Genomic DNA, 72,089 nt, shown 5'->3' on the forward strand with positions numbered 1-72,089 from the left:
ACTAAATGCATCAAAGGAAGCATGAATTTCTAATAAAAATTTCACTAAAGACTCTTGCATTATAATCAATAAGGTGGGGAAATGGCTAAAGGAGATCAAATTTGAAGCTACCACTAATGACTCTTGAACGATAATAAGTAAGGCAGGGGAATGGATAAAGGAGGCCAAATTCAAAATTGAGTATGCGAGAGAAGTATGGAGCATCAAAAAGTCAATTGTACATTACAAGGTTGACAAAGGTGGAACGATGATCCCTTTCTCGGACTAGCTAGCCTACGATAACGTCGAATGTTGATCAAATTATAGGGCACAATAAATAACATCATAAGGTTTTAAATGTACAAAGAATTGCAACTAAATATGCCTGTTGAAATGGTTCATGACAAATCTTTGCATTGATGCAAACGTGGTAATATTCAATTTCATCAAGATGTCTTCTATGGTGTGAGTCTCATTTTGAATACAAGATTTTACATATTTTACTACATTGAGATTCCTTGCATGAAAGACGAATATTGCCCCTTTTTTAGCGATGGCAAGTGCTAATTAACACAGATAAAGTCTAACCCATTATGCAATAGTTATATCCATTGTTGACATATATATAATTCAATTGTGCATGCATCCATACAATTTTGAACGTGTTGTTCCTATTGAGATTGGGCACTTATAGTTGCTGCTAACTACAACCCATGAATGAAGAGTAGTGTTCCCACACACTATCCATGTAATAAGGAAGATTCAAGAAGGCTAGTCAAATGGATGGATGAATGACTTCAATCTAGCATCAATCATTTCATGGATGACCATGTTCTCTTCTTTGTCATCTGTGTTGAAGTCATGCTAATATTTATAATTTGCTTGCATCTCAACATTGCTCAATGACAACAACCCAAATCCAAAACATGAATGCACAAAGTGCTAAACTACCAACATTCACTTCTTCTATGATCAAGCCACATGAAGGAGATGCAATAACCATAATTATTTTTACCATTCATTTTAACACTTCTTACGACCAATTCAAGAACCTTATCAATTTTATCATCCAAACACAATAACTAAAGTTATTTTCCATGGTCCTTTTTATCACTTCTTACCACCAATTAAGAACCTTATCAATTTTATCATCCAACCTTCCTGTATTAAAATACAATGAAATGGATTTAATTTATTATTATTTAAATTATATTTTTATTATACATATATGATTTATGTTTATTGGTTGTGTTGGGGAATGTCTCATTGGCTCCACATTTGCTTAATATTTTGACCTTCTAATGAGTTATTTCACACTTCTTTTGTATCATCTAGGTTTAATTAATATATGTCTTTTTGATTTGCTATTGGCTTAGACCTTGTTTCTTTATTAGATTTAATCACACTCAACTAGGTTGACTTTAAGAGTTGTGGTCAGTGTCAATGTTAGAAGAAAGAATGATTTGCCGATTTGTGAGATGTTATCAAGATGACTGTACAAGACAACAATCTAATAATTTTGAAGTGAAGACCAAGCTAAACACTGAATTAATACTCACTTATTTGTTAAAAAAAAACACCACACAATAATAATTTAAATGTTACAACAAAAACACCACACAACAATAATTTGAATGTTACATTTACGAAAATATACTTTATCCCTTTAAATTTGAACTTATAACTTTTAAGTTTAAACCTATAACTTTTTTGAGAAAAATGCATACAATTAACCCTTTATTATTTGTGTTGTTACCTATTATATTTCAGATTTATATTATTTGTGTTGTTACCTATTATATTTCAGATTTATATTATTTCTGTTGTTACCTATTATATTTCAGATTTATATACAGGTTGAGTGACCATGTGTTTCTTCATTAGAGTTCAAAACCAAAGGGGTAAAGTATGTATGCCTTTGTAGACTTAGCAATCAAATTGCTGCGTAGAAGTGAGTCCCTTGTCGCCCAAACCAGGAGATGTTATACACCAATTTCCTGTCTAAATTCTCTATGACCTTAAAAATAGATATTATTATTATTATAAAAAATATTTATGAGAATTAACAAAGTTCCAGTATCATTTCGATCGCATCAAATATCAACCAAAACTAAACAACGCGATGATGTTAAAGAACGACAGGAACTAGCCGCACAGCAGCTTTCCCTGCTCAAACTTGGAAGTTATACACGGCAATAAGACGAGGAAGATTAAGCAAAATTTGAAAAGTTTTGGCGGGAGTGGCTTCAAAGCTTACTTAACAACCATGGGGCATAAGGATTTGAAGATTGAAATTCCAAAGGCAGGGAGGCAGATATAAACAGAGGGACATCATTTTACTGAATCTGCCTTCGGATGCACGCAGGAAGAAGAGTCGGACAAGCTTCCACAACATAGCTTATTAAATAAGCCGAGGAGGAATGCAAGCTCCTCCTCCAAATTTGGCTCCAATCTCTCTAAATTCCATCTCAAATGACAAATGCACACTGGGTTGCCCAATTCTAGATAGTGCTCTGAGGGGAGGAATCCCATGTGGGTCAATAACAGAATTGGTAGGGGAATGTGGGTCTGGAAAGACCCAGTTATGTCTGCAACTTCTTCTGTCTGCCCAATTGCCTGTTTCACAAGGAGGACTGGGATCCAGCTCTATTTATATCCATTCCGAGGGATATTTTGCGTCTCGTCGTCTTCAGCAACTAGCTCATGCATTTCTGAGGAATGGAGGCTTCAATCCAACGATCCGCAAGGGCTTTACCAGGCCTGAACCCGAGTTGGGTCAGAGTGGGTTTCAGGCCGAGTTGGGTCAATCTTCAATCAATGAGGTTGTTAGGACCGAGAACAAGTTGGGCAATATCGGGTCTCAGCCTATTTGGGTTCAATCCCTGATTAGTGAGCCCAATGGAGCTCGGTTGCAGTTGGGTCATTCTTCAATGAATCAGACTTCTGGGGCTGGGGCTGAGACAGGGCTGGGTCAAGTTCAGGCCAATCAGCTGGTCGGGGTTCAACCAGAATTGGGTCACCATGGGGTTCAGGCCAATCAGAAAATAAGGACTCAACCCCAAATAGAAAATCTCGGGGTTCAAGCCAATCGGAAACTAAATATTCAATCCGACTTGTGCAGCATTGGGGTTCAAGACAATCAAAAAATAAGGATTCAATCTCAGTTGGATAATGTTGCGGCTCAAACCAATAAGAAAACAAGGATTCAATCGGAGATGGAACATATTGGGGCTCAATCCTATCAGAAAACAATGACCCAATCCGAATTGGACCATACGGGGGTTCGAACAGGTTTTGGTCAGCTTCCAGCTCAGGAGTCCATTGGAGCTCCGCCTGAGATCGGTCAGTTTCTAATTAGTCAGTCTAATGGAGCTCTGCCCCAGTTGGGGGAATTTCCAATCAATCAGTTCGATGAAGCTCAGCCCAAGCTACGTCAATATCCAATCAACCAGTCCATTGGCACTCACACAGAGCTGCGGCCCGAATCTCGTTGCGATTGGAACAATGGTTTTATTGCTGCTCAGGCCAACTTTGCTCGCAATGAGGCTCGGGCTGGGTCAGATCAACATTCATTCTATCACTCCGAGTTGGGCCAACATCCTAATAATGGTGGGCTTAGACAAGCTAACGTATGTGCAACTGCAACCAGTTCAGTAAGTTCAACAGATAAATGTTTTAGCCAACAAAATTTTGGAAAAAGAAAAGGTACGGAGTGCTCAAATGCCAATGACAATGAGAAGAGAATCTGCTGTCACAGTGACTTGGATGACAATCAAGAAAATGATTTCTGGGGAGCAATCAACAGCACCGAATGGGAGGTGCTGGATTCCATTACCAACCCTCGTGTTAATAAGACTACTTCTGATGCAGTGATTAGCAACAGTAATGATATCTCTGTCATGGCAGAATCAGATCCCTGTGATAATGTATTTGTTCAAAGTGTTCACACAATAGAAGAATTATTAAATTTCTTAGACCACACAGAGGTCTTGTTGTCAAGACCTCCCAGTATGCCTGTTAGACTGGTTGTTATAGATTCTGTTGCTGCTCTCTTTCGTTCAGACTTTGACAACACTGCCAAGGATTTGATGAAGAGAGCTAGCCTTTTCTTTAAGCTTTCAAGCAAATTAAAATGTTTTGCGCACAAATTCAATCTTGCAGTGGTTGTAACTAATCATGTCGTGGATTGTATCGAACCTGAGGGATCTACAGGACCGGTGAATGATCTTCAGGTTGGGAATTTTATGTCTCTGGTATCTTCAGGCCGCAGGGTTGTTCCCGCTTTGGGTTTATCTTGGTCGCATTGTATCAATACTAGGCTCTTTCTATCCCGCACGGAAGAGAAGACAGTCTTCTTCGATCATGCTTGTAATAGTTCTGATAAGACTTTGAACCAGAGTAATTCTGTTACTCCATTGGATGAATCTAGCAACTTTTGGATCACAACAGTAAAGCGGAAATTGCTAGTAGTTTATGCTCCTCATCTTCCTAGAATTTCATGTGATTTTGTTATTGAAAGAGATGGAATGCGAGGTATTTCCTATTAGCCAATATTAATTTCTGTTGTTTGGAGAAATTTCATTGCAGTTTCATATTGCATCTTTATATTTTTTTAATGTTTTGAGAGCTTATTTAGCACCATGTATTTCCTAGGTCAACAAAGACTCAGCTTGAGTGTGGCCTTAGATTGTCTTGGTAGGTAGTTGTTTCTGTTTCATCTTCATGTGGTGGAGTCATTTAAAAAAAAATCATTTGTTTTGTATATAACAAATTTCCGAGGGCATTATATGTGTATATTATTATATTCATTGAAAGTTGACTGCAGATTTTGTTTGGAATACATCCTTTCGTGAAGCTCCATAGCCATGACTGGAAGCAAAACCCATCATCAAGGTTACTTGAAAATGTGAAGGAATTCCATACGGAACTACTAAAATAGTTTGGTTGTGTGCAAGTTTGAGAAAATAATTTCCCGAGAATATACCAAGTGACTAAGTATCGTAGCCAAAGCTCATGTTCGTTGTGTGAGCTCTATACCTTGTAGACATCTTTCTACTTAAGCAAAGTCTTTCGGTGGAAATCACATAAGATAAATTTTTGGTGATGCGTTTCGAACCAACAAGTGTGGTTCATCATCAGGACCAGATGATGAATCACACTTGTTGGTTCGAAATGCGTCGCCAAAAATTTCTCTTATGTGATTTCTACCGAAAGACTGCTTAATTCATTATAGATCACAGAAGCTTGAATACAGAAATCTTTCTACTCGTGAGTTGCTAGTTGTCTTCCATATCAGATTCTTTTTCCCGGGGGGTATAGTCTTCCCTACAAAGCTTTTTACTTTTCTATTAGCCAGAGGATTTTGTAGTGATCCATTTTGACTATTGACGAGATTGCCTGGCACTTCATTTTGACCATTGATGAGTTTTGATGGGCTTCCTTCTTTTCTTTAATTTTATTTTTTATAGGCAAGTTCATCTCTAGTCCTTCCAGGTAAGCACAGAATTCCAGGCACAAGTTTTATCCGTGTAGTGCAAGTTAATTCATGGCTGTTGTTTTCTCCCTTGTTTAGGCATTTTGCTGAGAAAAATGGTATTCCCGTTGTTATTGCAATTTTGGGATTATATAACATTTACAACAATGAGATAATATTTATTAGTTGAAGTGCTTGTTTATTTATTCTTAGATTTTATAAAGGTTGTTGCTCCTGTTGTCTGGACTCTCTACTTTCTTGGATAAACAAGCTGCATGCAGGATAGTTGAAAAAACAAGGGATGGTATATACATACATAAAAATATTCTGACTATATCTTTATATGTTCTGTTCAAAAGATTTTCTTGAGATATTTTTTCCTCGCGAATTGTTGGATTATTCTTTGAAAGTATGTATACTTTGTAGCAAGAAGATTTTTTTATGGCAAACAAGGCCTTGAGTTGCAAATTCTGATATCGTTTGAGCTCATTCTGTTTTCCATTTTGTTACTTTTTTTCATGAAGAAACTCTATGCTAAAATCAGTCTAGCAGTAATATTTTTGGGAGTAACCATGCTGAAAATGTTAAATGCAAGAGAGTCTAGGATTTGATCCTCTTATTTATTTTTTTATGTAGATTTTAACTTTCTATAGAAATTACTTGCAGACGAATTCTAAAAACAAAAAATAAACAATGACGAGAATATAAAAAAAATACACAAAGATTTTCCCTGGATTCCAAAACTGGGACTACCAGATTGATTTTTCATTATGTTCTTTTCAATGTTACAATATATATATATATACATGTTGAAGTATTCATAAACCCCAATCATTAAACCTGGATTAGAACATAATCGTAGTTCCTTTGACCGGATCTACAAAATACCATGGGCATAAAACCATGGGTGACTAGTCGTGGAAAGAATATAACACACATCCAACATTCTCTCACTTGTCGTTTTTTTTCCACACAGGGGGTCACAAGAGAGCTTAGTCATTGGTCAAGCCCTGCAACGCTCATTTTTTCTCTACACCAAGAAAACTTCTCAGTGCTCACAGACTTTGTCAATGCATCTGCAAGATTCTTCAAAGTTACCAGCAACACCTTGTTGTCCTCAACCATTTCCCTACAAAGTGATACTGAACATCAATGTGATTTGTCTTTGTATGATACGCAAGGTTCTTTGCCAAGAAAATTGCACTTTGGCTGTTACAGTTGATCCTTATAGCTTGTTGTACTAACTCCATATTTGAACACAATCTCTGCAACCAAACTGCTTCCTTGCTTGCATGAGTGACTGCATTGTATTCTGCTTTTGTAGTTGAAAGTGCCACTACAGACCGTCTCTTGCTCATCCAACTGACTGCACTTCCACATAGGTTAAACACATACCCACTTGTAGATCTTCTTTGATCCAAATCTCTAGCCCAGTTTGCATCAACAAAGCCACAAAAGTCCAAAACTCTGTTCAATCTTGATCTTCCTTGGTAGCACAAACCATAATCACTAGTGCCACACAAATATTTGAATTCTGCTTCACTACTGTCCAATGCTCCTTCCTTGGTTTTGACATAGCCCTGCTCAACACTGCCACTACATATGCAATGTTTGGTCTAGTACAAACCATTGCATACATCAGGCTACCGATTGCACTTGCGTATGGAACACGGGACATGTCCTCTTCCTCTTCTTGTGTTTTGGGATGTCGTTCAGTAGATAACTTTACACCTACAGGAATGGGAACCTTCACCGGTTTATTATCCTGCATATTAAACCTCTGCAGTATTGTCTCGACATACTTCCTCTTGTTTAACCAGAGCTTCCTTTTTGCCCGATCTTGTTTAACTTCCATGCCCAAAATATAGTTTGTAGCACCAAGATCTTTCATGTTGAATTTGGAGGACAATTTGGGTCTTCAAATCTTGAATAATTTCTTTGTCATTTCCAATCAGCAACATATAACCTACATACAAGACCATATAAATAACACGGTCACCAATTAATTTAAAATACACGTATTGATCCGCTTTGCTTCTGGTGAAGCCAAGTCCCTGTATATATGTATTGAATTTCTGATACCACATCCTTGGTGATTAATTTAACCCATACAAAGACTTTTTTAACCTGTATACTAGTTCTTTCTTTCCCTTCACCACAAAGCCTTCAGCTTGTTTCATGTAGGTCTCTTCTTCTAGATCCTCGTGAAAAAATGTTGTCTTCACATCCATTTGTTCTACCTCAAAATCAAAAGCAGCAACAACAGACAAAAGTAATTTAATAGAAGCTACCTTGGCAACAGGAGAAAAAATATCACCAAAATCAATTCCCGACACCTGAGAATAACCTTTTGCTACCAATCGAGCTTTGTATTTCTCCACTTTGCCTTTTGCATTCATTTTCTTCTTAAACACCCATTTGCCTCCAATGGGTTTCCTTCCAGCCGACAACTCCACCAGATCCCAAGCCTCATTTTTGTCCAAAGATCCCATTCCATCAACCATGGCCTCTTTCTAGAGTTTCTCATCCTCTGAACCTACTGCCTCCCTGACAATTTTGGGATTATCGTCAATAATAGATAAAGCAAAATTTGAATAGAAAGCAGATGGACTATACCTTTCTGGCTGCCTTCTTTCTCGAACTGATCTTCTCATAGTTGGAGTTTGTGGCTCTTAATCTTCTGATTCCTGTTCTGTTGTAGAGTTTGATTCTTCCTCCTTTAGCTCAAACTCTATCTTCTCAGGTTCTTTTGGTAGGATTTTATGTTTAATAACATCTTTCACCTCTCTAAACACCACATCTCGACTGTACACAACCTTCTTTGTTTCTGGGTTCCAAAGCTTATAACTTTTTAAACCATCCTTATACCCAATAAAGATGCACCTTTCAGATTTATTATCCAACTTGGTTCTTTTCTCTTTTAGAACATGTACATATGCATCACAGCCAAATACCCTCAGATGTGAAAGAGAGGGTTTCTTATCAGTACATACTTCATGTGGAGTCTTATCCTCCAATGCTGATGAAGGTGATCTATTAACCAGGTAACATGCAGTGTCCACTGCCTCTGTTCAAAATTCCTGTCCTAGCCCGACAACACTGAGTATGCTTCTTGCTTTTTCCATCAACGTCTTGTTCATTCTTTCTACAATTCCATTTTGTCGAGGTGTGTATGGAGTAGTCTTCTGCCGTGCTATACCACACTTCTTACATAGCTTTTCAAATTCTTTCTTATAGAACTCTCCACCATTATCTGTCCTCAACACCTTTATCTTCTTCTCGGTCTAGTTTTCCACTAGAGTCTTAAATTCTTTAAACTTGTCAAAGACTTTAGATTTCTTCGTGAGAAAATATATCCATGTATTTATTGAGAAGTCATCTACAAATGATACATAGCACACAGATTTACCCAGTGATGGAACCAACACATGTCCAAACACATCACTGTGCAGTTGCATAAGCTCTAATATCCTTTTCGCCCTCTTAGCACCAGAGGGGAAACTCACTTGATTTTACCTCCCATAAACATAATGTTCACAAAAATCTAAATCCAGAGAGCAATTAGACATACCTTCTATCATACCAATACCATGAAGTATTCGAAGGTCCTTCTCTCCAATATGTCCAAGCCTTTGATGTCATAGCGTGGTCTTTTTCTAGAGACCATTAGATTTTCTGCTCCACTTTCAGGAATCACAGAATTGTTGCACCCATCAATAATAGTACTACTCAGCCAATCTGAAGCCCCTGCATCAATACCAATGCTCTTCGAACCATCTTGCAGGTATCTTTCTTGAACACTACTTTTACACTTGCATCATCCATCTTGCTTACAAAGATTTGATTTCTAGCCAATGCAGGAATATGCAGAACACTCAGAAGTGTTCTAATCATTCTACCGTGCAACTTCAGCTTGACTTTTCCGTGTCCGATGATTCTAGCCTTCCTGTCATCCCCTAAGAAGACATCATCACCATCATATTTCTCATACTCGCAGTTTCACTCCCTATGGGGAGTGCAAGTGAAATGATGCACCTGAGTCAATCAACCATGCCTCATGATCTACATGTGTACTCGAAGAAGAAGCCAAGTACACATCCCCACCTTCATCTGAGGTGGTTTTCGCCTCTGCAGAAGGGGCATCGTCAAATCCTTTTCTTTTCTCAGGAGCTTTAGATCTACAGTCCTTTATGAAGTGCCCTTCCTTTCCGCATTTTTAGCATACCTTTATAGGTTTTCCTGGAGATTTAGATCTCCCACTCGAGGATTTATTTTTGTTTTTGTTCTAAGACCGTCCTTATTCTAGCTCTCCATATTTTTCCGTTTCATCTCTTTCGACAGCAAGGATTGTTGATTTATGGTAGCATTAGATGTGCTCTAACTCTCAAATTTTGCAGGGAGGCTTGGGCACATGTATTCCAAAGAACCCATAAAGTGTTTTGGGAAATTCCACCAGGAGACAATTTTATTCAAATAATTAATTATTTTTAATGGGACCCTAAGTCTAAACTTAAGAAATTAAAATAATTAATGGGTATTAATCTAAATGTGGGTGTAACTTCTAGAAGAAGACGAGGATCAAACAAAAATGATCTTAGCCATTGATTAGCTTCTAATTTGGGTCGTTGAATGTCAACGAGAAGATTATTGAAGGAGGCTTGAGGGTCATTTGGAGTATACACCGAGAGAGATCAAGAAGATCGAATCTCTCAGAGAGGGCAACACAACAGTTGCTAGGGGAGTGATCGAAGTGATTTTTTGCAGTGAGGGGAAAAGATAGTATCCAGAAGAAGGAAGTTTTCTTGGGCCGGAGAGTACAACGCAGAGAGGGCAGAACGACGTCCAGAGAGAGGCAGATGTTGGCCCACACAGAGCTGACGCAGTGGCAACTTAGGCCTTAGAGAGAGATCAAATTCCTACTGAAAGCGAGTTTCAAAAGCCGAGAGTCAGGGTGTGAGACCGGGAGGCAGAAATTTGGAATTTCTAGCTAGCAGAGGATCCGAAGATGGAGCAACGTGATTCCCAGCAGGGGTGACACAGGGATTGTGTGAGGCTTACACAGTTTTGTGCAGAGGCACATAGAGGGGACGTAGAGGCTCCAGTCCAGCGTGATCAGACTCAGATTCTTCCAGTAACAAGGTGAGAGCATCTCACTATTTGTTTTGTCCAGTTTCTCTCTGTATCGGGTTGCTAGTTGAGCATCCAAGGAAATGTACTCAGATTAACTATTGCATAGTAATAAAAGCCTCGGATCTGCTACACCGGTTTTCCCGCATTGGGTTTTTCCGGGGACATTTGTCCAAAAATAACGGTGTTATTGTGTTGTATTTTCTTCCTTGCTCAGTTTCTTGTTTCCGCATGTAATTTAATTAAGTGAAGGTTGCAGTGTATGTATTTCGATATTTGTCGTAGGAAACTGCAAGTAATTTGTTTAAAGGCACTTAACAAATAGGAGAAATGTCATCAATTGGTGCAGTAGGGATTCCGGTTTAGGAATTTTCACAAGGATGAGACTATTTCATCAAACTTCAAGGTAGTTGTATTGCTACCTATTGCAACAACTAGGCTATCTCGCGAATCTAGTAGAGAACATAGCAAACTGATGCACTTATCTTCATTTGGAATTTTAATATCAACAGATAACAACTGACTTACCACAATATTAAAGGCGTTCAAATGTTTTGTCATTGAGTCTCCATCCTTCATCCTCAGGTTATACAACTTTTTCCATGGGAACAGTTTGTTCACTAGAGACTTAGATTGGTACAAAGTCCCTAACTTGTTCCACAAAGCCTTCGCCGTAGCTTTCCCTGATACATTAAACAATACTGAATCTGAGATACACAACCATATTGTGCTCTTTGCTTTCTGATCCAACTTTGCCCAGTCTTCATCTAACATTGCCATTGGTTTAGTGCCTTGATCTACCGTGATCCATTGATATTTATCCACCAGCAAATCCTCCATTTTGAGTTTCCACAACTCAAAACTTTGACCATTAAATTTCTCGATCTCTATCTTTCCATTGCTTGCCATCTTCTTTCACCGCAAGAAATGATCTTGCAGATTTCCCACTGAATAGGGTCTACCACAGGCCCGAGCAAAACCCCTTAGCAACAAAGGCATCCCCTTGAAGCCGAAACAACTCTGATACCAAATGTAGGTTTTAACCCTGTACAGAAATTACCTGCAGACGAATTCTAAAAACAAAAAATAAACAATGACGAGAATATAAAACAAATACACAGAGATTTTCCCCTAGATCCCAAAACCGGGACTACCAGATTGATTTTTCATTATGTTCCTTTCAATGTTACAATACATATATATATATACATGCTGAAACATTCATAAACCCCAATCCATTAACCTTGGATTAGAACATAACTATAGTTTCCTTGACCGAATCTACAAAATACCATGGGCAGAAAACCATGGACGACTAGTCGTGGAAAGAATATAACACACACCCAACACTTTATTGGGTATTGGATTGGTGGAAACTTCAATATGGTTAAATGGGAAGGTGATAAGAATGGGAGGAAGAGCACGTACCCTTGGGCCCATGGAAAGGAAATGTCAGTCTCCTTGCAAATTCGCCCTTAAGTAGAAGTCCTTGGATGCAGGGGGCTAACACACTTAGTCAAATGATGAATGTGGACAAGCTAGAATTCAAGCCAAGGTGGATCACTTCTATGCAAATGTTAAGTGGCCACCTTATTTGGTAAGTCATTGCTTCATCACGGTTGGTTGTTTCATTACAAGTTTTGACCGTCTTTTTGTTTGCACAACTGTGTTTGTAATTGTTGGTGGAGGGTCTTGTACACTGCCCCCCTACAAACAACATCCAAACCATTGGAAGAGTTTGGAACCTTGTCCCGTGACTGCATCATATGTTAAGGTGGATAATATTGTGGGAGACAACAATCAATTTTTTTTTTAGGGATGTGGGCTGTAATGGCTTGTATTCAATGTATGAAGGATTATCATAGAATTAAATCACCCACGAAGCCAATTGGCCTATGGGACAAAACAACCTAAATCTCATTGCAACATTTCTTTATAAAGGTAAGAAAGATGGAACGTAAGGAAGAGGGAGAACAAGAAGAGTCTACATCCTATAGGTGGGTTTTGATAAAGTTGTTGTGTTACTTGAACACATCTCATGGAGCAATCGTGCCTTGAAGCCTTGCTTGTGGACATCTTCACCTTGGAGCTTGACCTGTATCACTCAAAGAGAGAGAGTACTCCACTTGTTGGCCTACTTGTGTAGAGTTAGGTTACCTATAGAGGTTTAGGCCCATTTGATATTGTTGGCTTCCCTATTTATCATATAACTAGAGAAGGAGAGAGTCCTTTCATTCATTCATTCATTCATACATCATCTTGCATTAGATATGTGATTAGTGGAGCTAACTTCTCTCTCTCTCTCAATAGGTTTTGATCCACTTAATTGTGCATGCCAGGAGATCATTTAATATAATAACTCTTGGTATAACGACACTTTCAACCACCTCAACGTGATTTTGAGAAATCTAGGGCAGCTAGATTAGGGTGATTTCTCTTACTTTGATAATTGCTTGTGATGTTCTTTTACTTCTACTTGTAGAATTTATAATTAATGTCTTCTTCTCTTGATCATTATTGTGTTCTTATCATCAAACAACTACCAAAAACATGAAGATCAAATAGTACAAGTGGACACAAAATGTAGGCTGCAAGCCAGGGCCAAAACCTTTCCTAGAGAGGAAAACCCACAAGAAATTCTTCTCTTCTTATAGAATCTTCAAATGACGAATTCCAAAACCTTTAGACCCAAACAAAGACCCCTCCAAGACCAAGTCAACCTTCCTTTTGATGAATTTATCTCTCACAAAGTCAACCCAAGTCAAACTGCTTCAAAAACTGTTGCAACTTCACTTGGTCTCAAGTTTGGACCTGCAACTTTTCCTTCGCTTGTTCTACCTTCTTTTCTTGATCTTTTCTTCTCTTTTGCTTGTTTGATCGAACTTATTGATTGATTCCACATATGAAGTCGAGTGCCTTGTATATATACACTTCTTTGGAGTACGAATTGTCATCATGAGGCCGACTTGATCCTTAGTAGGCCGACTTGGTCTTGGATGGACTCTTGACACAATTTTTACAAGACGCCCAATAGGGTATATTACATACAACAATGACTCTTTTTGACTTTTTGACAAAACCCTAGAAGCAGACAATGGGTGCTTGACCTAAAACAGATTGACCTAGAGCATTAAATCCATGCTAATAAAATAATAATAATAGATTTTCTATTTTTTACATCAAATACATGAACTCAAGAATATATAAGATATTATGAAGACCGAACCTAGTTACATATTTCAACAGGTGACCCCATGGCTTTGATAATTGCCCTCACAAGAATTTAACCTTTCCCACTAGGGAAAAACTCCTTGCTCCTCATTAATGGATCCAACCCCTTTGGAAGCACGCATACACACACAGACACATAGCCCCAGAGGTTAGCTCAATTAATTGGTGCCATTATTACAAGGATGTTGTCAATAATCCAATACACTATGGAAGTTTTGGATTTGACTCCCACCAAGTCGAGCACATTAAATTTACGTTGCCCACTTTACACTACATACCTTCCTCAATATTAGGGGAAGTGCCAAAGTGTTTCCCAAAGAATTATTTCCAAGGGAAAAAGCGATTATATATATATAGTATTTCTTTATTTTTTGAGTCTTTGTCAAGTCAACAATCAAGTCTTGCCTAGTCATGGGTCAACTCTTGGCTCTTTCGTTAAAAGGAGTGAAGCAATAATTCAACTCTAGTAACTTTGTGCTTTAGCTAAGATCTTATAGAAGACATTGAGAAAAGTTATGGGTATCTATTGTCGTACAAAGTCCTTGGACCCTTTCGGGATCAACTTGACCCTATGTTTGTTTGTTCTCCCATGTCTCTCATGTCTAATGCCTCTTGGCACATATTCAAGTAGTCATCACCAACTACTTGCCATAGCGTTAAGTAGAATTCACAAGGTGGATGATCCAACCTAAGGAAATTACCTTTATCCACATGTTGAGTGGCCTTGAAAACTCATCCTTGTCAAGAGGATAAGGTAAGAACACCCACTCATATAAGGGGATTTTGTTTTCCGCTATTTTCCAGATGAGTTCCTTGGCTTCATTTCTAGCCATTTCTAGCCTCTAGCAATCTAACTTTACACAAGTATGCTCACAAGTGGAGTGTCCTCTCTCTAAGTACGCATGTTAAGCTCTAAGGTGAAGATGTCCTCAAGCGTGACTTCAAGACATGAATGCTCTGTGAGATGTGTCCAATGCTCCTCCACAAGTCTTCAAAGCTCCATCTCTTCTTTGAAGCCACGTGCTCCTTTGGGTCCACCATACCTACATGACCACTGCCTTGGTCCAAGTGTCTTCAAGTTAGGTACAAGCCTCCATGCACGCAACCAAGTGTGCCAAGCCTTTTAGGGCTTAACGCCTTCCTCCAAGATGTTGAACATTCCTCCTCCAAAGCAAGCCATCCTCCAAGCAAGCAACCAACTCTCCATGTGTGCTTCATGAACAAAGTCATCAAGTTCCATACGTCTTCAACGCTCTAGGGAAGAATGCTATAAGAACATCCATACCAAGTTTAGCAATCACAAGTCAACTCTATTGTGTATGTCCATCATGGAACGACCAAGGGTCATCCATATACCATTCACCCCATGTTACATGAAACACCCTCAAGCATGGTGTAAACACTTTTGGATTAACCTTGAAAGCTAACAAATCCCACCCCACTGTCCTTCAATTTTAAAATCCTCAAGAGTTAGTTCAATTGATCAAACCATTTGCCAAAGGCATGTTGCCAATGGGGAGTCCATAGGTCAGGGTGTCAAATGTTGTCGAGTTCCTCAAGGTTGCCAGTCACTCTTGCAATTGGGGTGTTTGACACCATTGTCCATTTACATATTTTGAGCAACTATGGACAATCACAAGCTCAAAAATTGAGATAGGAGTAGGTAAGACACCATCCAAATGTTGGAAGGGCCTTGAAAAGTTTGAACAAGAAAACCAACACTTGATGGTGTACAAAAAACAACTGGAAGAAAGAAAGGACCCTTTTGTGAGAGGAAGAATAATTCAAACAAAAAATAAAAGAATTGGAAGAAATGAAGTCGTTATGGGCTATAGTCAAGGAAATCGAGTTAGAGATGAAGGATCACCTTAAAACTTCCTGGTCATGTCGCACAATCACAGAAGTCTGAAATCTGAAAACAAATAGTCTTAGAAGAGCAAGAAAGTTGTAGACTCACTGATGTTATTGTAAAAAGCAGAAAAGAATGGAGTGGTGGTGAGGATCCTTGGGAGACTGCGAGAAGCATCCTTAGGGAAATTGAAATGGCCAACATCATTCAGATTTAGCGACATGAATTGGAAAGAGACATGACTAACCCGATGAATTTCTCTTAAAGACCATCGTGTGTAGTTATCAAGATAGAAATCACATCTTGAGCGGGAGAGACAAACTAAAAGGCTCAAATGGTTCATTGATGCAGACTTATCTCCCATACAACATGAGGAAAGACAGAGATTGGGAGAAGGTCGAAGAGGCAAGGCAACAAGTAAAATGGGTGATACTTTGGAATGAGAAAGCCAAAGTAAATGAGTTGATAAGCTCCACAAGGAAATAGAAAAGCATGATCTTTGTGATCTAGGGAAACATTAATATGTTGATGTGGAACTGCAAGGGGTACCCATGGAGGAGAGGTCACAGATGAGGGCCTGTAATGAAAGAACAAGATGTCATCACACTATAAGAGGTGTAGAAACATGAAGGATGTAGAGTCCAGGATCTTTCAGTGTATACTAAGTCAATATAGAATAAAGTATAGAAGAATAGCAAAGGACACAGGAATAACATGTTTGGCAAAGGAGACATGACAGAAAAAATACACGAGGAAAGCAGATGTCCACAATGAATACATGTCTGGAAAAAAAAAACACCAGTGGTAGTGGCTTTGTGGCAGTTTGATATCTTTTCCCATGGAAGTTTGAATTCTACAAAAAATTGGCCTGAATAGTGAGGAATCATACCAGCACATGACAAATGCTATTGCAGAATTTAAGGCTGAGGGAAATGTCAAGCTGATGGGAGACTTTAATGGAAGGACAGGGGACCTACGGTTGGCCCACTACACAGAAGATGAGAACTCTTTATGGCTGGCAGAGGTTGGGGAGGTATAGAGAAGAAAATTAGCAGATGGAATACAAAAATTATCCACTGTCAGGATAATTGTTAAACCTGTATGCTTATAGCCTAATAAGATGCAATGGATTAGACTGTTGGAAAAATTCAGGAGGAGCTGCATGCTTTATAGCCACATTCTTTACTCGTAATGGATAAACCATGCTAGACTAGGTAATGTGCATGTTTGGCAGTTTGGAGCAGCTTCAACACTTTAAATCGACATTTGTCATTGGAGCACAAACCAATCTTTGTAGAACTGAGTGGGCAGGAAGGCCAAGAGCACAAGGATAGGAAAGGAAAATCAGAAAAATCAGCAGGGCAGAATGTAGTAAAAATTGGTAGCTGAAATACAGAAATATTCAAAAAAGAGATGGAGAGGACCCACGCAACATCTTTTCAATAAAGCCAAAATGACAATTAATGAGAAACGTGAAAAACTGATGACATCAATAAAAAATAACCTAGGAAAATGCAAAAACCAAAACAGGAGGAAACCAGAAAGTGTGACAAACAGATTTCCATTGAATCCTTGGTCTTGTTACCATTAAAACCCTCATCTCTTGTGATAATATCCTGAAGCGCAAACAATACCATGTAGGAACTAAGACGGGTACCTGCTGTCACAACAATAGCACCTTCTTGCACTTTAGGCTGTCTCTCCTCCAGCACAAGCGGGTATCCCTAGATTAGGATTGCCAAAAATATGCAAGGGTAGCTAAAGGTGAAATGAAGAGTTAATCTTTGTCAAAACAGAAAATGTAATTCAGGTTTTTAATGAAGTGATGGATTGACCAAGACTTGTGTCAATCCATTGGGTCAGTGGAGTCAAGGACAAACTAGGAAGAGCAGCAACTATAAGCTTCTTTTGAATGGGATTAAGAGTGAGGGCAGCTAGAATTAACAACGCACAAACAGCCCTTTCTTGTTGTCCACTAGTATTGAAAATAATTTGTGAAAACCCAACTTATGGAGATATTCCAAATATGCATGAGGGTGTGTTTACCGATAGACATTATGAACGGCTGCCAACTCTTAATTAGGAGAAAATATGCACGTTGACATTTCCAACAATAAACACAAAGATTTCAAAGGGGGAATGAACCACAATTAAACGCTTCTAAAGAAAGGAACAAGGTTACACATATTCAGTTGTTCATGACTCATTTGATGCAGGCAAGTTCCAGCATCAGCCTTTGCAATTTAAATCCAAGGACATATGTCACAAGAAGAGAATCCGTAACTTTCATTGCTTTCATGATATTAAACTAGCTCAAAGGGGGAATTCCCCAAATCCAACTATGGAAGATAATGGAGAGAGTAAATTCGTATATAGTTTTGAGATTAATCTTCCTTGCAATAAAATATTCTTTAGTGGAATCTGGATCTACTTTAAGGGATAATCAAAAAGCATTCCTAGATCCATGCTTTTCTCCAAGAGATATAATAGAATAAAACATCAATGGGGCTCGTTTCCCCTCATATGGCATGTGGAGATTCTGTTCACATATTTGGCCATTCAGTACAAGCACGACCGTTCAAGTGGCATGATATTCTAGTTCACAATCGATGTGAGCACTTCAAATTGGTCATTCAAAGCACATGGTTGATGATGGTTCATTTCACACAATGGACTTGCCTAGTAGGTTCCACGATGCATATCAGCTTGTCAGTAGAGATTTTGTGTGCAGTTCAGTTGATTTTGGCATGCAGATGGTGAACAACGATTATGCACACATGATAGGAGTGGCCCGGTACTTTAGTTGTCTATTGTGATCTGATGATGATGCTTGATGTATTGAATATTGTCATATATTGTATTCTTGTTTACATACGATTATATCGCTTCATGTATTGGTCATGCCCATCGTGAACATTGGTGTAATCAAAAGTGAATCATAACACTCTAAATTCTTGTCTTTTGCTTAGTTGTACCATGCTGGGTTGTTATTTTCCTTTAGATAAGTGTAGTCATGTTATGAGTCAAGTTGCACTACTAAAGACCTAGGTAGGTGTAGAATGTCATCTTCCCTAACCATCTTTTATACCTTGTCATCTTCTCATCATTTCCATGCACATTCATCATTTTTCCTCTCATGGTTGACTTGTCATCTTCTCATCATTTCCATGCACATTCATTATTTTTCCTCTCATGGTTGACTTGTCATCTTCTCATCATTTCCATGCACATTCATCATTTTTCCTCTCATGGTTGATTGTCATATTTCATGTAGCAAGGTCCAAAGCAAAGAAATCCATGTATGGAATGCCTAAATAAAGACAAAAGAGCTAAAATGCTTGAGGTTGATGCAACTAAAAGAAAAAGTTGAATTGTAAAGATTGAGTCGTGCCACGTTGCAAAAGCTCAATTTCCCCAACTCCAATGCTTAGAGAACGTGAAATCTAGAGAAAGGGACCAAGCACATAAATAAAAAGACAAAAGGGGTAGTAAGAAAAAGAGGCTCATGGAATGGTAACTATATGCTAAGTATTCCCTCTCTAAAGGCACACACGTGGAATGCAATCATAACCCCTAGCTCTTGAAGTTGAAAGCTAGAAAGGGAAACCTATATACATCTACTTATATGGCTACGAGGGATGAAAATACCCTTTCCCCTAACATTTCAACCATCACATCACATACCCCGTCGTAGGAAATGCTTCTTGTCTTAGGGGTTGTCACATGTAATAGAGGTTAATGATATCCCCACCATGGTTAAATTTAGGAAATGATCAAATGCTAAATGAGTCATTGAGAAGTTAAAGTAAAGTATTTACTTGATGCTTCACCACCTAATGACATGTATACTGAGGCATGACTCATCATTATGAGTTGGTGCTCTTACATTAGGAGTTGTATTCTTGTCTAGTGCATTGCATCTTTGCATTGTGAGTTGTGTACTTACCTTGGACATTGTGACTTTGTGCCTATGGCCTTGTAACATGCCTAGGGTGTTGTGACAGTGCATTGGCATTATGAAGCAGCCTTCTACATCATATTGACTATAGTTCCTCACTTGGGGGGGGTTGACTTGCTTCTTGGATCAGGGAATATGCATTGGAACCACACATGTCTCTCTACTTCTCTCATTTGCATTTTTGAGGGAACATTGGAGCATTTTGAGGGAGCGGTTCTCTTTCTTAGAAAATATCTCACATGTGTGAGGTAATTGAGGCATCTTTGGAGCCTTTTGAGGGAATGAACCTTTTTCTTCTCTTGGATCCACATGTGGATTTCATTAGAGCTATTTGAGGCATGCTCTTACATCTTGACTAGGTTGACCCCCTAGAGGAGGGGATTTGTAATGTCCCTTCCTAAATTATTTTGGTACAGGATTTATTTCTACATTTTGGGGGCCAATTTTGGTGAAGATGGGGCCCATTTGATTTTTGATAGAAGACTTAGGAGTCAGAGGCAAGTTAATTTAATTTAATTTTGTTTTGTTAATGATATGTGGGGACCACCCACATAAGAAATACACACTCCCTGAGCCGATGATTTGAAATGCATGATAGGGAAGAAGAGGCGGGAAGAAAGGCTCCATGAAAGTTATAAAAGGAAGGCAACACACTTCATTTGGCATTCTTGGCTTATTGAATTTGATTCTATTGCTCGAGCTATTTAGCAAGAGTTTTCCAAGCGGAGAACTCACCCTTTCTTCTGGGGACTTCAAGTACCACCCTAGAGAGGTTCATCCATTATCATCCGGAGGAGATTTGTAGAGAGATTTCCAACATTTGTATTCAGTTCGCCCCAACAGTGCGTATTTCTAGAGGATGTAGTAGTGGATCTAGTGTGGCCATTGCAACATTCTTCCGGAGGGATATTGCCGGGAGAAATTAGGAGAAGAAGGCTCAATAGATTTGTTGGCTATTGGGTGAGTTTGAGGGTTGGAAGTGGCAACAATATTCAGGAGTGATTTTGTAGACTCTGTGGCCAGCGCAGAAGAGAGAAATTGGGCATACGTGGGAGATAGAGTTTCAACCATTGGGGCTATTGCTTGCCGAGAGAAATAAGGGAAGTATTGGTGGAGTTGATTGCTACATTTCAGGAGTGTCTAGGGAGGATTTTGCTGGTGGTTTGACAGACAGTGTGCTTCAACAATATTACAAAGCGTAGGGCTTTTGGGGGTCGATTTTAGGAGGTCAAAATTAGGCTAAACCATTTCTGGGTTTCACTGGGTTTTTGACAAGGACCTCAGAAATAATTTTGCAGAATTTTCTGAGCATCGGAGGTGGGGTTTTCAGCCATATCTTTGCAGTAGACAATGCAGATTTGTTGGGGAGCGCAGAGCAGTAGTTGGACAGTTTCTGGGTTATCATTGCTTCACTTGGGCATTGCTCTGCTTGCCAAAAAGGCAAGCCCAGGTGCATTCCTTCCATATATTTGTACTCTTGCACCAGTTATAATAAAATGGCTCAGCTGCTTCCATATTTCTGATTGTTCTGGGTGTTTACTAAATTGTTTTAAAATTTATGTGGTGTAAATTTGCTATTTGCTTGCATATCACTGTTTTTCCTATTTTGGAACATTACAGTGGTATCAGAGCATGATCTTGGCCCAGCTGTGGGTAACCAATAAGATCATGGAAGATTCAGGTATGTAGGCACAGTAACGGTGAAACCATAGACAAACCCATGGCTCAAGAGAAATTCAGTGTGCAGAAATTCTGGGGTGGAATCCATTGGGACAATGAGAGGTTGGCCTAGTTGAGGAGGGTGACAGACCAAACCCATCCTCATCCTTACAGTAGAGACACTAGAGGTACACAGACCGTGGGGGTGCAACCATCTACACCATGTGGGGTAAATCGATAGACTTAGGACACCAGATCTCCTCGAAAGGAGTAGACAAGACATGAACAGTTAGAGGGTGAGACTAGGAGGCACTTCTGCTCGTGGAGACTTGACTTTAGATATGAGGGGCTTGAGGAGGAGATTGAGCATGAGGCAGAGGACACGCGGGAGTGTAAGGAGCACATTGGTATACCCAGTGTGGCATAGGAGTCACATTGTTGGAGGCCTCTTTGATAGCATCGGTTGACACCTTGGGGGAGAGAGTAGAGCATACACCCATAGGGCCATCCATTAACGAGGTGCTAGGAGACACAGACATGTCCACCATTGAGGAGGTGACATCTGTTGTTGAGGTATCCATTGATGAGGTATCCGGGGTTGTGACCGAGTTTTCAAGTGATAGTAGCGCACGATAGGATGATGAGGTGCCGAGATGTTAAAATTGGCAACTAGGGCAAAACTTCATGTGGGTCATCTTATTCATGGCTAATAATATTTTTATTAGATTCCTCTCGTCGAGAGGTGTAGGATTGATATAAAGATCATCCGATTCCGATAAGTATTCATGGAGATATGAATTTATTTTGATTATGGAATTATTATCAAGCCGACCTACAACTCATGTAGGCTTAGAAACCCAACAGTCGCATCTATTCACCCACCAACGTTATGTATAAATATAAGAGGACTTTTCCTCATTTGGACTCACTCATCTCATCACATCTCTCTCTCTCTATTGCGCAGATATGAGTCTCTTCTCTACTGCGCTGAAATGGGTCTCTCTCTCTCACACATGTGAAGCCGGAAGCTGTTGAATTTGAAGCTGCAACTGCAGAAGTAAAGATTGACTTGCGTGGCCTAGAAGATCTCCTCATCTGAACTGCGCTGTAGATTCATCTGAACCTCCTCTGGAAGCTGCAACTTTTGGTGGTGGAATGAAGTCAATCCAACGAACGGTTTGCAAGTTATCGACTGCCCTAGTTTGAAGCCGGAAACTGTTGAATCTGAAACTGCAACTGCAGAAGTAAAGATTGGCTTGCGTGGCCTAGAAGATCTCCTCTTTGGAACTGCGCTATAGGTTCATTTGAACCTCCTTTGAAAGCCGCAACTTTTGGTGGTGGAATGAAGTCAATCCGATGAACGGTTTGCAAGATATCGACTGCCCTAGTTTGAAGCCGGAAACTGCTGAAACTGAAGCTGTAACTGCAGAAGTAAAGATTGACTTGCGTGGCCTAGAAGATCTCCTCATCTGAACTGTGCTGTAGGTTCATCTGAACCTCCTCTGGAAGCCGAAATTTTTGGTGGTGGAATGAAGTCAATCCGACTGTCGGTTTGTGAGATATGGTCTGCCCTAGTTTGACAATGAAGCCGCTAATGTTGATGCTACTGATCTAGGGTTTGCTACTGCTGATATGAATCAGATTTATTGTACTATTTCTCTCTGCTGAATTATTGAAGATAAAAGAAGATTTGATCAAAGGGTTTCCCCACACATTGTGGGGTTTGTCCCTGGCTAGCCGCCACATCTTGTGTCTCTTGTCTTGGCTTGTTTTCTGTCGATCGTTTAATGTTCTATCTGCACTTTACTTTATGTACATGTGATTGCTAATCGGTGGAATATAATAAGAAAAAGAAGTAAACTGTTATAAGCATAGAACATACCATAACTTAACATGGTATCAGAGCTGAGGTGAAGACAAAAGCCCGAGCAAGAGCAAGAGCAATCATTGAAGAGAAGATTGGCAAGGCTATCCTAAAAGAACTATGGGGTCCTCAACACTCTTTCCTGTCGAAGACAAGCTTTGTGAGAAAGCTGACTATCACGGATGAAAGATGTTTATCGATCTAACCCTTGAAGATCAAGGAGTGCTGGACCATGTAAGAGGCAATATTGTTGAGCCTTCATCAAATGCATCTGCTGCCTGGAACAAATGGAAAAATGGAGAAGTCAAAACAAAGAAGATCATCTGGGACTCTATCGACAAGCGCTTGGTGGCCTACATCTCTGATCTAGACACCTCCAAGGAAATCTACGACAGACTGGTGAGTTTATTTAAAGTTAATGATGCAAATCAAGTTTTGTTTCTTAGAAATAAGCTGAGGGAAATCAAGAAGGGTAAAGATGAAAGTATGCAAGCATACTTCTTAAGAATCACCGAGATCAAGAACGATCTCCTATCTATTGGGGAAACTATTACTGATAGAGAAATGGCACTCACAACTCTTGAAGGATTACCATCTGAATGGTATGTGTTCAGGACTACTCTTCTGAACTATAATGTAATTCCTGGTTTCGAGGAATTAATGGCTAGATGCATTCAAGAAGAAACAAGGGAAGAAGTGTAAGAAATGCCCATGCCTAAAGGTCCTCCTGCTGCCTTTTCTTTTCATGCAAAGAAAAGAAATAATTCCGGGACTAAATCAAAAGGAAAGGCTGGACCTAAGGCTAGAAGAAAATGACGATGTTACATTTGCGATAAAGCAAGTCACTATGCAAGGGAGTGCCCTGATAGAAAGGACTCACTCTAGGATGATGATCAAAATCCCTCTGATGGCAATCAAAGGAATGACAAATTCAACAGCAAAGGTAAGAGGAGAGCTGGGAATCAAGGAAGAGGACAAGCATTCAAGAAGGCCAGAAATTCCAGGATGTATTAAATGCACCTGACCTCAAAAAGAACCTAGTGTCCATATCGGGAACGGAAGACAAAGGCTTCAAGGTAACCTTTAGCGATGGCAAAGTATGTATATGGAAAAATAATGTTAAAAATGCCTTTACTCTTGGGTTTAGTGTTGATTCATTATATCAGGTCGATGGAAGTCTGCTAGGTGTCATGTCTTATGACACATCTCTTCAGTCCGAACTTTGGCATTAGAGGTTTTCCCCCCTTCATTATAAAGCTATACTCGATGTAAGACAAATGGTGATAGGGATGCCTGAATTCTGAATAGAGAATGAAGGTGTATGTCCAAGATGTGCTGAAGGAAAGCTCAAAAGGTGACCATTCCCCTCAAGCCAAAGCAAGACCTCTGATATATTACAATTGGTTCACTCAGGCATACCTGAGGTTGGCATTAAGAGGGAGACTACTACACCACATACTCATGAGCAGAATGGTGTGGTGGGAAGGAAGAACCGCACGATGATGGAAGCTGTCTGGGCCATGCTACATGATTAAAGACTTCTGATGTTTCTATGGGTTGAAACTACAATCACCGTCGTATATGTACAAAATTGATGCCCTCATCAAGCATTGGGTTCCAAGACTCCTAAAGAAAAGTTAACCGCAAGGTGAACAATATTTCGACTTTGAGGAGCTCTCAAGAAGCCAACACTAGGGAACCGAAAGAAAAGGATGATGAATCAATGCCTGATGTAGAAGAACCCATGGATCTGATAGATTCTCATCCACATGAGCCTTCCTCTTCTAGGAAGAGGCCTTCATGGCTTAGGGGGATACTTGATGATGCTAAAGGACATGCTGCACCCTGAGGAACCTTCTGTCAAAGTAAGAAACTTAATAGGTATCAAGGATACCTGACCATCATGAGCACGATCATACAAAATGAGCCTTCGTCATTCTCAGATGTCGTCAAGCATCAAGTATGGAAGGATGCTATGACTGTAGAATATGAGTCTATTATGGAGAATGATGTCTGGGAAGTAGTTCCCAGACCCTGGACAAGACAATTGTTACTTCAAAATGGCTTTACAAGATAAAGCATGCGGCAGATGGAAGCACGGAAAAGTATAAGGCTCGTTTTGTTGCTCGAGGTTTCTCCCAAAAGGAAGGTATAGACTATGATGAGATATTTGCACCTGTTGCCAGATATACGACCATCCGCTCGATCATAGCCCTTGCCGCTTCACAAGGATGGAACCTACATCAGATGGATGTCAAGACTGCGTTCTTGCATGGCTCGATCAAAGAAGAGGTCTACGTGGAGCAACCCGAAGGATTTGAGATTTATGATCGAAAATCTCATGTATACAGGTTGAAGAAAGCTCTCTATGGGCTGAAGCAAGCACCTCGAGCATGGTATGAGAGGATCGATAGCTACTTGATGAAGCTGGGATTCACTAGGAGTGAAGCTGATCCTAACCTTTACTTTAAGGTTGAAGATGACAAGCCTCTCATACTGGTGTTGTATGTGGATGACCTCTTTCTAACAGGTGCAAACCCTCTCATTCACAAATGTAAGAGGGAGATGGCTTCTGAATTTGAAATGAAGGACCAAGGACTTGAAGTGTGGCAGAAGCCAAGGGAAATTTTCCTATCTCAAGGGAAATATGTGGTAAAGATATTGGAAAGATTTGGTATGATGGACTGCAAGCCTGTGACTACCTCGAGGATCTTAACTTTTAGAAGTTATATGGTAGTGATGTCGGACCAGATTTGGGAAATGCCTCTGAGTTTCATAAACTCATTCGCATTGATGTTCTTGGTGAACCTCCGTCCGAACATATTTTTTGCAGTTAGCATTGTGAGCTCATATTTGGTTGAGCCTCACTGGATTGATGCCAGGAATCTTCTGAGATGTCTTCAGGACACAATCTCTCATGGATTAAGATACACTGTCGGAGATGTGAGACTACTTGGATATACTGATGTTGATTGGGTAGGCAGTGTGGTGGACCGTAAGAGCACTTCCGGGTGCTGTTTCACCTTTGGATCTGCTTCGATATCCTGGATGAGCAGGAAGCAGAAGTCGATGGCTTTGAGCACCGCCGAAGCAGGATATATTGTTGCTAGCATAACCTCGTGTGAGGTAGTCTGGTTGCGAAAGCTCTTCAGTGAGCTGTTTGGATTTACATTGGATACCACTGTGATTCTCTATAACAACCAGAGGTGGGATTCGATTATTGCGGAATCCCGTATTCGTCGATTGCTCCAGCAGATAGACATCATCTTGGATATGGTAAGTTGATAAGCAAGGAGGCTCCATCGCATTAAGATGATGTACAGGTTGATACACCTTGTCAAAGCCCCGAGGAAAGATCTAATCTGTGATTTTCCCAAACGACTTGGAGTCGGTAAGAAACCCTTGTACAAGGGTCCTGCATGTTGCATACATTGAGCTCTGGGAGCTCTGAGGGCTTGCGGTTATTACTGGAGCAACATATGACCACAGGCTGACTCACCCTCCCCTGGTGGTGCACACTGGAACAAGATGATTCGCTCTCTTGTGGGACAAGATGATTCGCTCTCTTGTGGAACAGGATGATTCGCTCTCCTGTGTAGCAGGATGATTAGTTCTCCTGTGAGGTCTGGATTGATGTGTTCTCCATGGCGATTGTAGCAGGATTGATGTGTTCTCCTGTGAGGCCTGGATTGATGTGTTCTCCATGGCGGCCTGGATTGATGTGTTCTCCATGGCAATTGTAGCAGGATTGATGTGTTCTCCTGTGAGGACAGGATTGATTAGTTCTCCTGTCGAGGCATCCTACCCATGCAGTCTGGGACTCATGGGAAGTACCTCTCATTTGATCAATGAGCAGGGAAATGAAGTTAGGGACCATAGTAGTACCAATGGACGCATCGTTGTAACTACCGTACTCCCTACGCTAGGATGACCTCCATTGATCTGGGATCAATGATACTGGTCTGGGACTAGTGGTAGGAGTTGTACCATACTATGATGCTGACTTCAGGTCGGTTGAGACTGGTCTGGGACCAGTGGTACATACTCTGAGACTGACTTTGAGTCAGTGGAGGATGATATTGGTCTGGGACCATTGGAGTTGTACTCACTATGACGCTGACTTTGGGTTGGTTGAGACTGGTCTGGGACCAGTGGTACATACTCTGAGACTGACTTTGAGTCAGTATGATACATCCTCGATCATTTCTTCTTCTTCATAATTCAGACAAAAGCAGAGTAGAACATAACAATGCAAGAGCAGAGCAGAACATAACAAAACAGTACAGATCAGTGCAGGGCAGAACAAGACAAAGCAGAACAGGCAAAATAGAGCAGAGCAGGGCAAGGGTCAGGCTGTACAAGGCAGTGCATTTGATGGATGAATAGTAACGACCGATAGACAGATTGCAGATGAAGTTCTCCATGGTTGAGAGGGAGTGTTAAAATTGGCAACCAGGGCAAAACTTCATGTGGGTCATCTTATTCATGGCTAATGATATTTTTATTAGATTCCTCTCGTTGAGTGTAGGATTGATATAAAGATCATCCGATTCCGATAAGTATTCATGGAGATATGAATTTATTTTGATTATGGAATTATTATCAAGCCGACCTACAACTCATGTAGGCTTAGAAGCCCAACAGTCGCATCTATTCACCCACCAACGTTGTGTATAAATATAAGAGGACTTTTCCTCATTTGGACTCACTCATCTCATCACATCTCTCTCTCTCTACTGCGCAGATATGAGTCTCTTCTCTACTACGCTGAAATGGGTCTCTCTCTCTCACACATGTGAAGCCGGAAGTTGTTGAATTTGAAGCTGCAACTGCAGAAGTAAAGATTGACTTGCGTGGCCTAGAAGATCTCCTCATCTGAACTGCGCTGTAGATTCATCTGAACCTCCTCTGGAAGCTGCAACTTTTGGTGGTGGAATGAAGTCAATCCGACGAACGGTTTGCAAGATATCGACTATCCTAGTTTGAAGCCGGAAATTGTTGAATCTGAAGCTGCAACTGCAGAAGTAAAGATTGACTTGCGTGGCCTAGAAGATCTCCTCTTTGGAACTGCGCTGTAGGTTCATCTGAACCTCCTCTGAAAGCCGCAACTTTTGGTGGTGGAATGAAGTCAATCCGATGAACGGTTTGCAAGATATCGACTGCCCTAGTTTGAAGCCGGAAACTGCTGAAACTGAAGCTGTAACTGCAGAAGTAAAGATTGACTTGCGTGGCCTAGAAGATCTCCTCATCTGAACTGCGCTGTAGGTTCATCTGAACCTCCTCTGGAAGCCGAAATTTTTGGTGGTGGAATGAAGTCAATCCGACTGTCGGTTTGTGAGATATGGTCTGCCCTAGTTTGACAATGAAGCCGCTAATGTTGATGCTACTGATCTAGGGTTTGATACTGCTGATATGAATCAGATTTATTGTACTATTTCTCTTTGCTGAATTATTGAAGATAAAAGAAGATTTGATCAAAGGGTTTCCCCACACATTGTGGGGTTTGTCCCTGGCTAGCCGCCACATCTTGTGTCTCTTGTCTTGGCTTGTTTTCTGTCGATCGTTTAATGTTCTATCTGCACTTTACTTTATGTACATGTGATTGCTAATCGGTGGAATATAATAAGAAAAAGAAGTAAACTGTTATAAGCATAGAACATACCATAACTTAACACGAGAGACATCACAACCCTTGATGAGGAGTTGATAGGTACAAAGGCATCTAGATCTGTGACAAAGTTGCAGGATGACAATCACCTACAACAACATGGAGAGCACATAGAGGTATGTGAGCTAGTCATGGAGGGGTAGTTTGTGACTCATATTGAGCCCATGGTGGAGGAGGACGAGCAATCTTCTTTGGGGCCAACCACTGACTTAGAGCAGATAGATGCATAGACCATCAACAGAGTTGCAATACTTCCAAATAGTAGCTCTCTCTGGGCTTATATAGATGGGGCTTGCAACATTGCTAGACTACCTTTGCACCACGGAGAGAGAGATGCAGATACCCCTTGACAAATTTTATGTGTTGACCAGGATGGTGATTTAAGGCGACATGAGCTGCGCAGGGTGAAACACTCACAGGATGGATGGCTTGTTCTATGTGTTGGAGTTTGTGCATTCGATCCCTCTCATGGGGTTGGATGGCGAGAGATTCTGTGTTGGTACCCGATGGAGTGGGCTAGACTCATGGAGATGGTCGTAGTCTGGAGTGAAGCTCAGTGGGAGCTCTCAAACATCGAAGGTATTGGAGGCCCGGGTTGACATTGGAATCTAGGCGGGGCTTCCTATTCGATATCAGACATGCGAGATGGCTATGAGATTGATGAGGTAGTCAACTCAGTGCCTGAGCGCATGCATTTGTTGGGGGAGTTCCATTTGGCGCTAGTGGCCAGGTGGTTTCTGAGCAGACTCCATTGGTTGTTTTGGCATGTTGGTTGCGCATGGGGGCACAGGATGATTAACATTCTCTGGCAGGAGCTGGTTGGAGGAGGTGGCATGGGTAGGCCATCGGACCAGATATTGTATGGAGACAATGTTCTCCCATTGAGGTTTAGGACTCAGGGGTCACAGAGGATCGACACAACAGAGATATCCCCTCTAGCAAGAGTGGAGTTAGGGTGCTTAGGTCTACCAGGATGGATGAGGGGACATGACGTATGTCATGGTGGGGTCACTAGCAGAGTGGTAGACATTTTGGCACATGCAGGATACCATATGTTACAAGGTGGTATGACTGTAGGCATTGGTACACAAGACTGCACAGAGTCAGGTCGTAGCGTCCAATGTTATATAGAGGGATGTGGCCTGATGCATACAAACCTAATTCTAGGCCGTAACACCCAGTGGTGTGCAGGGCTATGCAGCAAGGAGCAGTGGCCTGCAGAGGAGCATGGAGATGCATGGTGGTATGCCATGTGGTGTAGGTAAATTCTTAGTGTGGACACAAACAATTCCTCTAGCCCGAGAGAGCGGGTCTAGCCACAAACAAACAATCTATGGAAAATCTCCTTAAGCTAGAATCAATTAAGAGGGCCTACCTCTTAGAACGCTATTTCGCTTGGTGATGATCCTGCTTCTTCACTCCAGCTATCTTTCGTTTCCTTTCTTCGAATACTTGAAACAAGCAAACAAACAACAACAAAAAACATGATAGCATACAATATTGTATTCAGCCTAATTAACAGGTCAAGGAACATTAAGCCATAAAGATATAAAAAAACACTTCATGTAGGAAATCAATCAATATTTGTATTCATATAAATCAGAAAGAGATTACAACCAATGCCTTGATGTTGCTAGTCTCCTCCGACGTATCCGGGTTCCCACACTTCTGCTAGCACCTCATGGATAGCCCCAACAATGGAAGTTTTAAGGCCTCTTCCCTCTAGTCTCAAACCAAACCAAAACACACTATTCTCCCTCAAACATACACTAGAAATCTATAAGCTATAGATGTCTTGCTGATCATTCAAACTCACTCCAAAACTAGTTTAGGTTGGGAAAAGAGAGGTTTGTTTAGCTTGGATGGATGGGAGATGGTTCCTCTCCTCATGGGAGAAGGTCTTATCTCTTGAGTTTGTTCCATCCTAATAGGGGAAAGGAGCCCAAACTGACTTCCTCGACTCCATCCAGCCCAACCATCTACCAGACTTTCGTTACGAAGCTTCTAGAGCTGGAAGCTTCGACTCCATATTTAAAAAACTTGCCAAAAGAGGATCGACGCGACTGAAAAAGGGCTCTGCCACTTCATACGACGCTAGGGCTAGTTTTAAACTGGTTAGTAGCACTAGTCTTGTAAACTGGGATCAAAGGAAGATTCTTGGGAAATGATGCAAAGGAGAATTATTCTGTTCATGAAGACGGACATATTGGGAGTTTCTTCATGATGGGAAAGCATGTGAGGCTCACTGTAGAGGTCCTCCAGGATCGTGGGCGGGGAGTACTGGGACAGTGACAAAATGTTGTGTAACAGATGCCCCCTAAAGCATGAAGGCCGAACTAGAGTGAGGGGTGAAATGCTTTACAAGTGGATGCAGGGAACCAGAGTCCGTCGTCAGAAAACCTGCAAGCAAGCATAAATACATATACACCACTGAAAATTTTGACAAATGATACATGAATCGTGGTGTTGTTCCTTAAGAAACCAATTTCCTGGCTGTAAGGAAATTATGCTTAAGACATTAATAAAGATTATTTACTGTCACTTATTGTTTATTATATTCCCGAATGAAGGACTTGGAAAACTTGGCCTTAGACTCTTAATACATGTATGACCATAACATTTCAGAATGCCATTTGTTGCTAAATATAAATGATGAATGAGGAAAGTTCGAAAGGGAAGTTAAAGACAATATGTTGATCTTTCACAGGAACTATTATCTGTAACTTAGAGGAATTATGATCATGAGAAATAAATCATAGACAATATGTTGGTCTTTCACAGAAACTACTATCTACAACTTAGAAAGGAAGTGAGGACTTTAAGTATAGGAGCGCTCTTTAAGGGATTTTACCCTGCAGCTTCATTACTACACTTAAAAAGAAGAAAACATTGCATGACACATGATAGTGAAACTTACAAATTATATGTAACAACTCTTGGAAACTTCTGGTTGTTTCATTAATCAATGATGTTATCAGAAATACAATGGCCTGGTTCTCCAAAATTCCAACCCTTACGTAGTAAAATATTTCCCCCTTTATACATTTCTGGAATAGTTATTGATTTATGAAACCTATCTAACTGTTTTCTAACTATATGAAGTAAACTACTATAGAATTTACAGAGGGTAAAACACCTCAAAGAACATGAAATAGCAAGAACAAAACTGAATTTAGAAAAAGATGGTAACTGCTGGCTTGCTCTGTTGATTTGCTGCCGAATTCCTCTGTAAACGCTCTAATGATGCTTAACTCTTCTTAGCCGTAATGCAATGTGTTTAGTTTGCATAATCTTGGGCTTACATTGCATTCTGATTGGCCAAAATGCCAAGAAACATATCAGATTGTCTTCTTCTTCAGCTTCGGCTCTAATCCCTGATTTTCAACATTACACAGTGAAATTAACGTGACTTCTCATTAATCTGGAACTTAAAAAGAATAAACCCTACTTCATAACCTGTCAAATCCGCCCATACAGCACTCTGTTAACTTCCATCGCAAATCGCAATCGGCTATGATAATCCCTGTTATAATGAAAATATATGACAAAACAATACTTTTCTGCTTCCAATACAGGCTTTGCACAGTTTTTGGGGTATACTTTCCCGCCGATTCATTTCCATCGTTGATCTGTGTTTTCAGATCAGATGGCCTATAAAGGCTTCGGGTGAGTTTCAATAAAAACCATCTATTGCCCAGAACAATGCAAACTTATATATTATAACATATATATTACCATCGGATCTGGCTCGCGATCGGCATGTCAAATATATATATAAAGTGCTAAGTGATGGTCACGGACCCGTCGGGCTTTAAAAATATAATAAATATATGCTTCAGGTCTGCCCTTCCTTATATAATCCTTTATATAGTAGAACCTTATATAAAACGAAATATATGTAAATATCCAATAAAATCTTCATAACCATGATATGACGGATGCGAGGGATTATAAAATATAACACATGAAATATCGGGTCCGACCATATAAGTTGCAATCGGCACTTGTCCATATACATGCATAAAGGCGGACCCAACGGACTTTAAAATATGATATATATATGTTCGGGTCTGGCCCTTATCGCATATCGCGATCGGCGTGGTCATATGCATACAATATAAATGTTTCATATAATTTCGGACCCGCCGATGTTATAAAATATGCCATATAAATTTTCTGGTCCGGAACCCAATCGGTAATCGCAATCAGCACTTATCTACGGAGCCAACCACCCATATTACGGACCCGCCGAACTTTTAAACATAGCATATAATATTTTGGGTCTAGTGTTAATGTTTTAACACTTGTTTTCTTTTGTAAATCCGATCTTTTCCTCCATTTCCTTTGTATTTTGATTTCCGATAGAGTTATGTTTGCGATATACATATATATATGTACGCCCCTATAACCCTTGGCCTTCGATATACCATTTTTGTTTCTTCCTTTCGCTTTATCTTTTTTTTTTTAAAAGTATTTTCAAAAGATTTTTTGAATGAAAAATAAATATTATGGAAAGATGCATGTTACAACATGTGGTATGGATGCAGCCATTCAGTGAATGATCATGTAAATGAATCCAAGGCATGGGCGTAGCCATCCAATAGAAAGGATCCTAATGAAATCAAGGTATGGTCGTAGCCATTCAATAATGAGAAGGATCACATATAACAACTCATGGTATGGTCACAACCATCCATCTGAAAGAGACATGTATATTAACATGATCATGTCACATCGCCTCACAACCTGGACTGGTGTAATCTGAGCCCAGGGTCTTGCGCTCCAAACGACCTGATCAAAGTACAAATCCTAACATGTGAATGAATGTGTTGAAGTCGAACATGCTAGGAAGTCGCTTGATTACCGGTTAATGATGTGAACCGTTAACAAGCGCGAGAGAAACCACCAATAATGACAATGGATTTCAAGGTACCAGCAGCATAGTTCATGGAATGTGAATAAAGGAATTGATGTCGAACACCCGTGAAATCACCTGATCAAAAGCCAATGATGTGAGCTTGTCGTTGAGTGCGAAGAACTTGCCATTAGGGCATGCAAGCTCTAAGGTACTGGTATGGAGTCTCTCGGCCAACTTCCTGGATAATGAGTTGAAGTTGACAGGAAGTGACCGTGTCAAAGGAGGGCCAGGATGTATCCCACATCATCGACACGAGACAAAGGGACACAAATGATTTCAGATGATACAAAGAATCAGGAGTAGGGGTAGCTGCAAAAGGACTAACTCTTTAACATATCGGCGACACAACTGCGGAGTTTGGCAACTTTTGGATCCATAGGATCAGTGGTCATGATGACATGGCAGAGATCAAATGGAAGGAAAAAATGAACGGCCCAACCCAGGAAGGTCAATGATGAAAAGGAGGATATCCCAACCCGACACGAAGCAGAAAGTGTCATGTTCAAGAGTGAGTTGCTGACACGATTGATAGAATTTCCAATTTCCCCCCACCATTTTTGGCAGGTACCCCAATTATTTTTTATTGCAAGCTTGAAGGGGATAGTATGTGCTTGCACTGTAAGTTCATCCTTCGGACGAATCTGACCTAGTAAGTTTAATGAGCCCTAGGAAGGAGAAGCTCATGTTCGTCATGGCGACGAATCCAATGTCGTTTAATGTTTTAACGAGTTCAACAAAGGTGTAACTCGATATCTTTTTCATGTTTAGAGAGTTTGAAAAAGACACGGAAAAGAAAAACTCCACATGGGCCCTTTTCGTATATTCGTGTTTCTCGAGCCCGAAAAGGTAGAAAACGATACTTGAGAGAACCGCTTGACCATTTCAATCAAGGAGTACCTTTTTCGTAAATAGTACACCCCAGCTCGAAAAAGGGGTAAATGTATATCGGGTGAACGATGTGTTGCAGCCTTTAACGAATTCAAAACGACAAGAGCTCGGCAATCTTTTCGTGTTTAAAGAGTCGGAAAATAGCTTGAAATCGGACCCCCCATTTTTATTCTCTTTTACGAGTCAAAAAGGGAAAAATGCTCGGCGCTCTTTTCATTTGAGTTTTATGAGTTGAGAAAAGAGCTGAAACGTGACTCTAGTACCATCATCGATAATTTGTCACTTGTTGCTGCACAAAAGGTAAATGCATTATCTAGTTTCAGAGGAAAAATAGGTCAAAAATACTTTAAAAAACCTTAATATTTCATGCAAAATGAATAAAAGGAGGAAAAAGTAATTATTTTTTACCATTTACCATTTTACCTTTGTGTGAAGAGCTTTTTACCCACTTGTGCCCTAGTTTTTCAGGAGTAGATTGCGGGAGATTCGGGAGGCCATTCGTCGAGCTGTCAGTTGCAGGTAAGAGCCAAGACCTTAAGCTCAATTTTCATGCTTATTTTACCTGTTTTTAACCATTTTTTGGATTTTTGAGGAGATTTTGGCAAAAAAATTTCCCCCTTGGTTGACGCGATATTCGGGCACGAAATCGCACTGCTCGAGGGTTATTGAAACTGTCAAGCGCGCCATCAGGGCTACTGTTTTAAAACATCGCGCTCACGCCATGAACATTTTTTTAAAGTTTTTGCCCAATTTATCTGATTGAATCCAAATTTCTCTGGCTAAAGATGTTTATTGTCTTGATTATATGGTTTTTGCAGGAAAAAATCGTGGAAAATGGTGGATTGGAAGGAATGTGAGCATGAGGACATTGACACTCAAGCAATGGCAGATCCAAATTGCTTGAATGCTTTGAGGAACTGTGGGCTCCTCAAGTTCTTCCTCACACCAGGTCTGCGGGCTCAACCCGAATTGCTACACTATCTGATCAGTCTCTGGGATGTGAATTGAGAAGTTTTCATGATCCGTGACCAAGAACTGAAGTTGGAAACTTCAAACATTTATTTCATCACAGCACTGTCCTGAAGTGGGGAGCCAGTCAATCTATATGGATCAAGGTTGACTGGGGCAAGTGTGACCATGCTATTTGCATAACACTGCCCAAAAGCACTCAAATCAAAAAGTGGCAAGATCAAGATCATGACTGTTCAGGATCTTGTGCTAAGAGTGTTACTGTTGACCATAAATAGTGGCTGGGGCTCAAGCGCAGCATGAGACCAACAAGTTAAAGTTTCAATATGCTATCAATTGTACGATGCCCACTATCTTCAATTGGGAGGAAGCTATGAAGATCAACATGAAGCGCCAGCTATCAAAAGCTAAGGCGGGAAACCTGAAGCAGTTCTGCTATAGGTCAGTTCTAGTGACCTTCTTGGAGCGGGTTCCGCTGTTTCACTACCAGCGGGCTGAGGTGGAACTGCCATTACCACGAGACCCACGGATGGTCCGTTGGAGTGCGTTGATGCCCAGGATTACCGGGGGCCAACAAATGTCCTATAAGCCTACCTTCTTCTCGTGGCTACGATGATAACTGATCGTAGTGGAGGATTGGCCCTATAGCGGTACCGACTTTCGCGGTGATCCGAATATGCTGCTCCCAGAGGGGGAGGATTATGATGATGGAGGTAAAAACAAACAATTTTAATTTTTGATGTTTTTTATTGTTTTTGAGATATATGTGTTCATGACATTTCGATTTTATAAATGCAGATGTTGGACTAGAATGCCTTGCCGGGATGTCCCCGATTGCCAGGCGCGTTGCTCGGCAGTTCGATGTCGCTCCTTATCAGAAGGAAGCAACAATGAGGAGGAGATTGCGCGGAACCTTGAGGGATTGACCCATGGTATCCCAGAGTATGCCCAAATGGGTGATGTCCCATGCTAGTATTAGAGGCATATGGTGGGGGTATCGGATTGGATCCGCTGACTGCTGACTCCTGTAGTGCGAGCAGTTACATGCTACCATGAGCATCATGTTGTTTAGTGCATACGTCTAGCATTCCATATTTTTGAGGCTTGCGAGCCACATATGTATAAGGCATGCGAGCCATTGATGTATTGGAACACACATATGATTTTTTTGGGGTTTTGATGTATGACAAACATTATCGACATATATATATATATATATATATGCTATACTTCCTTGCTTACTATGGTACAAATGTTTTGTATTTTGCGTTTTTACATGTTTCACAAATGTCTATCCAACACATAATTAGCTAATGCATTTGTTAATGTATTCATGTGTCTAGGAATATGATGATATGTAATGTAATCAAAATTTCTCTCTAGTAGACGAATACGTAGATACATTCTCAATATCTGAGGGTTTCTGACAGAATATTTCCCATTGAGTTGAAGGACGACAAGCTGTGAATCAAGGTTGACAACCAATTCCCGGATGTCAAGAGCGATAGCTTTTGACAACAATTCGATAACTGCGCTATACTCAGCGATGTTATTAGTTGTTCGACCTAGACAAATACCTTGAAGATCAATCAACTCACCATGGGGGTCATAAATGGCCCATGCCGCAGATGATAGATTCTGAGTACTACAACAAGCACCATCAATGAAACCGATGTGAGGAGACACTGACATCTGCAAAGCAGGTAGAAACATAATAAGTAGGAAAGTTGCTTGCAAAACAACACACCAAACCACACTGTACAAAAATGAATAACACACTATTGTACAAAAGTAACCATGCAAGATGACCTAAGCATAGTACTTTTTGAGATAAAGCCGTTCCAGGGCTTGTCTAAGGGATTGCCCTCATAGTCAATAAGCTCATAGGCCCCTTTTTGTAACACACGTTTAACAATGTAGGGTCCATGCCACATGGGTTCAAACTTGCCTGCTCCCAGCTTATCATTAGCCTGATCATATAGAAGAACCAAATCGCCCTCAGAAAAAGCTCGAGGAGAGATAGATTGATCAAAATGGGACTTGACCTGCTTTTTTTGTGCTTCGATGACCAAAGCAGCAAGACGACGAGTCTCATCCAGTCGTTCTAGGTATAAGAGGCGCTCTTCTTGAGGTGAGGTCTCGGGGAGAATTTCGAAAACCAGCTTGAGGGATGGAATTTCGCACTCAATCGGTAAAGTTGCTTCCAGACCGTAGACTAGCTGGAATAGTGTGAATCCAGTTGCGTCCTTGGTCGAGGTTCGGTAAGCCCACAGAGCTGAAAAGAGCATGAGATGCCAATTTGACTTGTGCATCCCAATGGTGCGTTGAAGCATCGTAACCAAGACTTTGTTCACAGCTTCAACTTGGCCATTGGCTTGAGGGTAATACGGGGTTGAGCCATCGTGGCGCAGACCCAATGTAGAAGTCAGCTCAGCCATCATGTAATCTCGAAAATGGGAGCCATGGTCGGTGACAATGGCTTGAGGCACTCCAAACTTGGAAATAACGTGATTGAATAGAAATTGAGCTGTCGTTTTACCGTCCACAGAGTATGTAGGCATCGCTTCGGCCCATTTGGTGAAATAGTCCACAACAACGATAATATACCCATGCCCCTCGGCCAAACGAGGGTTACAGGTCATATAGTTGATGCCCCATTTGGAAAAAGGACCAACGGTAATAACGGGGTGTAGGTGAGCAGGTGGGGCGCGCATCTTGCGCTGATAAATTTGGCACTCATGACACTTGTGAATAGCAAGGATGCAATCCTTGAAGATAGAGGGCCAAAAATAACCAGCGCGAAGGATTTTTTGAGTAGTAGCATATCCAGACAGGTGACTGCCACATGTGCCAGAATGGCAGTCATTCAAGACTCTCTCAGCCTCCTCGAGAGTGAGACATCGACGAAGAATTGAATTGACACTGATGTGGTATAAAGTATCTCCAATGATACGGTAAGGTTGAGATTGATGCCGAATGTGTTGGCGATCATCCTTGGTCAACGCAGACCAGAAGGTGGATGTCTAGAGATATACGATGATATCACCATACCAAGGGTCGAGAGTGCTAATTAAGAAAAGAGTCTCATCCAGGAGTTGCTCGTTGGCACCAGTAAGAAGAGAAGCGAAGGGAAGGGAGCAAATCAACTCAGCGAAGACCAATGATTTCTTAGATTTGGCAGTAGTGAACACCAAATCAAATTCTTGGAGGATGACAATCCACTTCGAATACTTGCCCCCCAGCAACTGACGAGTCAGGATGTAGGTCATGGGGTTGCATTCCGAAATCACAGTGGTAGTGCGGAGTAGAATGTAATGTCGAAAGCGCTAAACAGCCTATATGGCAGCCAAAGCCAACTTCTCGACATGAGCATAATGCGTTTCGGTGTCGAGGAGGTTGTGACTGAGGTAATAAATAACATGTTCATTGCCTTCGTCATCGTCTTGTACTAGCACCATAGCGATGGTACTAGAGGCTGCAGCTAGATAAAGGAAGTAATCGCGATGATAGTTCGGGGGGTGCAGTAAAGGAGCATTGATGAGGACAACCTTTAGGTCATCGAAAGACTTTTGGGCAGCCTCATCCCAAACAAACGGGGTTCCTTTCTTGAGCAACCAAGTGAACCCTGAAGCTAGCTCAACATAGTTCGGTATGAAACAACAAAGGAAATTTGATTTTCCCTGCAGACTCTGCAGTTGATGCAATGAAGATGGAGGGGGTAAATTAACTATGGCCTTGACTTTAAGAGGATCAAGGCGAATGCCTTCTTTCGAAACGATAAAGCGAGGAGTTGTCCAGATTCGACGCAGAAGACACATTTATGCGGATTCAATCGAATGTTGTAGTGTCTACAACGAAGAAAATTTTGTTAGAGATGATCAGGTGATCATGGCATTTACGAGAATGAGTGGGGAGATCATCCAAGTAAGGTTGAATGATGTTTCGAATGTCGTGGAACGCATAAGACATCACTCTCTGAAATGTGGCCCCAACATTCTTAAGGCCAAAAGGGAGCTTTTTATACGTGAAGGTCCCCCACGGACAGATAAAGGTTGTCTTATCTTGATCAGCTGGCATAATGTTTATCTGGTTGTAACTAGAAAAACCGTCCATAAAAGAAAAGAATTCACTCCCAACACATTCATCAATGATTTCGTCAATGAAGGGAGTGGGGTAATTATCCTTAGGACGGGCACGATTGAGATCACGGTAATCGACGCAAACGCGAATAATGCCTTGTTTCTTTGTCACCGGTATGATATTCGACACCCAATCTGTAAGAGGGATGTTATATGATTGTGGGCAACAATTTTTTAAGACGCAAAAAAAACTGGTGCTCTTTCATGTTTTAAGAGTCGAGAAAGAAGCAAAGGTGACTCTATCACTTTTGGTTTGAAATGAGCTTGAAAGGACAAGCGCTCGGGTGATCTTTTATATTTAAGGAGTCAAAAAGATCAAAATGACTACTCAGGATGATCTAGGCAAAAAGGATTACCAGGTAACCGTGAACTGCAGAATACTTCCTGGCGAACCAAGAAGTACAGGCAGACAATCTCCCCCAATGCTGTGTTCGGTGTATTACGTTTACAAGGCGGCATACTCCGCTTCCTATGGATAAAGGATTGCAACCTAGTGGGGTCTCCCTTTATATACACGACAGTACGGGGAGCACAAGTACGTACTAGCGCTGTCTAGTACCGAAGTGAACGACAATTGCTAGATTTAAAGATGCCAGAACGCTTCTCTAGCCTAGACCTTCTAACTGTGATCGTTAGGTTTCAAATGCGCCTTAGGTTAATTGAATACATTTTAGAGGTTATCTTGAAATTATGTTTTGGTTTTCAGGCCTTATCGATGTGCCTCAAAAAACACCTATATGCAACTAAATGAGACAAGACCCTTTCAATTCGATGAATTGTCTACACTAATGAGAGTAGAAAACAAACTCAAATGCAACAAAACAAGCAATCTAAAGCAAAAATGACCTTTTCACTATTTCGCTTTTGAAAACAAAATGATGAAAAACTCTTCCCAATTCCTAACTTTCCTATCAAATGCACTTCAAGTAGTCCTTTCACTAGTAAAGAGAATTCACTTCTTTTCCAATGCAAATGACGATGCAACTCTAGTCTTCAATGATGCTAACTAATGTAACATATTGATTCAACAAACTAGAATTATGCATTTTTCAACGAAATGATGAAATGAATCTTTCGCAAACACATCACACTTCAATGAAACATTTCCAATACAATCAATTACAGGCAAATGCAAAGCACAAAAGAGAATTCCTTTCCAAAATAATGATGCAAAGACAACCAAAAACAAGATGAGCAATGTGATCTATGCCCGAAAAGAGACGCTCAAACGACATACGAAACTTTTCAAACTTGTTAAATGGAAATCAAAGCAACAAAAGGACTAACAAACGAAATGCAAGGAGCAACCTTGACTATCGACTTGACTTGCGAGCACACAAACAGGTGAATGGATGACGACCTAGATGCCCTAGGGTTATAAACCATCCAAGAACTCAAGAAACCAAGTGAAGAAAATGCAAATCAAACAAGCATATAAACCAAGCTAAAAGATCTTTCTAGTCAGGGAGAACACAGTCAAAACAAGTTGAGAGACAAAAATCAGAAGGGAAAGACACACTGGCTATGATCTAGGGGAAAACTTGATCTTCACCTACAGGAATCGGCGCGACTGTCAGAAAAATAAATGCGCTGACCGAGGATTCAAGGAAAAAAATAATTCAAAGGCTAAAACTAGACTTGCCACTATAAATTTCAGGCTCGGAGCAGTAAACCAGGCAAAGCAGAGAACACTAAAGGGAAGTGGTGATACTAGAAAAGCTCACACAAAACCATAAAATGACAATCAATCAAACAAAAGGATTGGCTACCCAATGGAGTCGCCAATTTGTGGTGCAGGTAAATTCTCAGTGCGGACACAAACAATTCCTCTAGCCTGAGAGAGTGGGTCTAGCCACAAACAAACAATCTATGGAAAATCTCCTTAAGCTAGAATCAATTAAGAGGGCCTACCTCTTAGAACACTATTCCACTTGGTGATGATCCTGCTTCCTCACTCCAGCTATCTTTTGTTTCCTTCCTTCGAATACTTGAAACAAGCAAACAAACAACAACAACAAATGTGATAGCATACAATATTGTATTCAACCTACTTAACAGGTCAAGGAACATTAAGCCATAAAGATGTAAAATAACACTTCATGTAGGAAATCAATCAATAGTTGTATTCATATAAATCAGAAAGAGATTACAACCAATGCCTTGATGTTGCTAGTCTCCTTTGACGTATCCGGGTTCCCACACTTCTGCTAGCACCTCATGGATAGCCCCAACAATGGAAGTTTTAAGGCCTCTTCCCTCTAGTCTCAAACCAAACCAAAACACACTATTCTCCCTCAAACATACACTAGAAAGCTACAAGCTATAGATGTCTTGCTGATCATTCAAACTCACTCCAAAACTAGTTTAGCTTGGGAAAAAAGAGGTTTATATAGCTTGGATGGATGGGAGATGCTTCCTTCCCTCATGGGAGAAGGTCTTATCTCTTGAGTTTGTTCCATCCTAATAGGGGAAAGGAGCCCAAACTGACTTCTTCGGCTCCATCCAGCCCAACCATCTACCAGACATTCGTTATGAAGCTTTTAGAGTTGGAAGCTTCGACTCCATATTTAAAAAACTTGCCAAAAGAGGATTGGCGCTATTGAAAAATGGCTCAGTCGCTCCATACGGCGCTAGGGCTAGTTTTAAACTGGTTAGTAGTGCCGGTCTTGTAAATTGGGATAAAAGAAAGATTCTTGGGAAATGATGCAAAGGTGAATTATTATGTTCATTAAGAGGGACATATTGGGAGTTTCTTCATGATGGGAAAACATGTGAGGTTCACTGTAGAGGTCCTCCAGGATCGTGGATGGGGAGTACAGGGACAGTGACAAAATGCTGTGTAACATACCACAACATGTCGGTTTACATTGTGGGGTAGTAGGAGTGACTTGCATCGCATTGAGGACGTGCGGGGATTGACAAGTGCAGTGACACAAGTAGGACACAGGATGGTATAGTCGTAGCCGGGGGTATCCAGTGGTGTATAGGGACATGTTGCGGTTTACAGTGGCATGTCAAGGAGTGCGGTGGTACTTGATGGTACGCAATGACACATGATGCGACGTAACGAGCTCTTGGAGCGTTGCCTCCAGGGAGACTTATCGACAAGGACAATAGGTGTACCATTGGACACAACTCACCTAGGATTGATGAGGATATTATTGAGCATCTGGGGACACCATGTTTAGTGGAGGCAGAGCCTCGAGGGGGTTATCAATAGATCCGAGGCAGAGAGGGGGTCGTCCGTAGGATTACTCTTGAGCATTTCGGCAGACTCTTGATCATACTCTTTGGGACATAACCACCCATCATCCTCCAGTGTTGCTTACAGTCACAGAGGGTTTCGCTGTTGCCCTTTGACACTCTCCATTCAGGCCGCAGGGAATGGGAGGCTCACCCTAGGCTGTTGGATGAGACATCGCGTGTCATGGGTCGAGATGATTAGCATTCTCTGGCAGGAGCTGGTTGGAGGTGGCATGGGTAGGCCATCGAACCAGATATTGTATGGAGATAGTGTTCTCCCATTGAGGTTTAGGACTCAAGGGTCACAGAGGATCGACACAGCAGAGATATCCCCTCTAGCATGTGTGGAGTTAGGGTGCTCAAGTCTACCAGGATATACAAGGGGACATGACGCGTCATTGTGGGGTCACTAGCAGAGTGGCGGACACTTTGGCACATGCGAGATACCATATGTTACAGGGTGGTATGACAGTAGGCAGTGGTACACAAGATTGCACATAGTCAGGTCGTAGCGTCCAGTGTTATATAGAGGGATGTGGCCTGAATCCTGATGCATATAGACCCAATCCTAGGCCATAACACCTAGTGGTGTGTAGGGCTATGCAGCGAGGAGCATGGAGATGCATGGTGGTATACCACAACATTCCGGTTTACACTATGGGGTAGGAGGAGTGTTAAAATTGGAAACTAGGGCCAAACTCCATGCGGGTCTTCTTATTTATCGCAACTGATATTTTTCTTGGATTCCTCTTGCCGAGAGGTGTAGGATTGATCTGAAGATCATCCGATTCCGACATGTATTCATGGATATATGAATTTGTTTGTGTTATGTGACAATTCATCAAGGTCGACCAACAACCAAATTACCCCAACCTATCCTCAACGTTTTATTATAAATAAAAGAGGACTTCAAGTCATTTGTCACTCACTTCACTCATGATCTCTCTCCACTCGTTTTGGGTTTTGGTGGCAAGAGAGGTCTAGATGATGAAGCCCTAGACGCAGGAGGAAAGGAGACAGTCTGGCCGTAGTCAAGAAGGGTTCTATACGCTGTAATAAGATGCCCTAGCCACAGTCCAAACTAGGAGTTCAAGCTATTGTTCAGTTGTGCCCTAATCCGCTGTCAAGGAAGGGCTAATGCTGCCCTAAATGTAGTCCTAAAGGAGGAGACATAGCCGCAGCCTTGGAGGAGCCCTAGCTGCAGTTAAACGTGCCCTAGTTGCAGTCAAGGAGGAGGCCTAATTAATAGTGAAGTGCAAGCCCTAAACGCTATCAAGAAAAGGCTCCAATACACAGTCAGTGAATGCTCTAATACGCACTTAAGGAGAGCCCTAATCTGCAGTCCAATCAAGGTCACCTAGCCGAGTTTTATACATTGTCCTAAAGAGATCAATCCACAGTCCTAATTTGCCCTAGCCGCAGTCAAAGAAGGAGGTTCCAGCCACAGCAAATGGAGGTCTCAAGCAGCTGTCTAGTTGTGCCTTAAGCCGCAGTAGGAGAAGCCCTTATACGCAGCTCTAAGAGACCTAGTTACAATCATCTAAGCTGTTGTCATAATGCCACATTGCTGTAGGTGACAATGTGGCCTATTTGAGGACTGTTTGGGCATGTTAGTGTTGTTCTTGAGGGGCAGAAGAATCCGCAAAAAGGAGGAGCTAGGATCTACTGTTTAAGGGTTGTTTGGATCCCTAAGCTACAACCAAGAAGTACCCTAACCAGTCATCATGTTGACAGCATCAAGTCTCTTATTGACTGTGTCCTAGAAGTGTGGTGATAGTGCAGTGTTGAGGCTGTTCATCAGGACAATTTATAAGGCTGGTAAGCTACAATCATATTACATTAATGAAATTTGTCCTAGACCAAAGTTCAGATCAGCATACACAGATTGAGTCAAGTCCTTGTAGGACTTACACTGCTGCATTGATATTATTTGTTGATTGAAGACCAGAGGCCATACTTGCTGCTGGGCTAGGCCGTAGGCCATAGCCAGCAACAAACGCTTGTTCTTAGGATTGCACAAGTGGTGGAGCCTCACCTCGAAGACCTGCATTGTTGACTGTATGAAGGAAGAGGACTGAATGTTGAAGACCTATCTCATGAAGCATTGACAACTAGTGCAACAAGAAGACATCAGAATTCTGGGAGATTTCTTGGGTCAAGATTTGACTATGTTTGGCTCAGTTTGATGAGCATCTTGTTGATGCCACTTGCATAAAAGATTCAGTCCTGTTTGACCTCTCTGGTCAAGGCTTTAATACTGTTGTCACAAAATATCAAATTTGTATATTTGTACTATCTCTCTCTCTCTGCTGAACTATTGAAGAATATAAGAAGAATTGATCAAGGGTTTCCCCACAATGGGGTTTGTCCCTGGCTGGTGCCACATCTTGTGTCCTCTTGTCTTGGCTTGTTTTCCACTGTTTATGTTTATGTTCTATCTGCACTTTACTATCATGCTGATGTGATTGCTAATCTGAATATTGATATTGGGCTAATATGAAAAATTGAATTAAATTGCGCTAAGCATAGAACATGCCTGAATTTAACAAGGAGTGACTTGCATCACATTGAGGATGTGCGGGGAGTAACAAGTGCAGTGACACAGGATGGTATAGCCGTAGCCGGGGGTATCCAGTGGTGTACAGGGACAGGTTGTGGCGTACAGTGGCATGTCGAGGAGTGCAGTGGTACTTGGTGGTATGCAGTGACACATGATGTGGCGCAGCGGGCTCTTGGAGCATTGCCTCCAGGGAGACTTATGGACAAGGACAATAGGTGTACCATTGGACGCAACTCACCTAGGATTGATGAGGACATTGTTGAGCATCTGGGGACACCATGTTTAGTGGAGGCAGGGCCTCGAGGGGGTTATCAGCAGATCCGAGGCAGAGAGAGGGTCGTCTGTAGGATTACTCTTGAGCATTCCGGCAGACTCTTGATCATACTCTTTGGGACATACCCACCCATCATCCTCCAATGTTGCTTACAGTCGCAAAGGGTTTGGTTGTTGCCCTTTGACACTCTCCATTCAGGCAGCAGGGCATGGGAGGCTCACCCTAGGCAGTTGGATGAGACACCGTGTGTCATGGGTCGAGAGGAGACTCTCCAGTTGAGACACTTGGTAGGTGCATGAGTTGACGGTTACAGGCTTAGGGATGGCATGGTTGATTGTCGAGGTAGCATATGTTCCACCCTTCAGCTCACACTTGGGGAGGTGACCGAGAGGGAGTTACATGGTGCTTTTTCAGCTGGACAACTCGAGGAGTTAGGTGAGCATGAGGTACTGAGGACGGTAGTCCTTGTTTGCAAGATGATGCTTAGGCTTCCAGCAGTACCTGGGCACATCATCACAAGCTGGGATAACAGATCTCACTGTGTGATTTGGCAAGTACAAAGTAGTTGGATATTCACGACATAGGTTCTTGATGCTCGGTGCCTACCTATTGGGTACCTACAAGAGGCAGAGACAGGGCATAGAGGGGTCCCAACAGCTAGCAGCATATCACAACGACAGGCAAAGAGGATTGGGTGTTGTGGACCTCCGATATGGTTATGGGATCCAGGGATCTAGTGGATTGGTGGGATACTCCACTGCTAAGTGAGCATGATCGGGATAACAGGCGGACTGATTCATTCACAGGCAGACACATGGGGGATCATTGAAGCCCTCATCATAGGATGAGGCAAATTGTTGCTTAGGATTGGAGATAGCCATGGAGTGATAAGCACTGGCTCTGTTGAGTCACTTTGGCGGGATGGGCCTAGCCTCGATCATTGCATAGATTATGGCCGAGAGTTATGGGAGAGGAGGCTCTGGTACGAGCATGCTAGGCAGTCAATCATGACCAGAGTGTCATGATGTCAACAGGATAGGTTCCTTCTACGATGGGCAGGGGATTTTGGCATAGTAGGGTTGAGCAGTTCAACTACTCGTAGAGGTGAGCTCGTTTCTACAGGGGAGGGTCATTTAGATCTTCCATTTGGTTTTAGTGATTCATTGATGGTGTGGGGAACTTCACCGATGTGGCAGGGTGATCGATAGGAGGAGATCAGGGGAGGCCTGGGTAGACGAGGGTTCAATCCCACCAGGATTGGATTGCATCTTCAGGAGTTTACTCTTAGAGTGCATGAGATGGACTACTCAGAAGGGAAATTTCATGGGGAGTTGGGCAGAGTCCTACATTATAATGATGCTCTACTTATTGCTAGTATGCAGAGGGCTTTTGGTACCTGTATCTGGTTGGATAGCAAGTGGAGCAAGGTGTGTTTTACATTGATTAGAATGGCTTGGGATCCTAGTATCGAGGGATTCCTTCATGTCGGGACAATGTTGAGATTGGGGATGACTCAATGATACATTTGGGACCCTGGTATTATTGGTGGTTACAGTGGTGATCAATAGTTAGCGAGGCACTTGTTTAGGCATTGCTTGAGGACAAACAATTTTTGGCAGGGAGGATTGTAATGTCCCTTCCTAAATTATTTTCGAAAATAATTTATTTCTACATTTTGGGGGCCAATTTTGGTGAATACGGAGCCCATTTGATTTTTGATAGAAGACTTAGGAGTTAGAGGAAAATTAATTTTATTTTATTTTGTTTTGTTAATGATATGTGGGGACAACCCACATAAGAAATATGCACTCCCTAAGCCAATGTTTTGAAATGCATGAGAGGGAAGAAAAGGCAGGAAGAAAGGCTCCATGAAAGTTATAAAAGGAAGACAACACACTTCATTTGACATTCTTGGCTTATCACATTTGATTCCGTTGCTCGAGTTGTTTAGCTAGGTCACTTGTTTAGCAAGAGTTTTCCAAGCGGATAACTCACCCTTTCTTTGGGGGACTTCGAGTGCCACCCTAGAGAGGTTCATTAATTATTATCCGGAGGAGATTTGTAGAGATATTTCCAGCATTTGTATTCAGTTCGCTCGAACAATGCGTATTTTTGGAGGACACAGTAGTGGATCTAGTGTGGCCATTGCAGCGTTCTTCCGGAGGGCTATTGCCGAGAGAAATTAAGAGAAGGATCAATAGATTTGTTGGCTATTGGGTGAGTTTGAGGGCTGAAAGTGACAACAATATTCATGAGTGATTTTGCAGACTCTGTGGCCAGCGCAGAAGAGAGAAACTGGGCATACGTGGGAGATAGAGTTTCAGCCATTGGGGCTATTGCTTGCTAGGAGAAATAAGGGAAGTATTAGTGGAGTTGATTGCTACATTTCATGAGTGTCTGGGGTGGATTTTTCTGGTGGTTTGATAGAGAATGTGCTTCAACAACTATTGGAAAGTGTAGGAATTTTGGGGGTCGATTTTGGAAGTTCAAAATCAGGCCAAACCATTTCTGTGGGTTTTGCCTGAGGAGCCTAGATATAAATTTGCAGAATTTTCTAAGCACCGAAGGTGGGTTTTTCAGTCATATCTTTGTAGTAGACAATGTAGAATTGTTGGGGATTGCGCAATGCCTTTTGGGGGTCAATTTTGGGAGGTCAAAATAAGGCCAAAACATTTCTGGTTTTTGACAAGGAGCTCAGAAATAATTTTGCAGAATTTTCTGAGCACCGGAAGTGGGGTTTTCAACCATATCTTTGCAGCAAACAGTGCAGATTTGTTGGGGCCCCAGAGCAGCAGTTAGACAGTTTTTGGGTTATCGTTGCTTCCCCTGGGCATTGCTCCACTGGCCAAAAAGGCAAGCCCAATTGCATTCCTTCCATATATTTATACTCTTGCACCAATTATAATAAAATGGCTCAGTTGCTTCCATATTTCTGATTGTTCTGGGTGTTTACTAAATTGTTTTAAAATTTCTGTGGTGTAAATTTGCTATTTGCTTGCATATCATTGTTTTTCTTATTTTGGAACATTACAGAATTTGTTATGATTTGACCATATCTACTCATCATTTTGAGGAGGGTGTCCACCTTCTTGACCTATTGATTGGATGGATTTTGTACGTGCGGCATTAGTCCAGCATATTGTATTGTTGTTGATTTCTCCTCTCAAGTTAGTTGTAGGATATTAGTTTTTTGAGCATAGATATAGGCTTAGTTATTGATCTATTGCTATTACTATTTTATTGATGGAGTTGTTGAGCTATAGATATATAAATAAGAAGTTCGTTCAATTGTAATGTTGTTGAAAGCTTTTGGAATAAAATTGTTCTTTTCCTTGTCTAAAGCTTGTTTGGAAGTGGATATACAACTTTGGTGGTATATGTGTGGCGAATATTCTTGGTGCATATTTGGATTGTCAAAGTTGATTTGGTAGCCACAAAGGATCAGCCTTGCTACATTGGAAGAGGTAATTCTAAATCCTATTTGTTACTTTGTCTTAAAGAGAAGAAACTCATGCCCCATATGTCCTTTTGTGAGCAAATGCATGGTTTTTATCTTTAGATAAAGACCCTTTTGGATCAATTTGGTTGTGGAGGTCACCATAGAGCCCCTTTCATTCCACTAACTTGAAATATCTTGCTTGCCAAATCTGGGGGTGCTAGAAGCTTCTATTTTATAGCCAAATCAGCCTCTAGATCTCTTAAAGACGACTTGTCCTCTGAAGTTGCATGCATGACGCCATAGCCCAAACATGTCAAGGCATTGATCTTCCTTTAAACTAACCACAAAAAATCTCAGAATTTCATTTTAGTTTTCTGTTTAGGTAAATCTGAAATTCACAGCTGATAAAACCCTTGGAAAAGATTGCATTGTTGAGTCATTTGAACCTTAAACACATGTATTAAGTTGGTTCATTGATCATAGAAGCAAATCGTTGTTTTATAAAGTCTTGCCTGATTTTGCTAGATCTAGCATTGGTTTACTACTGTTTTATATTTCTGGGAAAGGCATTTTGGAAGTCTGATTTAATTCTGAAATCTCAGCGAATAAGATCACTAAAACAGATTGTAAATTGACTTATTGTTTCTAGAAGGAAAATCTATGATTTTTATGTGACAAATCCTAATTGATTTGTTTGTTTGACTTAAGGTTAATAGTTATTTTTGGGTAGCTGTGGGAGGTGTTGTACCAATTTTGTCACAAGTCCAAGGAAGCAGTATACTATTTTTTCTCAAGGATCAGAATCATTAGCCAGCCAATTGTTATATCATTGTAAACCCAATTTTCTGCAAGTTATGTTGTAAATGATGCTAGTGTGACTGCTTAATTATGTAACAACACTTAGGTAAGCCTTTGATTTTGGCAACGCGTTTCATTTTAGGAGATTTCTTAACCTCACTGAATTATGTATGTTTCTAAACACATATAATCAACAGAGTTTTTCCTCCAACTTAAACCCCAAAGCTAGAGTAGAATTCATTGACTGTTGATTTTTGGTAGCATCGGATGTGCTCTAAGCCTCAAAATTTGCAGGGAGGCTAGGACACATGTATTCCGCAATACCCAAAAATCATTTTGGAAAATTCCACACAAAGATAGTTTTATTAAAATAATTAATCATTTATAATGGGTGCATAAGTCTAAACTTAAGAAATTAAAATAATTAAAGGGTATTAATCAAACTGAGAGTGAAATTTCTAGAAAAAGATGATGATCAAGTCAAAATGATCTGAGCCATTGATTAGAATCTAATATGGGCCGTTGATTGATTAATGAGAGGATTATAAGAAGAGGCTTGATGGGCATTTGGAAATCACATCAGAGAGAGATCAAGAGATCGACTTTTTCAGAGAAGGCAGTGCAACAGTTGCTAGAGAATTGGTTGAGGAGATTTCTTTCAGTGGGAGGCAGGGATAGTTTCCGGGGGAAGTTTTCCTAGACCGGAGAGTACAAGGTAGAGAGGGTAGAGAGACGTCCAGAGAGGCTGACACAGGGCCACGTAGAGTTATGTTGTGGTAGCACAGAGCTTCAGAGGAAGATCAAAATTCTGCTGAGGAACAATGAAGATCTAGTGCTGGAGTTGGGGTGTGACACTGGGAGGCCTGAGCGCTGAAGTTTCCAGCCAACAGAGGATTAGAAGGAGGTGCAACGCAGTCCTAGCTGTAGTGACAGTGATTGCGTAGGCTTGACGCAATACTGCGCAAAGGCTCACCTCCAACGCAGATCAATGTCGGTTCCTCCAGTGACAGTGTGAGATCATCTCACTACTCTTTTTGCCTAGTTTCCCTTTGTATTGGATAGCCAGTTGGGCATCGAATAAATTGTACTCATAATTGCTACTGTTTAATAATAAAACCCTCAGTTGTTGCACCGGTTTTCCTGCATTGGGTTTTTTCGGGGACTTTTGTCCAAAAACAACGATGTCAGTGTTGTGTAATTCTTTCTTGCTTAGTTTCTTGTTTCCGCTTATAATTTAATTGGTGAAAACTGCAGTGTATTAGTTTTGGTGTTTACTGTAGGAAACAGTAAATAATTTGTTCAGTAATTAATAAATAGAAGGAACTTAATTAGTTGTTGTAGTGGTGATTCGGGTAATCGAATTTTCACATGGTTTCAGAGCTGTAGGTGAAGCAAGAGAGCAGAACCGGAAGAGCCCAACGCTGAAGAGAAGGAGGGTTGAAGTTCTGCGTAGGCAGCAAATTGAATCCCCAGAGGGATTGCGCAGTCCAAGCTAGAAGGGCAAGATTTTCGTGGAAAGTCTCTCTGAGTGAGTCGGTAAAGAGAAATATTTCCAGTTCGATATTTGTTAGCGGCAGAGGGAGCAGCGCAACAAAAGCTTCAACGCAAAGCAGTTTTCTGGTGAGACGAAGATTTCCGTAACAGTTGCTGGGGCAGAAAAGCGTCAGAAGGAATGAGACACCGTTGAGGGAATTTCTTCCTTAGAGAATTCCTAGCCAGGGAATTTGATTTCTCTATTGTTGAGCATTAGCAGAGAGGAGCAAATCTACTAAATCCAGTAGAGAGTGCGTAGGCTAGCCTAGTGCTATGCAGAGGAGAGAGGAGGTAGTTCGACATTTCATTGGCAGAGATGGCAGCTAGTGGGTTAAGAGATCAGGATCGGTTGGAGGGTGCATCAAACTATGTGATCTGGAAGGCAAGGATCTCATGCCTTCTGGATGAGCACGATCTCAAAACCTATGTCGACAGTGTGGTAGCTGTACCCGTGGATCTAGATCCGCTCAAAAAGTACAAGGCTGAAATGGCGAAGGCCAAACGATTGATCCTCGATGGAGTGAGAGATCACGTAGTATGTCACATTGCCGGCAAGGATACTGCCCCACAAATGTGGGAAGCATTGGCCACGCTATACGAAGGATCTTCCGAATAATAGAAGATGTACTTGGAGCAGAAGATGAGATCCACACAGATGCAGAAGGGGGAACACATTGATCCGTTCCTAACAAAGCTTCAGGAAATCTGAGACTCGTTGGCAGCTGTGGGGTCAACACCTCAGCCTATCGAGATGGTGAGGCTGGCCCTGAATTCAATCTCAGAGGAATGACAAATATTTGTCTAGATCATCTTAGGCAGAGAAAGATTGCTAGATTGGGAAGAGGTGTGGGTCGCTCTTTAGTAGGAAGAGATGAGGAGAGAGTTAGTCAAGTGCAAACTTGATAGCAACAACAACAGTGGGACGAATCCCAAGGAGGAGGAAGAAAATACAGCCCTTGCATTAAAGGGGCAACAAGAGCAGCGAAAGAAGAAGAAAGATGTCTCGAAGATCAAGTGCTTTTGCTGTGGTGAACTTGGTCACTACGCTACACAATGTCCTCTCAAGAAGAAGGACAAAGACGAGAAGCATGATTCGAAGGCTGCATCCACAAAGATCGAGGAGGAGAAGTTTGCCATGGTTGCCCGAATACCTCCAGGGGAGAGGTGGGGCGATCTAGTACTATAGTTCGAAAGAACTGCAGATGGGCAGGATCCTTGAGGAGTCCACCTCTTGGATCAATACCTTGCTACGGGAGCCTAGATCAGAAGTAGCAGGATGGACCAGTGTTAGTTGGTGCAGAGGAGTGCCAAACTGACAGTTGCAATGGCTAGGAGCGATAGAGACTTAGCAACGCAGAGCAGAATTGGTAGCAGTGCAGTTGGCATAGTGTAGAGTCAGCAACAGCGCAAAGACTAGCATTAGTCAGAACTCCAGCAATAGATGCATCATGCTGAACACTTGTTCAATAATTTTGGATGATTTTTCGTTGCTGAAGCCTGATGCAATAGAAATAACAGTTGGAGAAGCTTGCAGTGCAGATGCAATGATGGCAGTGGCAGTGCCAGCAATAACATAGATGCAAAACTTATGAGGGCTGTAGTACAGATGCAATGTTGGAAGTTGCAGGGTCAGTAGCAGTACAGATGCAACATTTGCGCAATAGTTGGTGGGTAACAATGTCAGACATCAACAACGCAGAGGGAGATGTTACAGAGAAGGGTGATGCTTCAACAATTTGCATTACTAGAGCACATTCCTCGCTAAGGAGTGTTGATTTCTGGTAGCATCGAATGTGCTCTAACCCTCAAAATTTGCAGGGAGGCTAGGACACATGTATTTCACAATGCCCAAAAATCATTTTGTGAAATTCCAACCAGAGACAGTTTTATTAAAATAATTAATTATTTTTAATAGGTGCCTAAGTCTAAACTTAGGAAATTAAAATAATTAAAGGGTATTAATCAAACTGAGGGTGAAACTTCTAGAAGAGGCTGAGAATCAAGCCAAAATGATCTGAGCCATTGATTAGAATCTAATCTGGGTCGTTGATTGATCAACGAGAGGATTATAAGAAGAGGCTTGATGGACATTTGGAAATCATATCACTGAGAGATCAAGAGATCAAATTTCTCAGAGAAGGCAACACAACAGTTGTTAGAGAATTGATTGAGGAGATTTCTTGCAGTGAGGGGCACAGATAGTTTCCGGGGGAAGTTTTACTGGACATGAGGGTACAAGGCAGAGTGGGCGAAGAGACGTCCAAATAGGCTGACGCAAAGCTACACTGTGGCAACGCAGAGCTTCAGAGGAAGATCGAAATTCTGCTGAGGAACAGTGAGGATCTAGTGCCAGAATTGGGGTGTGAGATTGGGAGCCCTGAGAGATGAAGTTTTCAATCAACAGAGGATCAAAAGGAGGTGCAGCGTAGTCCCAACTGCAGTGACACAGTGATTGCGTAGGCTTGACGTAGTTCTGCGCAGAGGAAGTGCAAAGGCTTACCTCCAACGTAGATTAGTGTCGGTTCTTCCAGTGACAGGGTGAGATCATCTCACTACTCTTTTTGCCCAGTTTCTCTCTGTATCAGATATCCAGTTGGGCATCTAATGAATTGTACTTAGAATTGCTACTGCTTAATAATAAAACCCTCAGCTGCTGCATCGGTTTTCCCGCATTGGGTTTTTCCAGGGACTTTTGTCCAAAAACAACGGTGTAATGTGTTGTGTATTTCCCTCTTGCTTAGTTTCTTATTTCCGCTTATAATTTAATTGGTGAAGACTGCAGTGTATTAGTTTCGATGTTTACCATAGGAAATAGTAAATAATTTGTTTAGTAATTAACAAATAGAAGGAACTTAATCATTTTCTGCAGTGGTGATTCAGGTAATCAAATTTTCGCATTGACAAGGTCTTAGGTGGGTCCTAGTGTTATATCGAGTCTTTGTAAAAGTGGTTTGGAAATAACTTAAGCTATTTGGCTAAATTATTTTATTACAAATCACTTGGTTTATACTAGATAATATTGTGTCGCATAATTGGGTAATGTCATGACGGTCTATATGCGAATGTGTATTCCCCCTTTGAGGGTTGAATTATTTATAATATCTAATGTAAACAATATTTTAGTGCATGGTCCCTCATATTTAGACACCATGGCTAAAGTATTTGAGGGTGGAAAAATATTAATCTCTTCGTGTCAATTAATTAATTTTTGTGGCTAAATTAGAATTAAATCCTAAGCCTTCCTGATCGAGGTGTGTTCCAGCAAATAGGTTTTGTCGGGATCTGGGTCATGTGTAAGGCTAAAGCCGCAAGGGCCACATGGCGGCTTAACCACAACCCTCGCACGTTTGGTCAAGATGGTCATGTGGCATCACACATGAAACTAGTTAATGCAAGAAGGACTGGTCAGACTGACACCTTATCGCGGACATTGGGTGATGGTCATTCCTCATTCTCAGGCGATTGCTACGTTGTTTTGGTGTCTGGTACCAGTTTAGTGCTCCTGGGTTGCGCAAAGTTGTTCGAGAGGGAGGATTTCACGGTTGGTCACCTTGGTGTTGCTGGTTCCTCTCGCTTCATGTTTCAAGTCACCGGTATGTTATTTCTCTTCGCCCTTCTTATCACTCGCCCCCTGCGACCTATACTCCTGTGTCAATTCAATGAGGAAGTTTATATAATTTGGAACTTGCAAGCATTTGGAAACTTTGTCGAGAATTATGGAAGGATCACTCTGGGTTTTATTATCAGCGGTCTACTTTCTATGTAATTGTTTTTGTCCTTTTTGGAATATTACTATCTCGCATGGGGATGTATTGTATTTCTTTGGCATGGAGCTTTTTATATGTCACATGTTTAGATGTTTGTGCTCGTAGTTTGGTCCATTCGCTGTCTCTGAAAGTATGTAAGATTTAGGGTTTCCTGCGTATGGTTCCTCTTGTTTTACTTTTGTGTCTGGTCTTAAGAGGGCTCGGGGAGCCTAGGTATGTTGTTTTCGACCTTTGCAGGCAGACCCATCTCATTCTCAGTTCAATTCTTGGTTTTTGGCCTAACGCTCAGTATTCTATGCCTTTATGCTGTGATAACTTGCCAGCTATTCACTTACTGTGTAATTGTCAGGACCTCAAGTTGTCTGACTGCTTCATGCTCGAGGCCTTGGCCATTTATTATAGGGTTTTGCATTCCCATACAGGTTACTTAAGTGGCAGTATGGTTCGTCCTTTCTCTAGTTTGGGCTCCTCGGCGAGGGGCAGTCGAGGTCGTGAAAGAAATGTTGGGAGGCGAGGTGCAAATAGTCAAGCCTAGCCCCACCAGTCGAGGGGTAGGGGCCGCAAATCTGCCTCTAGGCTAATCCACGATGTTTCCCAACCCTATCAGACAGGCACCCCATCACAGGTTTGTCAGCTTATCTCAAATTGGGAGACAAAACTTAACCAATAGGCGGAAGCTGAGATTCAATTGGAAGATTGGAGAGACTTGGTTCCCGACCTTGGCCACTCCAAAGGTCGTACTTCTCAATACAAGCATACTGTTTACCTCTACTGGTTAATGAAGAACATTGTGGCCAAAGCCATAATGAACCATCCAACTGGCTTTGTTAAGTCTGATCATGACCTTCAGGAAATTCCTTTCAACTTGTTTAGTTTCAAATCCAGCAGCAGAATGTCCACCTTAGCCGCATTGGGAAACACATTATGTGCCTCCCCCTATTTAAATTACCTGGTTTGAGTGCGAAAGATCCAACTCTCGCGGATACCTTCGATGAAAGCAGTATGCTTGGCTTTGTTTTTGTTTAAATTTTGATTAACACTATATGGCGAATCTCCCAACTATGATGTTATGTTTAAGCTACTTAGATCTTAGAAGGATTCAAGACATCCAGTCTGTAAGGTACTATTAGACAATCTTACACTCTTATGTTTTTGGATGGCTTATAATGTTGTTCGGTGGCCAACATACCTGGTTTCCCTCCGGGCAGGTTGAGGCCACTGAACTACTTGATTTATGGTTGTAACTTGCTTTTCGAAGAATATGAATGAAAAGGTCTTGCCAAGCTTACAAAAAATAAAATAAAATTCGTAAGCCAGAAAATTAATTAATTTAGAGTAAAAAAATAATTATAGAGAAATTTATATTTCTCCAAGTGGAAAATAATAAAAAAATTCATAGGTCAAAAAGAAGTCAATTTTTGGAGGCCCCCACCAAAGCAAAAATGGTTATTTTAAGAAAAATTAAGCACTTGGGCTTTGGTGGTTAAGTCAAAGTCAAATTTTTGAGGAAATTAATTCAAAATATTATTTTTTGAATTAATTAAAAATGGGTTTTAAGAATAATTCGAATTTTTATTCAAAATAAATATTTTCGACGACAAAAATTAAAAGATGATCAAATTATTATCAGCTGTCAAGTTATTTTGACGGGGACCAAACCAACTAGTCGTTATTTTCCACTTGGATGATTTCTATATAAATATAAGCGATATTCTTTCTCATGTCATATTCTGATCTGTGGATATCTCTGGATGATGTAAAATTTGTGATGCTGGTATTGAGCCATTGCTTCGTTGGGAACGTTTTAATATCATAATAGAAAGACTTTGGGGTTCAGTTCATGGTGTTCTTGTTCCATTGATTTGTGGCATGTTTTAGTTATGTGCTAATCCTATATTGTGCTACATTGTTATATGAATTGTTATTTCATTTGTCAGTGATAAGACATTCTATTGGTAAAAAATAATTTTTATCTTAGGTGATTTGATTCACCATATGATCTAACGATTCGATTTGAGAAAAATTATAGAGATCTGCAGGTACACTAGCCGTTGGGCTCCAAGTTCACAGACTGTGGGAAAGATTTGACTGTGTTTGGGTGCTATGAATTTTTATATGGTATTCTAACTTTGCCAAAAAATATTCTAACTTTTCAAAAAATACATTTATCCATTGACATTATTCATAATTTATTTCTCAAAATAAATAATTTGCAAACATTGTATATTTGTCAATATTTTGTAAATAATTTTGTAAATTATTTCTAACCCTTATTTGTGTTGAATTTTGGTATCGGAGGACAGGTGGTTCCCTAAGGCTTTGATCTTTGGCCTAGGGAAAAGTGTCCAAAAGAATTTAATTTTTCTCCTAAAGTGACTTTATAATTTTTATAAAGTTAAATATAATTTAAAAGTGACTTTAAGTGATAAAGTTACTAAAGTCTAATTTTAAAGTGACTTTATTAAAGTCAATGTAAAATTAGAAAGGAAAAGTGACTTTGGAAATAAATGATTAAGTGGGTCTTTATTAAAGTGGGGTGAATTAAAAAAATAGAAAGTGAGATTTAAATGAGCATTTAATCTCAGCCATAGATCTAAATTTATTTCAGCCATTGGATTTAGGGATCACCCAAAAGTCAATTAGGGTTAGATTAAAGGAGGAAAATGAGGAAAAGGTCATTCATTCTTTCATGAGCAGATTGAGAGAGAGAGAGAGCAAGAGAGCAAGAGAGATTTCTGAGCAGGGAGGAGAAGGAGACAACAGCTTGGCACACATTCCAAGGCAGCAGTTGAGCAGATTTGTACAGCTGATTCAACACACAGTGAAAGGCAGATTTTAGCACGATTTTCTAGAAATTCGTACAGCTGGTTTGCACAGAAATAGAGTAGTTTGTTGTTTTTTCTGCACGCAAATCGAGGTCCGTACAACGCATTTATTGCAGTCCGTACAACACATTTAATGCAGGCCGTGCAATAGCATTTAATGCTGAAAAGTGGGCACGAAAATCGAGGAGGCCATATAGCATTTATTGCTGTCCTGTTTGCTGTAATTTCCAGTTTGCTGCGAGGCACGAAAAAGAGATAAGTTGTAAATTTGCTCGCTGATTTTTTGCTGAATATTTCTCACTGTAAAAAAAAGAAGAAGGCATTTTCAGAAATAAAGAAGAGCTCTCAAATTGGTTTTCCCCAAGAGTTGTAGGGGGTTTTTCCAGGGTCACATTGACCAAAAATCACTGTGTTCAAATGTGTTAAATCACTGTTTGTACCTGCTGATTTTTATTTATGCATTTTCCAACATTCTGTAAAATTTCCAGAATTTGTGTTTTTAGCAAATTTTATTTTTTATTTATTTATTTTATTTTATTTATTTTTTTTCAGTTGTTGAATGTATGGATATGGGAAAGGGCATTTAACTATATGGGAGAAATAAGGTGAAACTGAAAACCGGGGTGGGAAAACAGAAATTTCTACATGGTATCAGAGCTTGAGTGCTAAAGTGCAGTTTGGGACAGCAAGGAGGAAAATTACAACCTGCTGATTTTTCACTCAGAAAATTCTAGCAAGCTGATTTTTCACAAACAACAGTTTTATCTTTACTACAGCAGTGCTATTTTTCAGTTTTAGGACAGCAGGATGTCATTGGGATTGAGGGTGGAGGATAGGTTGGATGGGCATACAAATTACAACGTTTGGAAGGAGAGAATGCAGAGTATCTTTGAGGAGGCAGAAGTCTGGGATATCATGGTGCATACCACACAGAACCCTGTTGTTGTGCCTACTGATGCTACTCAGTTAGCTGCTTATAATAAAAAGAACAACAAGGGTAAGAGACTGATTCTAGATGGAGTCAAAGACCATTGCATTCCTCATGTGAGAGGAAAGAGTAATGCCCATGAAATGTGGACAACATTGTCCAATCTCTACCAGAGTACCAATGAGAACCGAAAAATGGTCCTGAAGGAGAAGCTGAAGAACATTAAGATGGGTAATGATAGTGCAATTGGATATCTCACAAAGATTACTAATGTGAGAGATGAGTTGGCAACAATTGGAGAGACCATTCAACCCACTGAGTTGGTGCGGATTGCAGTGAATGGCCTCCCCCGTTCATGGATGAACTTTGCTGATGGGGTTTGTACACGCGAGACCCTTCCCACATGGGAGAGGTTTTGGGATGATTGCATTCAGACAGAGATCAGGAAAGGTCAGCTTGGGGCAGCCAAGCCAGTTGAGCAAGATGAGGATGTAGCACTGTCCGCAGGAGGCAAGAGAGGCAAAGGGAAGAAACAGGCTTCCACAAGCAATGGTGGGGGCAAAGGTAAAAGGTAAAGGTAAATAGGGTAACACGCAGAAGGACTATTCCAAGGTGAAGTGTTGGAATTGTCAAAAGATGGGACACTATGCAGTTGTGTGTCTGGAGAAGAAGAAGAAGAAGGGGGAGAACCAGAACGTGGCAACTTCAGCAGAGGTTGAGGACTTTGCAGTTCGTTTTGACCGGGAGTTTGGGTTCACTGCGTATGAGTCCTCTAGTGCAGGATCACCAGCCACACAGGTTCAGAGGGAGCATGCTTTTCCCTCGATTAGTGGAGCATCTTCAGGTATCTGGTATGTGGACAGTGGGGCTTCACGTCACATGACAGGAGTCCGGGAGTACTTCTCAGAGCTTTCAGAGAGTGGCACTGATATTGAGGTAGTACTCGGTGATGACAGAGTTGTCAGAGCAGTCGGGGTGGGGACACTGACATTTCAGAGGGAGTCCAAACCTCCCTTGAAGGTGTCAGACGTTCTTTATGTGCCAGGGATGAGGAAGAACCTCATATCCGTCTCAGCTTTGGAGGACAGAGGATATGAGGTACTGTTCAGGGGAGGACAGGTGTTGATGTATCCCAGGGGCACTCTAGCTGATTCAGCTAGAGTGATAGGTGTACGCCATGCAAAGGTGTACAAGTTTGCATTCCAACCCCTTGTGGCATTGACCAGTAGTACTGACAGCAGAGCTAGCAGTTCTGAGCTGTGTGATATTTGGCACCGCAGGATGGGACATATGTATCATGGAGCCTTGAGGACCTTGTGGGAGATCACTATAGGTGTGCCAGATTTCAGCACTGATCACTTTGATACTTGCAGAGGATGTGCGATGGGCAAGTTTGCCAAATCCCTTTTTCCCAGCAGTGACAGCAGAGCGACCGGGATACTTGATTTGATTCATTCTGATGTGAGCGGTTAGATGTCTCATGTTTCCTTGAGTGGATATGAGTACTATGTTTTATTCATTGATGATCACTCCAGGGGGACCTAGATTTATATCTTGAAGACCAAGAGTGAGGTCTTCAAGCGGTTTCAGGAGTTTCGAGCTCTTGTGGAGACACAGACAGGTCGGAAGATCAAGTCCCTGAGGTCGGACAATGGGGGAGAGTACACCCTTGGAGAGTTTGTTGACTATTGTGCGGAGGCATGCATTAGGAGGAAGTTCATTGTTCCTTACAACCCCCAGCAGAATGGGGTTGCGGAGAGGAAGAACATATCCATCGTAGGGGCTGCCAAAGCCATGTTACATGATCAGGGGTTGCCATTATTCTTGTGGGCAGAGGCCTGCAACACAGCTGCTTACTTGCAGAATAGGAGTCCGCATCATGCCTTGGGGCACATGACTCCGGAGGAGGCTTTCTCTGGGAAGAAGCCTGATATTGGTCATCTTCGTATCTTTGGATGCATTACATACTCCTACATACCCAAGGAGAAGAGGACCAAACTAGAGCCCACCGCAGAGAAGGGTACCTTTGTGGGCTATAGTGAGACCTCAAAGGCCTTTCGGATTTACATTCCTGCACAGAGGAGAGTTGTTGTTAGGCGGGATGTGAAGTTCGAGGAGGACAGGGCCTTTAGGAGATCACGAGAGTTAGAGTATCTGGATCAGCGAGACCCTCTGCAGCAGTTGAGTCAGTCGCAGGGATCCAGTGGGCAGGGATCAGGAGGATCAGGAGGTACATCTATGAGGATGGCAGGTCCGTCAGTGAATAGTGGTTCACCGAGCCAGAGGGGTGGTGCTCCGGGCAGCATGCAGAGCAGTTCACTAGGGAGTCCACTGATGGACAGTTCACACGGTACCTCAGCTTCTACAGGTTCAGGTGCAGGCAGGAGGACAACAGACAGACAGTCAGGAGTTCAAGCTCCTGATGATGATGGGGAGGAGGAGTTTCATTCTCCTATGGGAGAAGTGCACTCAAGGAAGAGGAAGCCCAAGTGGCTTCAGGACACCTTGAGAAATGCCACATCTGTTGCTGAGCCGAAGAGGCCGGTCAGAGAGAGTAGACCACCTGAGAGGTTTTGTAGCTATATGGCAATGGTTACAAGCATCCTTGACTCTGAGCCTTCTAGCTATGAGGAGGCAGCTAGCCAACAGGTCTGGAGAGAGGTCATGCAGGAGGAGTATTCTTCTATCATGAAGAATGATGTTTGGGAGGTGGTGCCGAGGCTTGAGGGCAAATCCGTGGTTACTTCTAGATGGCTTTACAAGGTAAAGCATGCTGCAGATGGCAGCATTGAGAAATTCAAAGCGAGGTTTGTGGCTAGAGGGTTCTCCCAGGTAGGGGGAGTTGATTATGAGAAGACCTTCGCTCCCGTGGCTCGATATATTTCGATCCGCTCCATTATATCGATAGCAGAAAAGATGGGTTGGAAAATCCACCAGATGGATGTGAAGACTGCATTTCTCAATAGCTTCATACAGGAGGAGGTGTACATTGAGCAGCCACAAGGTTTTGAGGTGCATGGGAAGGAGTCCCATGTGTGCAGACTGAAGAAGGCCCTTTATGGCCTGAAGCAAGCTCTCAGAGCTTGGTACTCCAGGATAGATACATACTTGCAGGGGATGGGTTTCACAAAGAGTGAGGCAGATCCGAACCTTTACTTTATTGTGATAGGTGAGGAGCCTCTCATTCTGGTGCTGTATGTGGATGACTTGGTCATTACAGGTGCAGAGAGACTCATAGAGCACTGCAAGAGAGATCTTGCGGAAGAGTTTGAGATGAAGGACATTGGCTTGATGCATTACTTTTTGGGTTTGGAGGTGTGGTAGGAGGAGGGGCATTTTTTCTTGGGGCAGGGGAAGTATATTGTGGACATCCTTAGCAGATTCCACATGGAGGATTGTAGACCCATGTCGACACCGATGATCACCAACTGGAAGAAGCTTCATGCTTCGGATTCCAAGTTTGTGGATCCCACATTGTACAGGCAGCTGATTGGTTCCTTGATGTATTTGGTCAACACTAGACCAGATATCTGTTTTGCAGTCAACACGATGAGTCAGTTTATGTGTGAGCCTAGGAAGGTTCACTGGGTGGCTGCAAAACACATTTTGCAGTACTTGCAAGGGACAGTGGATTATGGTCTGGACTACAGGCAGGGGGATGGAGTGAGATTGGCAGGATACACTGATTTTGATTGGGCAGGTTGTGCTTCTGATAGGAAGAGCACTTCAGGGTGCTGTTTTGGGTTGGGTTCAGCAGTAGTGTCATGGTTCAGCCGGAAGCAGCAGTCAGTAGCATTGAGTTCAGCGGAAGCAGAGTATATGGCAGCCAATCTAGCTAGTTGTGAGGCCATTTGGCTTCGCAAGATGTGGTTTGGCTTATTTGGTCAGCCGTTGAGACCTTCAGTGATTTACTGTGATAATCAGAGTTGCATTAAACTCACGGAGAATCCAATATTTCATGACAGGTCAAAGCATATCGGGATCAAATATCATTTCATCAGAGACTATGTTCAGAAGGGAGCTGTGAAGCTTGAGTATATTCCCACTGATGAGCAGGTTGCAGATATTCTTACCAAAGCCTTACCACGGGGCAAGCATGACTACTTCAAAGACAAGATGGGTGTGGTGAGGAACACCTTCCTCGGTAAGAGGGAGTGTTGAAATTTGGTACCGGAGGACAGGTGGTTCCCTAAGGCTTTGATCTTTGGCTTAGGGAAAAGTGTCCAAAAGAATTTAATTTTTCTCCTAAAGTGACTTTATAATTTTTATAAAGTTAAATCTAATTTAAAAGTGACTTTAAGTGATAAAGTTACTAAAGTCTAATTTTAAAGTGACTTTATTAAAGTCGATGTAAAATTAGAAAGGAAAAGTGACTTTGGAAATAAATGACTAAGTGGGTCTTTATTAAAATGGCGTGAATTAAAAAAATAGAAAGTGAGATTTAAATGAGTATTTAATATCAGCCATAGATCTAAATCTATTTTAGCCATTGGATTTAGGGATCACCCAAAAGTCACTTAGGGTTAGATTAAAGGAGGAAAATGAGGAAAAGGTCATTCATTCTTTCATGAGCAGATTGAGAGAGAGAGAGCAAGAGAGATTTCTGAGCAAGGAGGAGAAGGAGACAGCAGCTTGGCACACATTCCAAGGCAGCAGTTGAGCAGATTGTACAGCTGATTTAGCACACAGTGAAAGGCAGATTTTGGCACGATTTTCTAGAAATTCGTACAACTGGTTTGCATAGAAATCAAGGAGTGGTTTGCACAGAAATTGAGGAGCAGTTTGTTGTTTTTTCTGCACGCAAATCGAGGTCAGTACAACGCATTTATTGTAGTCTGTACAACGCATTTAATGCCAGCCGTACAGCAACATTTAATGCTGAAAGTGGGCACGAAAATCGAGGAGGCCGTACAACATTTATTACTATCCTGTTTGCTGTAATTTCCAGTTTGTTGTGAGGCACGGGAAAAGAGATAAGTTGTAAATTTGCTTGTTGATTTTTTGCTGAATATTTCTCACTGTAAAAAGAAGAAGAAGGCATTTTCAGAAATAAAGAAGAGCTCTCAAACTGGTTTTCCCCAAGAGTTGTAGGGGGTTTTTCGAGGGTCACATTGACAAAAAATCACTGTGTTCAAATGTGTTAAATGACCGTTTATACCTGCTAATTTTTATTTCTGCATTTTCCAGCGTTTTGTAAAATTTTCAGAATTTGTGTTTTCAGCAAAAATTTATTTTTTCAGTTGTTGAATGTATGGATATGGGAAAGGGCATTTAACTATATGGGAGAAATAAGGTGAAACTGAAAATCGGGGTGGGAAAACAAAAATTTCTACGATTTGTAGTAGTTGGGGTTTTGGGAAATTTTATTTCGTTTGTGTAGGTGAGCTTCAAGGGGATTAAGAAAAATTTTGTTGGTGTTTTGAGCTAGATCTAGGCCCTTCGAGGTAAGATCTAGTCTCAATCAAATTTGTAGGCTCAACATTCAACATTTTTGTAGCAACTTTGTGGAGAAAATTTTATTTGCAAGTCTTAAAAATTATTTTGAAGCCCCTGGGGAAGTTGTCTAGCCTTTTCTCCTAGTCGTCTGCCCTCCTGGCGCCCTCCTTTACTCTCGGCCCCCCTCTAGAGTAGTCGTCTAGCCTAGAGGAGGCCTCGACCCTCCTCTTTAGCCCAAGTTGCAACCCTTTTAGGGATTTTTTGCCTAGCGGTAGCCCTTTAGGGCTAGGCCATAGCCCCTAAGGTGTTTTCCCTCCTAGCCACAAGCCCTTTAGGGCTAGTGGCTTGCGGCTGCCTTCTAGGGTCTTTTGGTCTGAGCCGTAGGCCTTATACGCCTTTTTAGCCCTAGCCGCTAGCCTTTTTAGGCTTTCCCTTACATTGTTGGGGTTTGTAGTCATTTTAGCCAAGTTGTGGAGTTTTGTAGCTATTCTTCAACTAATTTTTGTGGTTGCAGGCTTGGAGCATCATTGAAAATTATTTGGCATTGGTTTCTAGTAATTTAAATCAAGAAATTTGAGTTTATTTGGCTAACAATTGGTTTTGCAGATTTACTAGCCTCTTGGGCTAGGGTTTCAAGTGCCAAAATTGCCAATCAAGGCCTCAACCAGCCATTAATGCCCTAGTTGCAGTCATAAAAGGGTTGATCCATTGTTTTTAGTTGACAAATTTGTGTTGCAGGTCATTGGCCCAAGTCCCAAATCACTTGGAGGACAACTAGTCATCAAACTAGGCCATTAGGCCCAAGGGTTTGCTCTCTTCCTCCATATTTTCCTTGTTGTTCTGTTATGCAAATCTGAATCATTTTATTACAGCAGTGTATTCAGTAACTAAAACACTCTAAATCTAAGCCTAAATCCACTAATTAATCATATAAGACATTGAAGAATACTCTTAAGTCACTAAAGATTAAATCTTGGATCATATTGATTGCATACAAGTGGATTTGGTGAATTGTTTGATTAGTTTCAGATCTGAATCATATGCTACAACCATTTACATTTAACCTACAACAATGATTAAGTTCATAATAGTGACATAATAACTCATTAACAATCATATTTTACATTTATACTATCACTTGTGTTTATTGGGCTTATATTTTTGGGCATAATTCATCATTTTTAAGAGTTGTAACATTAGTTTAAGGTTTGATATAAAAATTTGCAGCAGTGCTAAAAGTGCTGAAGCTTATCTAATTTCACTTGGTTTATGTTCCTTACATTTTATGAAACTTGGATAAGCATTTAATTGTGTGATTGGATCATTTTTCTACTGCTGCAATCTCATGTTTATTGGCTGATCTAGTTTTGTTTTACACCATTGACATCTATTTTCACTCTTGCATTGTCTCACATAAGTGCTCTAATTAATTGATAAATGTTTGATCTAATTGGTTAAATTTCTCTAAGTGATATTGTGGATTAATTGCTTACATTTCTCGTTAGTGAATTGGATGTCATTTGTGGATAATATTCTAAATCATAAGTGTGATAAGAGAATCTAATTGTGTATCTTGGCAGATTGGTCATTTATTTAAGTAGTATTGATCTTGTCTTTTAAGCAATGGTCTATTGATATTACTTGTCACATTTTTTGGTGCTATTGAGTTTTAACACTTTCCTCTTATGGTTAAGATTGTTATTCATCTAATTGTCTAAGTATTTCATTGTTAGTGATTTAAAGATCATTGTAACTGGATACTCATCATCTTGCATTGACATCCTAGGCCTCGTCCTGCATTAATTAATTAACCTCCAAGCATAAGCTTGGTTGATAGAAAGATAGGGCCACCCTTCATCTTGTAGCTTGCGAAGGATAGACCCTCTCTAGTGGTTAACACAGTGACCTTGTAGTTGTCAGAGCCACAGTCTCTGCAATGCCGGAGGCATCAGGTAGTTAGATTTCAAGGGGAGGTATCGTTAACCAAGCCATTACTTGCTTTGCTTTGACTTCTCTCTACAACTTACTTTAGAGACTACCCTTAAAACAACTAAGAATTAAGTGATTCACCTAGCTAGGCATTTAACTAAAATAAACCAAGACTTTGCACCTCACCTAGATTATATGATTTGCATAACATACAGGATAGCAAAGCATCTCCAAGCAACAACTGTTCATCCGGTTTTTTGATACATAACTGATATAAAACAAGTATTTGACTCCATAAGGCACTGGTCTCACATAATAATCTAATCTAATCTCTAAAACTTGCTAAATCAACTAAGTGGCTAGGCCATTCAATTGTGTCTCCTCGGTTTGTTGGTTGCCAACGAATCTCGCATTCTCATATTCCATAGGAACTACCCCCCATAGCTCGTTGTTGGGAGACAGCTAAAACGGAGAGGGCAAGGATCAAAGTGACAACCCCCACCCTAAGTCGTTGTCGCGCATTGGCTGTACAATTTGAGCGACAATAGGAGGTATTCCCCAGCTACACAAGTCGACCCATGAAAATGAGGGAAAATCAAATTTAAATTTCTCAAATTAGCCCCCAAAACTCAGGTCGACCCAACATAAGGACATGGCCCGTGGGCACCACAAGAACAATATATATTGCACTTGACCTCCTTATTTGGAGATCAATTTGGATCATCAAAACATCATCTATTTTTTGTTCACATGTGTGAGTTAAGGAGGGGGGATTTTGAGGTTGATCAAGTACAAAAGTTTCCTATTGACCAGATTTGATCGAGTTTCTAGGCAGTTGTGTAGGAGGCAGAATTTTGGCCTTGTTGCACACATTTTGTGAAAGTTCCAAAGAAGCAGTGGTACCATATTTTTCTTCAAAAATCGAGATCATTAGCTATCAATTTTGAGTCATTGTAAACTCATTCTACAAAAATTTTAATGTAAATGATGCTAGTAAAACCGTGTATGTATGTAACAACCTGGGTAAGCCTATTATTTTGGCGACAAATTTCATCTTAGGAGGTTTTTCATTTCACTGATTCATTTTTGTTTTTAAACACAGGTGATTGACAAAGATTTTCCCTCCAGCCTCACCCCAAAGCTATGGTGGAATTTATTGTCAAAGTCTTAGGTGAGTCCTAGTGTTCTAGTCAAGTCTTCCATAAAAGTGATTTGGGAAAACTTTAAACTAATTAGCTAAATTATTTTATTACAAATCACTTGGTCTACTAGATCATATTGTGTTGCAAAATTGGGTAATTATTTGAGGGTCTATAAAGAATGAGTATTCCCTCTTTGAGGGTTGAATTATGTAAAATCTTATGTACAAATATTTTAGTGCATGGTCTCTCATACTTAGAGACTATGGCTAAAATATTTTAGGGTGGAAAAATAATTAATCCCCTCAAGTGTTAATTAATTAAATTTTTTGGCAAAAATAAAATTAATCTTAAGCCAGAAAATTAATTAATTGGAGTCAAAAAATAAAATCCTATAGAAATTAAATTCCCCAAGTCGAAAAAATCGTGGATCTTAAAGAAATTAATTTTTGGAGGTCCCCCACCAAGAGAATATTGGAAATTTCAAGAAAAAATGGACTTTTGGGCCTTGGTGGTCTATTCAAAGTTAATTTTTTAAGGAAATTAACTCAAAATAATTATTTTTGAACTAATAAAAAATGGGTTAAATGAAAAATTCGAAAATTTCTAAAAAATAATTATTTCAATGACAAAGATTAAAAGATCATCAAAGATTTATCAATGACCGAGATTATTTTGATGAGAATCAAACCAACTAATCATTATTTTCCACTTGGAGGATTTATCTATAAATTAGAGGTCATTTGTGTCTCATGCCATCTGATGTTTGGTTAATATAACTCTACAAAGTTGATGTAAAGTTATTGTCTTGCTAGGAACATTTTGAATAATCATAATAAAAGATTTTGGTGTGCAATTCACAGTGTCTCTGTTCTACTAATTTGTGGTATGTGCTGGGAATGTGCATTCCTATATTATGCTTTAAATTTTTATTAAATCGTTATTTCATTGTAGATGATAGGAACATTCTATTGATAAGTTTTGGGCTTATCTTAGGTGATCTGATTCATTGTTGTTCTAACGGTTTATTCTTGAGAAATTATATAGTGTTTGCAGGTTCCCCAACCCTTGGGCTCCAAGTTCACAAACTGTGGGCACAGGTTGACTATGTTTGGATCTTGAATATTTTATATGGTTTTCTAACTTCACTAAGGCTATAGTTTCAACATTTATTCTTAAAATACATCTAACCATTGTAAAAAATCTACAAAAAAATATTTTTCAAAATTGAGCTCTAAGCATTGTACACTTGTATCTTTTGTAAATATAATTTGTATAATATACTTGTAAACTATTTTATTTTCTAACTCTTGGTTTTGCAGCTGGGATTTTTTTTTGGGTATTTGGGATATTTTTTTTTTTTTTTTTAAATTTTGCATATATTTGGGGTTGTGGGCTTTTGTAAATTTATTTGTGCAGGTAAGCTTCAAGCTAGATCTGAAGATTTTCGAGGGTTTCAAGGATTTCTGGCCTTGGATTATTTTTGTGAGGGTTTCTAGAGGTGGATCTAGGCCTAGGAAGGCATGATCCACCATCTTTTTCCCCTCCAAACTCAACGTTCAAGCCCAAGGAGAAACTGTGAGGCCTCAAGGAGTTTCTGTTGTGGTGATTTTGGGTGGAACCTCAAGATCTGGAACAAATTTGAAAATTTTGTAGAAGTTTGACAAATTTTGAGCCTTCATTGGCCCTCCTTGCTTGGTTGTCTGCCCTATTTCCTTCCGTTTGCTAGCCGCTGGCTTGAAAAGGCCTCTAAATCCTCCCTACCCTCAGCACAAGTCTATTTCGACATTCTTTCATTGTTGCGTTGACCTCATTGAGCCCTACCTTGCTCTCATTCGTCTTTAATATGGTAATCAGTCAATTTTTTGAGCTAATCATTATTGTTTGCAGAGAATTTGGGGTAATACTTATGTTTGCAGGAGGACCTGCTACTCAAGGAAATCGTGAGTAGACTTACTACCTTCATTCCAGCCCTTAGGCCTTGCTAGTTTGCCATCTCTAACCTTACTGTTCCACTGTTTACTTCTACAAATCAATCATTTTGTAACAATAATAAATGCTCTAAGATATAATTCACAAGTTACCTCAAACATTAAGGGATTAATTTGGTAAGTTCAACACTTTTATCTCTGATCTGGATACATTGTAAAGTCTGATTCATAACAGTAACTTGAGCATCATTTCATATTGTGCATCTTCATTTGAATGTGCTCTTGAAAAGTTAAGCAATTTTGGGACTGTCTAATGCATTTGGCACAAAAGCAATTCATTGTTAGATCATTGTTCTCATGAGATTACTTATTGTTGTCCTAATTGTTCATTGAAGGCCATTTTGCATAATATTTGAACATAAAATATCTCGTGTTCATGCTACATTGATAATATTTTCTCATTGTGAAAGGCATTGTTTGGTATTAAGAAGAGATTGATAACTAGGTGGTATTGCCCAAAGAATACTAACGTTGGTTGTTTTGTGGAATTCCATAGTCTTACTTTTGCACTTAGTATAAGCACACTAACCTCATCTATTATTGAATGGTTTCTATTTGCTTAAATTGATGTCAACCGTTGTTTGACTTGAGCACATTGGCATTGAAGATCTTGAGGACATTGCTAATCTAATAATATATCTCTTGAATAATTGTTGGTTAAATATTTTGGAGGATTTCCAATGTATCTTGAGTATTTGGTATATCTTGGGAAGCTTCAAATTGGGATATACTTGATAAATTGATTGCCTAAGCAATATAACATTGAGCAAATTTCACTAATTAGCATTGACTACATTCCTCTAAATAAATAAGTTTATGATTCTAATCCACTGTGAAGAGCATTACATTTATCTCTTGCATTCGATCAATTGTCTTGGTTCATTTGTTAATATCTCTCATATTGGTGATCTCTCTCGACGAGCTTAATTGAGCAATTGTATCATGGATATTTTTTGTTTGTAGGTGACACATATTAAATTGGCACATTCTCCTTATGGTTAAAAGATTACCTCTCGATAAGTAGTCATTGTCACAATAGAAGGCTAATTATAACTTAAGTGCTTAAACATTAAGCAATCTTAACCCAAGAATCACTCATTCACCTTGCATAAGCATTCTAGGTCTAGTTGCACTAATAATTTAACTACAAGCATAAGTTTGGTTGGTAGACTTCTAGGGCCTCCCTTTCTCAATTTAGCTTGAGGGATTCAACACCTTTCTAATGGTTAACACGATGACCTTGCACTTGTCAGAACCATAGTCTCTGCAATGCTGGAGGCATCGGGTGGTTGGAACACAAGGGGAGGTATCGTTAATCAAGCCTTTGTTTGCTTCCCGTTGGCTTCCATCCCACAACCTACTCTAAAGACTGGTTCCAAAACAGTTAAGAGGAAGGTCTTACTTAGAAAATACATATAACTAAAAATAACCAAGATTCTTGCATCACACTTAGATTTTAGGATTTGCATAGCATATAGGTTAGTAAGCATCTAAGCAATGATTTTCCATCTGGTTATTTGGTATCTAATTAATAATAAGCAAGAGGGTGACCTCCTTGGAAGTTATAGTTATCGGGTGCAAACCCTAGAAGTGATGATTGATGCTATGTGATTCATTTCACTATTTTCAATCCCACTTCTTCATCCCTGTGAGCATCACTCGATGCAATGAGTGCTAAGTGGACTATTCAAAAATCATGAGAAATTAGTCAGTTACAACTACCTCATGGAAATGGTCATAAATGAATGACTTACTTAACGTAGTTGAATCCCAAGAAAATGATATTTAATAAGCAAGAGGTTGAATCCATAAGGCATTGATCTCACATTTAAATTTAATCTAATCCTTAATTCTTGCTTGAATTATCCAAGTAGCGAGGGCACTTAATCATGTCTCCCGGACTCGTTGGTTGCCGACTTGTCCTTCATCTTCACATTTCCATAGGGACTACCCCCCATAGCCTATTGTTGTGAGACAACTAGAATGGAGAGGTTGAGGATCAGAGTGAAAACCCCTGACCTGAGTCGTCATAGTGCCTGTACAATCTGAGTGACAACATTTTCTGGCGCCATTGCCAGGGATAGATTTTTCTGTCCTTGGTCCTCATGACAAAATTTTGAATCTTTCATCTTCATCCTTCATCTTTCCATCTTCTCCTTTGAGTCGACAATGCCACAACATTTTCGGGTGTCATTCTCGGGGACATCTTGTTCTTAGCGCTTCAAAGACATTCTCATCAATCTTCTTAATCCTCTAATCTTTCATCATTCCTTATTGCATCAACCCCGCATTTTTTGGCACCATTATATCTCTTCATCTTTTCATCACCTTATCCTTCATCCTCTCACTAATCTTTTCATTTTCCCTATTCGCTCCTTTAACACATGGGTATTTTGGTTGGTTACTTGTTTGGGTGGCGACTCCACTTATTCATCCATTTTTATCAGACAGGAAGTCCTCCCTAATATCCTTCTCCTTCTCCCTGATTAACTCTTTTGGTTTGCC

The 72,089-nt window shown here is 40.7% G+C and overlaps 1 protein-coding gene across 1 annotated transcript; it reads left to right on the forward strand.

Moving 5' to 3' along the window:
- Positions 1-2,127: 2,127 nt before the first annotated feature.
- Positions 2,128-49,262, forward strand: LOC149146099 (uncharacterized). The gene is made up of 2 exons (XM_089447844.1): positions 2,128-4,512; positions 49,142-49,262. The coding sequence occupies exons 1-2, from the start codon at positions 2,400-2,402 to the stop codon at positions 49,228-49,230; spliced, it is 2,202 nt and encodes a 733-aa protein (XP_089303970.1). The 5' UTR covers positions 2,128-2,399; the 3' UTR covers positions 49,231-49,262.
- The last annotated feature ends 22,827 nt before the right edge of the window (positions 49,263-72,089 follow it).

This window comes from Pinus tabuliformis, chromosome X (genome assembly GCF_031772625.1).
Source record: "Pinus tabuliformis cultivar Carrire ecotype Pingquan chromosome X, CPIR1, whole genome shotgun sequence".
In the NCBI taxonomy this organism is placed as follows: Eukaryota; Viridiplantae; Streptophyta; class Pinopsida; order Pinales; family Pinaceae; genus Pinus; species Pinus tabuliformis.

Excerpts from the sequence above, each read along its gene's own strand:
- LOC149146099 (XM_089447844.1), top strand. The coding sequence starts at position 2,400 with ATGCAAGCTCCTCCTCCAAATTTGGCTCCAATCTCTCTAAATTCCATC. Across the intron at positions 4,513-49,141 it reads TGAAAGAGATGGAATGCGAG|CTTGTTTGGAAGTGGATATA; the intron begins GTATTTCCTATT and ends CCTTGTCTAAAG.